This window comes from Poecilia reticulata, linkage group LG2, assembly GCF_000633615.1.
Source record: "Poecilia reticulata strain Guanapo linkage group LG2, Guppy_female_1.0+MT, whole genome shotgun sequence".
In the NCBI taxonomy this organism is placed as follows: domain Eukaryota; kingdom Metazoa; phylum Chordata; class Actinopteri; order Cyprinodontiformes; family Poeciliidae; genus Poecilia; species Poecilia reticulata.
In genome coordinates, this window is record NC_024332.1 from 4256718 (window position 1) to 4328806 (window position 72089).

The 72089-nt window shown below is 40.5% G+C and overlaps 2 protein-coding genes and 1 long non-coding RNA gene across 3 annotated transcripts in view; 1 reads left to right on the top strand and 2 right to left on the bottom strand.

Moving 5' to 3' along the window:
- Positions 1 to 20647: 20647 nt before the first annotated feature.
- LOC103476935 (zona pellucida sperm-binding protein 3-like) lies at positions 20648 to 25016 on the bottom strand. The gene is given in 10 exon segments (XM_017308913.1): positions 20648 to 20924; positions 21175 to 21269; positions 21359 to 21450; positions 22356 to 22473; positions 22604 to 22784; positions 23301 to 23391; positions 23721 to 23836; positions 23839 to 23880; positions 24127 to 24237; positions 24414 to 25016. Coding segments are annotated over 10 exon segments (1134 nt in total). The 5' UTR covers positions 24661 to 25016; the 3' UTR covers positions 20648 to 20883.
- A 6054-nt stretch (positions 25017 to 31070) lies between these two features.
- Positions 31071 to 45231, bottom strand: LOC103475679 (uncharacterized). The gene is made up of 4 exons (XR_001777321.1): positions 45104 to 45231; positions 44970 to 45007; positions 34101 to 34219; positions 31071 to 31326 (listed from the first exon to the last, which is right to left on the bottom strand). It is a non-coding gene; the product is annotated as an uncharacterized LOC103475679 (long non-coding RNA).
- Positions 45232 to 52894: 7663 nt separating this feature from the next.
- pard3ba (par-3 family cell polarity regulator beta a) overlaps positions 52895 to 72089 on the top strand; it is a 144103-nt gene continuing 124908 nt past the window's right edge. The window contains exons 1-2 of the mRNA XM_017308921.1: positions 52895 to 53422; positions 61616 to 61720. Of these exons, the coding sequence (XP_017164410.1) occupies positions 53306 to 53422; positions 61616 to 61720 (222 nt within the window). The 5' untranslated portion in view covers positions 52895 to 53305. The remainder of the gene's footprint in view (positions 53423 to 61615; positions 61721 to 72089) is intronic.

A 72089-nucleotide genomic window follows, 5' to 3' on the forward strand; every position in this document is an offset into this window, starting at 1 on the left:
AAAGTGTCAACTTACAACAACAGCGAGAGACATGCAAGCACAGTTGCAAGATTTAAAAGAGGAGGAGTTAGGATGCTGGTAAAAAAAATAAATAAATAAACCTTCAACTATAGCTTATCTAGAAGCAAAACAGTTTTTCCGACTGCAGATCCCGGATGTGTCCAACAGGAAAACAAACAAAAGCCTGGCAGACAAACAAGCTCAGCTACTTCCTTCCCTCGTGGAGTCCCCTCCCCTCCTATTATCCCTGTCCTTTTTGACCCCAAACAGCTTGGCACACTCACAACAAACTGCGTTTCTAGGAAAAAAAAAAGAATTGTTTATATCAAAAAAAGACTGACAGGTAAAAACTGTGTGTCGACAGTCCAACGTGACACGAGAGGGAAAAGGGAAAAAAGCAGGGCTCAGAAATAGGGCGGCGAAGACAGATCAATGAAAAGGCAGCTGTCTTTTTCTATTATTAGGCATAATCAAATAACAAGCAGTAAAGGGGTGTGCTTCCTTTAGTCTGATCAGTCCGTCTTAAAACGACGCACATAGCTGACGGCGCAGCTATTTATATCCAATTTCTAGTCTTGCTTTTTAACAATGGAAGGTTATGTCCTTCTCAAACATACTAAGGTCAGATTTTAATCATTTGTATTTATTGGCATAAAACAGAAAGCTCACTGCGTTTTGGCCCAATTGTACAAGATACCGACCTTGAAAAGATTTCATACTGCAGTGACCTTCTGGATGATTGCAGATGGCAGAATTAAAAAAAATGTGATGAGTCAAAAACCCAATAAATGTTAAACGTATCATTTTAAATAAACACACATATACGGGATATATATAAAGAATATATATATAAATATCTTACACACAACCAGTGGAAGTTTTTGATATGTGCAAAACGACACACCGCCCAGGGCAGTACAACCTTGGGGGGCAGCAAATACCTTTGACAAAAAATTTATCTGTTGTTTTCTGCAGCTTTTTTGCACATTCAGTCAGACAGTGAAGAGTTAGTTTTTTTAAAGTCTAATTTCAAACCCAGGAGATGTACAGTATATGTATGTCAAGTGGCTAGGGATAACCTAACCCTGTCGGACGTAACCTAAAAATAACATTTTTGTTCACAAAACTCACTGCACAAAACTCCACTGCAGAAGAAAAAGCCAGTCTAAAGCTCGTCTAAAGCTCTCTGTCAAAAATTTTGACAATTCATTGAAATATTAAGAGGATATTGATTTGATAGAAAAAAACCCAACATGAACTATTTGGATATAATTTCACATATCATGTTTAAAAGGAGAAATGGTGCAGCACACTTCTTTATCAGCCTGATTTTTTTTTAAAGACAGGTTCTGTTCTGGTACATCTGCATTGTTGTGCAAAAAGAAGCATCTTCTTCATGAGACTGTTATGCTTCAGTCAGAGGCTTCAACACAGCTGTAATGCGGGCTGCTACAAGAGACAATTTGATCCGACAGTCATCAGCATTTCAACAACTCTCTGAACTTCGATAATGATAATTTCCCGCTGGGATTTTTTTTAAAGGTCTTTTTCAGTCAAATTGAACTGAATAAATCCTTGAATAATTATTGCAGATGTTTGCCAGAGAAGAGGAAAAGAATGAAAGCAAGGGAATCTATGGTGTACTAACATGCGAAAGTTAATTTAAAATTTCAATTACTAAGTAATTATAAAGTCATAAGAGCAACAACGACGACGACGCAACAAAACATCTGTTTACAATGGGCCATTTTTTTTCTTATTATTTTCAGCAGCTCTCTGCTTCTGTGTAGTTATTTCTCGGTCTTTGAGCCACAAACAAGACCTAAAACCTGAATTATTACTAATATTTCACAACCCCCCGAAGTCCTGACAGGGGTTACATTCACTAACACGCCATTACGTGTGCATAAAATGAATACCTAAAGGATGCTAACGCTACCTGCTAAGCTAGCTACCTGCAGCCTACCTGATGTCGAGACCTGTCACATCCAGCTGCTCTTCAGCCCGCCGCCAACGGCTGGTCAACGACTGGATACCCGCAGCACGGCACGACAGGGCAGTCACGGTCTTCAACTGGCACTTTTCTCCGACCCTTTTCCCCCTTGCAAACTTTTTTTGCTCCTCTTCTTAAAAAAAAAACAAATATCACAGCGGCGCCTTTGACCCGCTACATGCTAGCTCGCTAACTACTTTTAAAGGTTGAAAGCAACAAGCGATTTTGACAGTTCGAGGTAAGGTCGACTTCTCCGTCTCTGTGGAGAGGTAATTGTGAATATACAAACATAATGATTGAATTTATCAGTTTTTTAAATTATCCAAGCTTTAAGAATTGGAACACTTTTAATGCAAAGCACATATTTCGTATTTGCAGCTACTGTACAGAAATATAATTAGTTTTGAAGAAGACATCCCCCCCACCAAAGTGAACGTGGTACGGTCCAAAGAAATCAAGGAAAGTGAAGGGAAGGGAAGGGGCTCCTGTTACTAGGAGACAGCAGTGAATAGCTCTGGGGGAAAGATGGGCCCAGTGATTTATGAACCAGCGTCGGTGTGCTTGTCAAAATAGCCTGTTATCATAAAGTGAAAACACCTGGTAAAATATAATTACCATTTATTCTGTTATAAGATAAATTACTAATTCGATTCAAAAATACTTTACAAATCCCAGAGGGAAAATAAACATTGCTGTTGCTGCCTTAGATTATACAATCATTTTTCAGTGAATTGTTGTAGAGATGCTGATTGCTGCAGGCAGATCTCCTGTAGCAGTCAATATTACAGCAATTCTGATGGAGCCTCTGACTGACCTGACCAGAGGTGGTCTAACTAACTAGTGACTAGTTAGATTTGCTTAGTTACATTGACTTTATTAAGTTTTAGGGAAAAATATACTCAGAGTAGTTTACTCCACTATGCTTTTTACTTTTACTTGAGTAATCTTAATATGAAGCATCGCTATTCTTTGAGTAAACACATGTCTACTGCAAGTATTAGTTTTATATTTGCAAAAGAGTTTTCTTCTACTTGAATTTATTATTTTGCAAATATGTTATTTATTACAGCTACTCCAAACGTACGTAGGTGTTTTACAAAATACTTTTTTACCCTAATATCTTAGACGGCTACTTTTTACCTTCAATTGAATAAAAATAAGTCGAGGTAGTGCTAGTCTTACCCGAGTACATTTAGATGACAAGAGTCTGAATTTGTGTTGGAAGTCTGAAGTGAACAGGGCGAATAGGAATGGTGAGAGTACAGTTCCTTGTGTTGCTCCTGACCACCTGGTTTGATAGACAATCCTTTAGTCTTATAAATTGCGGTCTATGTCAGGTAGTCATTGATCCAGGCTAATGTTGTCCCCTCGTGTATTTTAGAGTTTCTGACAAAGCAAATCAGTTTAAATTGTACTAAATGCACTGGGGAAATCAAAGAACTGCCTATACTTTGTCCAGATGACATTGGTTTTGTAGAAGCAGGTGTATGACAGCCTCTTCAACTCCAACTCCACGGTGATAAGCAAACCGCAAGGGGGTCCCGATATGTGCTTGCTTGCTTACTCAGGTGGGTCAAGAGGAGTCTCTCCAGAACTCACTGACGACGTATGAGTGAGTTTTCTTTGGTACCAGAACAAGACTGGATGTCTTCCACATCACTGGGACTTTCTTTAGTACTTCTCAACTCTTTCTTCGCTACGGCCAACACCAACAATGACACACAAAAAAGACCTCCTTTCTCTTACTTTGCAACTTTAAAATCTGCCTGGTTTGTCAGCGCCACTTGATGCTTCACAGAGGAGCGTGGCATTTCGCGGCCTAATTGCGTGCAGCCAGAGTGCTCTAGTCGCGTCGTGACACACAAGAGACCGTTGTCGCCGAGGAGGACGACAAGTCAACGAGGCGCAAGTCACAAATATCCCCGGAATGAGCGGAGAGGCACAAATTTAGCCCCACTGACGGCTGCCCACGCCATGTGCTGCCTATTGAGCACAGAAACAATGAGCACAGCCATGGTGGACCGCTCTGTCAGGGCCAAGGCCAGCCTCACAGGAATGCTATCGGGAATAGCGGCATTACAGCCTGTCAGGATGCAAATATCTGAAAGCATCTGGACTTGCAGCTTGTTAGTTTCGTTTGAAAAATATCGTGTTGGGTCTCTACAGCACTGCCGTGGAGGCGAAACAGCGTTTCCTAAGACATCAGTGATTATGAAAAAACTGCTAACATAGGTCAAGCTCAGCCCCAACCCTCAAGACCTAATGTATTGATCTAGTTGCAGAGGAGGCATTTGCAAAAAAAAAAATAACATGCTGCTGCCGGCATACTTTTTTTTTTTAAAGTCCCTGAACGCCCACTCACTTGCAAACAAATGCACAGCATGCACAAAGCTATCATGCATAAGTACGTGTGAAATAGGGGCGGAAACAACAACAACCATTAATTACTGCAAAATACAGTTTCAGTCTCAATAAAAACAAAACAGAATATCTATTTAAGCACAACGCATCCAAAAAAAATTAAAAAGAGAGGAGAAGAAGAAGAAGCAAAGCAGGCATCTCTGTTTGCGTGGTGCTCATTAATGTGTTTGGACTCTAGATCAGATGCAGTAGCGGTCTACGCCGTGAACCTCGGGATCAGATGAGGAGGCGTCAGGCGGAAAAACAGCCACGGAGTCGGCAGGACTCCTTGTGCTAGTTTCTCTCAAATGGAGAGTGAAAAAGCAGCGCAGTAAGGAAGAGTTTACCCCCGCTGGCAGAAGACGGTAAACAGACACCCTATGCAGGCAAATGTGTGGCCCGCGAGCACAATCAAAGCACCAAAGGTTCTGATTCTGGGGTTCCTTTTTTTTTTGTTTATTTTTTTTGGCTCCATGCATGATCACTAACATACAAAGTGGAAAACGCTCTCTCCCCAAGGGCAGTATTGATTTTAAAATCCCTGAACGTTTAATCGGCGCACACCTGATTATGAAAGCTTTTAACCCAAATGCTTAATACAGCAGAGTTTTAATGGAAAGAGCTTATGGCTGACATAAAGCTCCATTAAAAAAAAAGGAGGGTGTGTTGAGTGTGCGTGTGTGAGCAAAACTCTACCCGGGTTTAGTCCATTTGACTGATTGTTGGGAGATCACCTGGGCATTTTACTGCCCCCACTGCGCACTTTTGATGGACATTTCACTAATCACAGGTACTGAGTAATGACTGATTGAAGGTGCCTCGACTATCATTAAACAAAATTATTCCTAAATGCTTTCACACACGGCAGGAGAAACACACCAAGAAGAGCCACTTCGAGGGCGGACGGTGTGTGCGCATCAGCATAAATCACTTGCTGCTGCAGAATGCAGGAGAGCAAACAGCAAGTCAGGCGCTTTCAAATGCTGCAAGTGAGTTATTGTCCTGGGTGTTTCATAAAAACGGAAGTTGAGGTTGCTAAAAGATGCCTATTAGAGGTTCATTCTGAATGCTTAAAGTGACAAAATATGACTGCAAATGATGATTTGTGTGTTTCTGTCCTCATTTGAATGATTCGTTGCTTCGTTATTGTGGTTAAGTGAACTTAAACTATGAAATACGGCACACTGTACACCACACATTGGCACCTGCTGCCAAAAATGTGTAGAAACCCTTAAATAAATCCAGATTTTATTGCAGCAGCATGATCTCGCACTAAAAAAAATGCTTTCAGTGTGAAAAGTAATAGTTTTTTAACAAAAATAACCAGTTATTATCTTCCCTATAAATTCCCATCAAATTCATATAATGCCAGTGTAATATCATTTTACTCTTCTGAATTGACTTGGGAATTTTACCTACTTCTCAGGGCATCTTAAATAAAAGATCTGATGGCTTCTGCCAGCATTGACACATCCCTCTTTACAAATTTGTTTGAGTTAGTTCAGACATTTACTTTGACGCCAGTGCCACAACAGATGGCTGCAGGGAAAACAGTCCTCTCGTCCGCAGAAGGACGGACGATGTGCAGCATATTGCTGCTCGCACAGCAGGACCTTGGCTCCTTCAGGAAACAGCTTGTCGTTTCCCTTCTTGTAATTTGTGATTTAGGAGCCAGAACAGCAAAAAAGAGACAATCATCTCTTGACAGTCAGAAAGATTACAAAATGGGTTAAAGTCTGGATTAAAGGAGCAGCACCACGAAGGCTGCTCTGAGCTGGGACGTGCTCAACTTTTAGATCTTATTTCATGAAAACACTGTCGTCCCCACCAGGCTTACACCGGTTTATCCAAATAATTAAAACGTTACCATAAACACCTATTTTTGAGTGCTAATACCGTCTTCCTGCTCCCGTCAAGCAGAAGATATAAGGTTCCAAACACTAACAAGAAATTATTCGTAACATCTCTAAACTCCATAAAATGAGAGGATGTTGAAGTTGTTTTAAAAGTTCTTTTTTTGTGTGTGTGTTGTACATCCTCCATATTGCCACCTGGACCTACGTGTTCCTTTAGTTAAATTAATTTAACAATAAAGGGTTTTTTATTCTTTTTTTTCTTTAGTGATCCACTTCCTTGTTTGATTTGGCCATGTATTTTCAATCATAACCCTGCTGATGACTTGTTTTCGTTTTGTTTTCATCTTTTAACTTGCAACAATTCTACCTTTGCACATTGTTGCAAGTTAAACTGACCAGGTATAAAGTCAATCATTTTGGCTCAAGTAAAACTCAGTGACCTATGACTTGCGGCCACATCTGGGTTTGACTGAATTCAGCCAGAGCACGCAGGTTAAGATGCTCCTTTTTCAACTCTGCCGCCTTGTGTTTTGATATATTATTTATTTTATTAATTTTTTTTTTTTTTTTTTTTACAAATTTAAGATGCCACCCCACAATGGAGCAAATTCAATAACCGGCCGTGGCATTTCCGAGAAGAAAACATATTGGCAGTAATTGTGAGAGATGAAAATCTCGAAAATGTCAGGAGAAATGCCATATTACCATGACAACCCGGCAATTGTCTTGTCAAGGTTGCGGCGCGTGGAACGCGGCGACGGAAAGAGACCCCGACTGTTACTCTCCATCAAGGGTGATTGCGATGAATTGTCTATTTTCTGCCAGCTGTTTGTTTCACCGCTGAAATTGAATTGACCTGTTTCCTGAAAATTGCTCAACCAAAAATAAAACCAAATCAATGGGAAGGCATTACCGTCCTCCTCCCACTACGAAACTCCCAAAGAGCTTCCAAATACAGTAGAGGAATTTATATTATTCATGAGCTTCAGGTTCACACAAGGCCATGAAGTCGACCCAGACTCCTTAATGGCCGATCCGCCCTTCATCGCAGCCAAACTGGCCCCGTCACTCCTACTTGGCAGCCACTTAGCTCAAAGGATTGAGACTCCTTTGAAATATTCAATAATGCATTAAAGATCACAGAGAAGTTAGCTAATTACGCACACTCACACACACGTTTGCACACGCTCTGTCTTTTCTCTGAACTCTCGTTAAAAACAAAGTGGAGTTGGTGGGGCGGAGAGCAGCAATTAGGTTTTCTTCTCACTGAAAAGCCACAAATGGCGTTGAGTCATCGGTGGACGGAGAAGGAACGAAAGTTTTGGAAACTGTCTTGGACGGAGTGGTGTTTAATCTGCATGCGATTCGATCAAAACTGGACCACCGTAGATTCGAGCTGTTCTGCCGAATGTAAAATGGTGAAGACCGACCTCACGCTAGCGCCCATCAGTTTCCACGCCAACACCGCCTTAGCGAGGAATTGTGCTATTTTCGAATGTCTTTTCTATGGAAAGTCCTCCTGGCTGAATCTGTATATGGACCATCGACTAGTATTTCAGCTTTTGCACTATCAATTTTTTTCTGATATGTAACTCCCAAATTTTAAAATCTAAAAAATTTGACAGAAAATGCAGTGTGGGCAGCTGAAATACTTCATTACAATGTTACGTGACATGCTATTTGTTGGTGTTTTCAAAGCAGCCAATCCAGAAAGGCCATTCATTTTCCTTGACACTAATTAGTTAACAAAGATACTGCAGTTGATTTTTTTCCCATAGAAAGTAATTCTTTCTATGCCATTGACACAGCAGTTGTTTTTACTAACTATGTGTAATGTTCTTGTGTTTCTTTTACGTACAAAGTTCTCCTGGTGCAGGTATTTTAATGTCTATCTACGGTTCTCTCCCATGCTGGTTGTGTAGATTTCTTCGTGTTTTAATAATAGTACAACTTCTACCACAAATTAGACTTAAAACAACTTTGATAAAAGTTATCAGAGCAAGACATTTTTCATATTTACTTTTTTTTTTTTGCACTGGCCCAGAGTCAAACAGACACTTTGAACGTTGAGTTCTGCACTAAATGAGTCAAGTATTGAACCGTTTCCCTTGTAATCACTAATTTCCAAGTGGCTCTGCATCCAGTATCAGTCAAAGCCTATACTTCCAGTGCGCCAATTATTACATTACTGTAACCATGGTGATTTATTTGCTGTGTGATTTGCAGTGAAAATGTATTTATGGGTGAGAGTGGGCAGCGGTTCAGTGAATATGTGTGTGTGTGTGTGTGCGTGCGTGTGTGTATGTGTGTGTGTCTCGTTATGAGTGTTTGTTCACAAATACAGTGCCAGGGGGCTGGATCAGTTATACGTTCCCAACACATGTTTGCTCACAGACACTTGACCTGACCCCCTGAGCTGAAGGCACAGTTCAGCTCAACTTCAATCCGGTTACACAACAGATGCCCACGCTCAATATTGAATATGCTCTCAGGTACAAATATGGCTGCTATTTCTAATTACGTGATATAAAGCTGGAGGGAACGGTGGTTCTGTCAATAATGAATGTATTATCTTTTATTAAAACAAACAGGCAGATATTAAAAACCAACCGTGAGCGTCTTGAGTGGCAGTGCAAAAGCGATGGCTCGCTGAAGCTAATAATAGTTGGACTGCACCATCTAGTGGACGTGATGTAGAATGCATTCATTCATCCTCAAGTTTTTGAATATTTAAGAGGGAAAATCTACTTGAAATTACATTCGAAAACTATTTTCAAATCAAATTGCCTGCAGACATTTTAGAAATTGAATCATGTGTATTTATTCTTTAAAATTTTCAGACACTAAGTTGAGTCATTCTGGTGTACAATGTAATAGAAACAGAAAATGTGTTGAGTTTTATCCCTAACGTTCTTTTGTAGTGCGCATGAAGATAAATTTGGACATTAAGGAATATTTTTATAATTATGTGACCTTTATTTCAGTTAAAAGTTCACTTTACTGTGTCTGGTTGAGATAAATAACTTCTTATCTTCACATTAGTATACGATCTTCAAAGTTGCACATTTTAGTGCAACTTTTTGATGGAATATCAAACTAATATTAAGAAAAACCTGGCATATTTATATGGTTTGTAGGAACACCTTTACCCCCTTTCTTTTTACAATGTAGCTGACAATTGCGACGCTGAAATAGATTATAATAAATTCACTTTTTCTTTCTTTTGCTTCATCAGTATTCCTCCTATTTTTATGAGCCTTATTTGCTTTAATAAAATGAATAAAAAGGTAAAACTGCATAATTTTTCTTCCACATGTTGACTTCACGTTCCTTTGTGATGATCTGTCACATAATTCCAGTAAAATACAATAGAGCTTCAGGTTTAAATGTAACAACAACAACAACAAGAAAACAAGAACAAGCCTGATGTTGAGATTTTCTTTAGCTGCAGGTGGCAATGTTGCTCTTCTCCTGAGAGCCTCTTTTACGGGATCTCTTCTCGCTTCCTTTGTTCTTTCGACGAACAGAAAGAAGCGCCAGAATAGAAAGTTCATTGAAGAACACGTCATCAAAGACGAGTTTTATTATTTATTACAAATCGGCCTCGCCCTGCGCAGAAAGCAAATCACGTTAACACAATAAAAGTCAGCTGTGATAAAGTCAGTAATAAAGTGGCTGAAAGTGTTAACAAGTGTCAAAGCAAAAGAAAATAAATGGCTAATGAAGATATGAGTTAGTATGGAAGCCCGTTTCCGCCACTCTGATAAAAAAAAAAATCCCATTATAATGAGATATTATATGAAGATATTATCTTACTATACGGAGATACTGTCTCATAATGATATATATTTATACTTTTTTATCAGAGTGGCAAAAATGGGCCTCCATAATTTCGAGTGAGAAACTGTCTCAAAGAGTGATTAAAAAAGCTGGAAAATCCTGTTTTTCTGTTTCCCAACCTGGAAAACTCTGCAGCGTGAAAAGATATAGGCGTCTGCGCCGGAGATAAGCAGGAATGACGGATCATGTATGGACGATGAAGGCGGGACGCACGAGTCTCACGCACATGGAGGGGAAATGACTCTCCGGGGAGGATGGATCTGAGAGGAAAAAAAACAGGAATCTGTCTCCGTATGAGGCTAAAGCGAACCAAAATAGAGGCGCTGACAGCTTCCTCCATCCCACACCCGTTGGGAGCGTTTATCCCGTTTTGCTTTGTGAGATAAGAGGGGGATTTATTTATTCAGGTTGATAGCTGCGGGCACACTTTGAATGATAAAGGAGGTGTGTGTTGGATGTTGCGTGTGTTTTTGCCACTTTGGGTGTGCCAGTCAGGATTAAAGGTCATGGTCTGCAGGACAAATGAGGGAGTATTAGAATCTATAACTGAGAACGTGTGAGTTTCTCGGGATTCTTGTCTCTTTTGCGTGGCGTGTGTTCCTGTTTCGTGCCGTTGAGCGCGCCGTCATTAACGCGCAACGAAACAAGTCCACATCTAACAATAAGGCATGAATATTTTTTATCCATTGTCTGATTTAAAAACAAAAAAAAAAACATATAAAGTCGGGAATTGGCGGAAAAGGAACCTTTTGTTGTGGTTGTCCCCCTGGTGCTTCAATGGAAGGTGTTGGGTTCACTACTGGACGAGTTTGATGTTATTTCAGTCAGAAAAAGGACATCTGTTTCTCCATACCTCACATCTGTGTTAACTTCCCTGATGCAAATACTTCCCGGAATGGTGATTTATTTTTTTTTTTTTAATGCTTTTGTGTTTCCTTTCTTTTCTTTTTTTTTTAGCTCTTCTGATTGTGGGCGTTTGGGTCAGACAGGTTCCGGATGGTGATGTTGGCACGTTTGAAGGAGGCGATCGCTTCCAACAAACACTTCATGTTCATTTTGTGACCTTGCTTTTGGATCACCGTATCTCAGAGGAGAAAAGTCTTCAGGCAGCATAAGCTGAAGTTTGAGAAAGGAGGAGACAAGGTTTCTGTAAACAGATTTAGCTCTAAATGGCCATGGCCAAAGATGTTTCTGAATTTTTTTTATTTCTTTAAAAAAAAGCTTGGAATTGAACATGTCTAACACGTTTCAGAAAAAACTTCCCTACCTTTCACCCAAAGAAAAGCAGGGAAGATGTGCCGGTCATCTTCTACTTGGGCAGAAGTAGAAGATGACCAGCACATCTTCCCTGATTTTCTTTGGGTGAAAGGTAGGGAAGTTTTTTCTGAAACGTGTTAGACATTTTCAATTCCGAGCTTTTTTTTTAAAGAAATTTTAAAAATTCAGAAACATCTTTGGCCATGGCCATTTAGAGCTAAATCTGTTTTACAGAAACCTTGTCTCCTCCTTTCTCAAACTTCAGCTTATGTTGCCTGAAGACAAATCACTATTTATTGTTGTACAATCATATTTTCAGATGATGCTACTGTCGTCTGTACTGGAGGAAACATCCGGCAACTTTTAGAGAAGGTGATGATAGAAACTTAAAGACAAGACAAAATGTATGATTTTTGGAAACTGCAATAAACAGGAAAACAACATCATAAAAGAAGAATTGACAGTGATGATTTGAAACAAATCCATAACATGAAATTTCTACATGCTACAGTGGATGACAAATTTTGCTACCAACCACAGATTTGTCCAGTGAAATCAAAACTAGCAAAGAGTGTTGCAGGTTTGAGGAGAAAAATATGTTATTGCCTACAAATAACTATTTATTGTTGTACACTATACAAGTTAATGTTTGGAGGTCTTAAGTAATATGAACACAACAAACTTGAAGCCACTGGGCACAATACAAAGTGAATACTTTGTATTGTGAATAGATTGAAATAGATTTTTCTTTTTAAAGGGGGAGTGAGGTGGACATGGTATGAAAAGTGGTTAGAATTTGTCACTATTACAGAAAAAAGTGTTGTGTACACTTTGTATCGTATTCTTAGTATAGAAATATGGAGTATGGAAAGCCAAAATTAAATAAATAAACAAATAAAGCAGCACTTGGCATTTTTATTCCAATTTATATTTATTCATTTATACATTTATTTATTTATTCTTGGATTTATTTCTGAAATGTCTTTACTTCTCAGTTAACCTTTTCCAATTTTCCATTTTCATTTATCCTCGTCCAATTTTCCAAAAAAGAATAAATGAAAATGGAAAATTGAAAAAGGATAAATGAAAACTGAAAATTGAAAAAGGATAAATGAAAACTGAAAATTTGAAAAGGATAAATGAAAATGGAAAATTGGAAAAGGATGAATGAAAATGGGAAATTGAAAATTTGGAAAAGACTAACTGATAATGGAAAATTGCAAAAGGATAAATTAACATGAAAAATTGGAAAAGGATAAATGTATAAGAAAAATAAGGAAATTAAAAAAGGACAGGCAGAAATAAATCTGGGAATAAATAAACATATAAGTGAATAAATATAAATGAAATAAAGATCGCAATTACTCCTTTATTTATTTTTGTATTTATTTATTTCGTGATTTATTTATTTAATTTTGGCTGAAATGGCTTCAGTTTCCTATTGTTTTCTTTGGTAAATAGAAACCGGAGTACCCGGAAAAAACCCCACACATGCTGTGACTTATTATATTTGCCATGCATCCAGGAATGATGGAATTTTACAATCAAGCTATGAATGTGAATTTTGTGTTCTATTCTTAAATTGTGATTTTGGTGTTGTTGTTTGTTTCTGTAAGTAATTGTGACAAATTCTAACCACTTTGTATACCACGACCACCTCACTCCCCCTTTAAAAAGAAAAATCTATTTCAATCATTTAGAAAACACCTTTCCTTTTAATTTTTTTATTTTTTTTCACCACAGGGAATTTTGCTTTCTGCTTTGTTACCAGCAGCTGATTGCTAGCGACGTTTTCCACTTCCCTCTTTTTCTCTTCTCCTGCTCTTTGGACTCCCTCGGCCCTCTCCAGTTTCTCTGTTACTAWTGTCTCCTCTGTTTTACATTTTTGCTGCGCATTCCTCCTGATGGTCTTCCTTGTGTTATGCTTTTTCATATGGTCAGCAAATGACTCTTTGACTCTCTGGTGCTCCCTCTTGAGTTTCTGCAAGGCGAGCTCCGTTGTCTTCTTGAGGTCTTCGCTTTTGCTCAATTTGACTTCCAGCTCCTGGATTTCACTCTGCAAAGCCTTTTTGTGCTCCTGGTGTTTTGCCTTCTGCTGGTCTAGATGGTGGAGCGTAATCTGATGGTCCCGCCGCATGATTACGACCTCCTGTGAGCGCTGCACCAGATGCTTGGCGGACAACTCTTTCTGCTTCTGCAGCTCGTCCTTCATGCCCTGGGCACTGAGCTCCACCTTGGCCTTCTGTTCTTCACTTTTGCCGAGTTTGCTCTTCAGCTCGCGGATTTCGAGATGCAGGAGCTTTTTGCTTTCTTTGTGTTTTGCGTCCTGATCTCGTAGATTTTGAAGCGCGGTTTGAAGCTCAACGCGATGGCTGCCGGCAGCTCTCAAATGCTGCTCCAATAGCACGCTGGACGACTCCCTCTCTCTCAGAAGTTTCTGGTCCAAGCTCTGGGAGGCCTGCTTTGCTTTTACTTGACGTTCTTCCGTTCTTCTGAGTTTCGTCTTCAACACAGAGAGTTCCTTTTTCAGAGTATCGGTTTGGGCTTTGCATGTGACGTTCTGCTCCTTAAGACACCTTTGGACACATTTAAGCTCTTCTTGAAGTTGGTCAATCTTCTCCTGTTTCTTTAGGTTCTCAGAAACCTGGACACTCAGTTTTCTATTAATCTTCTCAAGTTCATATTGGAGAAAAATGACAGTTCTCACTGTCCCTTCTTTTTCTATGCACAGCTGTTGGATCTTTTTTTCCAGCTGCTTGATGAATTTCTCAAACGCTTGTGGAAACTTCTGCTCACCGACTTGCTTCACCTTGAACATCGATTCAGTTTCACCAGGAGAATTAGCTTGTTTTTCCACATTTTGTCTTCTGTTCATCTGATCTCTTAAAGCAAAGTTGTCTTTCTGCTCAAACCCAACTTCCTGTTGATTCGGTCTGCAGTAGAGGTATTTAGGGAAGTCATTTCTCCCCGCAATAGTTGGGAAGTTTTGCTTGATGTTCTTTGGCTGCAGATTCATGAATCGCTTTCCTCGTCCACGATCATCGTGTTCATATGGGTTAAAAAGAACTCCTTGCTTCTTAGGTCTGCCTAGATCTAACAAGTGGTAGTATTTTTCACTATTATCTCCAAATTTTGAGATTTCCTCCATACTTTTAATTGTCATGTCTTCATTATCAGCCCTGTGGCTCAGAGTAGAGTCCATAAATTCTCTCACACGTTCACAATCCTCATAGGGGTTATACAGAACTGCTTTTACCTTGGGTCTTTGGGGCCCTTCAATATAGCAGTCTTGTTCCCGAAGGTCTGCCATTTTTTCTTGAGTCGTTTCTTCTGGCTCGTCCTTGGGTCCGTTAGAGTAATATACGTCACTTTTAAGGTCTGTGTTGCTCATACTGAAGAAAACCTTTTGGTTTTTTAGTTTTACTCCAGGGGTTTTGTGATGATCCTCCGCAACAGGCTTGGTTCTCTCTAGTCCGACAAAGTTATCCAGGGGCTCCATTTTTCTCCTTCACAATTGTAAATAAAGTATTCGCTCTGGTTCAAATGTCTTTGCTTTTGTCAATAGGAAGACGGTTTGCGACTGCAGGTAGCGTTCGAGAATGAACGGAAGTTGAGTCATCAAAGTTATACCATGTGATGTCATAGAGAGGCTTGTAACCTGTCTTTCAAAATAAAGTTCTAGTAATCTTATCATTCATATTGCAAAACTCAAATTAAGAACTTATGAGTTCAGTGATTCATTTTAATATAATATAATAATATATAATATAATATTTCACTTCGCACTTTTGCTAACTTTCAAAACCTTTCGCTTACATTAAGTATGCTAATCTATATTCATGAAACTAAATTAATATATTTTGGCCAAAATTAGACCAAATAACTACCAGTTATGTGGACTAATTTTAAATATCAAGGAATGGAAGCTGAGCAGCAGAGACATTAGCCAAACATAGCTAACATGTAACCCGAAACCATGGTTATGCATCATACCATACGACTGAAAACTTTACTAGCATCTTTTTCTCACTCTTTTTGTGGAAATAAGACATAATAAAAGAAATTGATAGAGTTGTTTTTGTTTTCTTCTGTATTTAGCTATGGTTAGGGGTTAGATACTGCAGTACTGAATCAACAATGACTCCCATATGCATTTCTTCTACTTGAAGTTGCTCCAAATTTCATAAAATTTAAATATCTCTCCTGCTGAATTAAGCCTTGTAACAAAAAAAAGAAAAGAAAGAGAAAGTCTGGGAACCACACAAAGGTCTGCCCTGCCAGAGCCATAAGTGGCTGCAATAGTCTCTTAGAACATATATGAAAAACAAATCTTACAATAGGCAGAGGAGATCAGAGAGAGCATGGCAGTCCCCGGGAGGGATGTGTGGGGATGCTTTATGGGAAGAGGGTGAAGGTGTGGCTGTGCAGGTCAGGCCACTGCTTTCCTCTGTCCTCCTCTGGGAGGGACCCCAGTGTCTGTGACAACAGGAAGAGACTGAAGGTCAAAGCGCAGACCTGTTGTCTTCCTGCCTGTGTGACAGACGCCTGTCTGTCTTACTTTATTATCTCTTTGTTGAGCACACAACAATCAGTGACTCTTTATGGTGGAAAAGGGGAAAAAAACACAGTGATGTTATAGAAACTGAAAATATGTGGACTCACACAGCATCGGCGAAGTACAGGCGGCATATATCTGACACTTGTGAAGATTTTGAGACCTAAGCACATTTATGCTTTCTTATGGTTTCCCCTTTTTGTTCTTAATTTGTCCAAATCTATCTTTTCTTTAGTGTTTTGTCGATTTTAACCTCTGGTACAATGACTTTAAGGCTCTGTCTCGTTGGCTTTTTTTTTTTTGCACCATTAGTGAGTGGAATGTAAATATAATGCAGCTTATCCACTATGTCAACAATGGCAATATTAATATGTCTTCTGGATAAATATGAAAAGGAAAACAGAATGTAAAAAAATATTTGTATAGAACTCCTATTAATAGCACATCGAATCTGCATTAGCTGATACAAATCAGTGTTGTAAATGTTATTTTAGTTCATTGAAGAAGAAACATAACCTTTAAGGTTCACTGTGTGGGTAATAATACCAGCTAATAAGATAAACAGAAAACTGCATTAGACATTGGTAGTTTGTTGTTAGCATCATATGGGCAGTTGCCCAGGGTGGCATTAGAAAATGGAAGAAGAGCCAGACAAAAAAAATCTTATTTGTTGCAACTTGTTTTTATTCTTGTCACATTAATAGTCAGCTGAAGTGAAAGATATTTTACTTTGTAGAAGACTAGAATTTAGACAATTTATTATTATTATATATATTTTTTGCATTATTTAAGGACAGATTTAACTTGTGCTCAGGCCTCAAAGCGCAGACGGTGCTAATCCATGTTACGTAACTTCAAATATGTCCGCCGTCACTCCACGGTCTGTTATCTCCGCTCTGTAAACCCTTCAACAGCACAAGTTCACAGGTAAATCCTCCCTGTGAAACGTGTGTGGCCTCTTTGATAAGATAAACTTTTTTAAAAAAAGAAGAAAAAAACAGAGACACGGCAAAGTGAGGGTTCTTCTGCTTTCCCAGTCAAAACTATCTGAATGTCTATTTTAGCAGATAAGGTCATGCTGGTAGACAGCCCCACCCCTGGAGCTCCAGAGACACACACTTGTCCCTTTGTGCCCTGATAAAGGAGCCTGGTGGATGCATGTAATCAGCATATTATTGATAGTCTTAATGAGAAAGACTCTGAGTCACTAAAGCCATTAGCAAGGATAAAAGAGGCTTAATTATTTTCAGTGTGGATGGTGTGTGTGTGTGTTTTATGGCATGTATTTGTTCCTGGGCTAAGATCAGGCTAATTAAATCCATTTCCTTAGTAAGTAACTTTTTTCTTTGTTAATTAAGAGGGTTAATTATGGACCTGGGCAGAGGAAACGTGCATGTTCGTGTGTTTATGAGGATCTTACAGACCAGAGCCGGATGAAGTGATTTGTGAGCCTCATAGAAACCCTATGAGTAATCAACTACGTCAATGACTCAAATTACATTTCAAATGGCAAATGTAAACTGTGTGTACAGTCATCAAAAAAGTACAGTCATCAAAAACAAAAAAAGCAAATAAGAATAAGTGTGTAGAAATTAAAACACATGTGAGAACATAAAGCCTAGAGAATAAAAATAGATCAACCCTGAAAAAAACAACAAACAAACCTTGAAGAATATGTCAAGCATATCCTGACCTTTTAGGCAGTCTATTAAAGGGCTCTGCCTTTCCTAAATCATTTACAGGTGAGCTGTCTAATAACAAGAAAAGGACTGAGAATTGATCCCTGTGGAACCTCATGAACAATGATTGCTTTCACTGATTCAAAATGACTACTGGACACTGAAAATGTTGGGTTTAAAGTCAACCGATCGAGAGCAGCAGCTTCTGAGACAACGAAGAACCATTAGATGCATTGAAAGCATCGCTGAGATCAAGGTAAACAGGAATGTCTATGGTTGTCCAAGATCATTCTGAGATTATTATTCAGATCTAAAACTGAAAACACAGCCTCTTTCTTGTCTCAAGGAAATCCACGTGTTGTACTCTCTAGTCAAAAGCCTCAGCCAACAGATCTGGCGTTGTTACCCACTTCTGTCATCACCACCAGTGTGTGGTACGAGAAAACATCTGCGGAGCACCAATGGTGTGGAACCATATTCCCCAGCATGCTTCATCTACACTCTACAGCAATGATATCATTATGGCTGCAAGACATGAGAGAACTCGCCCGGTTTGCCTCTAGTCACACGCCATTACTTTTGATGGTCGGTTTGCGTGGTGTAACGTACAGAAGTGCACATATGCTCTGGACGTTTGTGTGTGTGTGAGTGTTTGTGCCCTCAGGGTCACACATCCTGTCTGTGAAAATGGCTGATTCAGGACTGCCAGCCATTTCGCTTGTCATCTCGGGTCCATAACGGCTGGACATCTACGCACAGCAGACTATCTCAAGTACGATGGGAATGATGATGATCTTCTGTGGCTAGGACAAGACATTAGTGGCTTTTACACTTGGCTGACTTGTCTTAAAGCTGAAAGCAAGTTTTTATTTTTCATAAGAAAAAAAAAAACAAAAAACAAAAAGCACAGTCATTCTGGTGATCTCAGAAAATCCCCTAATGTCTACTGTAGCTACCAGAATGATGGACATGACTCATAACTACCAGCCCACTGACGAGCTGGCATGGCTTCACCAGCTTTTATTATGGCAACTTTATAACGCTGTCAATATATTGCCCTTTTAGGGTTTCAAATATCAACATTTTCTGTATGTAGTTCAAATAGATCATTTAGATTGCAATTGCAATTATAAAAACCTTATATTAGCAGTTGAGCTTGAGAAAGTTAAGTTCTTGGGAACAGAAAGTTTTTTGCCAATGCAAAGATTGTAAAGAAAAACATTCAACAGAATTTATGTAATCCAAACATAAAGCAAATTTAGACCATAAAAAATAATTGTTAAACTAACCATTATTACTTTTGATATTGCCATCAAAGCTAAATTAATTATCCACTTTCTCTTATTTAATAATGTATGGTGCAGTGTCTTTCCTGTGTTTTTTTTAAGTGTAATTCTTTTGCTTCAAGCACACAGCAGGAAGAGCTAACAGCTTTTGCTACAACGCTAATAACTGGTGAATGTAGCGTTGCTTGCATATTATTTAGCAGCTAAACTTTCAAACCTGTTCTTCAAGTTTCAAACAAAAAACAGATTTGGGAAAAACTTTCAGTTTTGTTCATTTATAAAAGGTGCTATGTAAATGTTGAGCTACTATTTAGTGAATGTTTACAAAATGTTTTAAGTTTTAGTTAGACCAAGTAAAGATTTCCTAAGCTAATAATGTTTTAAGCTAATGACAAAGGCCATGGCTTTGTTTGTTACTCTTCTCTTCACATAGGGATTAAAGTTTATTAAAATGTTTCTTTTTGCCTTTAGCCAGAACACATTTTCAAAAAAATATTTGATGGTTTGATTTGGGTCTTATTAGTTTGCAGTTACATGCCATTGTGATTTCCCCCCCCTCCTCTAAGATTCCATTTGCAGGTCCAGAGTGTAAATTTAGACATCTGCTCATTCACACAGCTGCTGGAAGTAATAGAAAATTTCAGAGTTGGTCTGAAAAAATAGATACTGCCCCTAAGATGGTTTAAAAAAAAAAAGAAACTCCACAAACATAGTGTTCCTTACAGGAGACGACCCTTGAAAATGGTACCGGCTTGCATTTGGACAGCACTGATTGGTTCATAATTTCTTCTTTTCCCCGTTTCGCCTTTATCTGAGAGCCACATCTTTTCCCTGTATCCCTTTTTTATCCCCCTCTGCTTTTTGTAAGGAGAAGCTTATGGGTTTCGTCCATCATGCTGCCTCTGTGTGCCGGTCGCTGTCATGCTTCCTGCTGGTGAATCATTAGGTATTGCTTTTTATTAGCCTCTGGTGTAATGGCGGTGGGAGGAGGAGGTGGTGTGGTGCTCGGCGTCGATCCGGCAGTAAGCCAGCGCCGCTGTCAGCTTTACGCACGGGAACAAACACCCCATTAAAACAAGACCTTCACATATTACTGTAATAAAAGCCCCTGCTCTTGCCTTTATGGGCTTTTTAATTATGTCTATTCATCTTCCCAGGTTTTGTGAGCTACAGTGGCATGATGAGGCCCATTTCATAAATACCCCTCTACAGGCAGGAAGGGGAGTCTTGGAAAATGGACGAATTTTAAACATGCGACCATTGTGACTGGGAGCTGCATGTACCAGCGACGCCGCACGATTACTTTGTGGCAACGGGGCGGATTGAAATGTCTCCTACCGATCGGGGCGCTGGTAATATTCATGCAGGTTACACCGAAAGAAAAATGATCCACAAAACATAATTCATGTATTCAATATTAAGGTTGGATGTTGGTACTCTTGGCATGAAATATTAACATCTACAACCAGCAACGGAAATACATGCAATGCCATTTTGCATGCATTCAAATTTTAACTAAAATTTCATCTTCTGCATGATTGGACTGCAGTTTTGACCCCTCTTAAACCGCAAGAAAAAAAAGTTAAATTTACAAAAAACATTTTCAGAAACTAACAAAAGCTCTTCCACTTTTTTTTCTTTTTTTTTAATCTTGGGAGAGGTGTGTCAGTCTTGCATCAACTTGGGAGAAGCAGACATTTCAGTTCTGCTCAAAAGAAAGAAGGAAAGAGGAAAGAAAGAAAGAGAAAAAGAAAGAAAGACGTGGGGTTATAAATGTTTTATTGGCTTAACTCAGGTACAAACAGAATGCCCAGCGGGTTTATGGAGTCTGCTGCAGACTAAAGTGCTCACTGAGACCATCACCACATGAGCAACACCTGCTCCACACAGATGAATAAGAGGCTGAGGGAGCATGAGAAGGAAAAGGCAGGGATTATTGGCTCTGTTAGCTACAGCAGGCAGAATTAGCCAGGAAGACGTTACCAGGGGTTACCAGACTCAGTTTTGTTGAACTGATTCAGGAAGAAGCGCCGTCCTCTAACAGGATGGGACCCAGAGCTGAGGAAAGACACAATACCAATGCAAGGTGGAAAAAAAAACATTTTAGCTTTAGGGCAACGAGTGGTTGGTCTGAGGGTTTGACTTAAAAATGGTTAAAACAGGAGGTTTTAACCTCTCCAAAACACATTCGTCTCACATTTCTGCTATTGCTTTTGTCACAATGGCACCGGAGAACGTGTCAAAAATTTGTCTCCTGGACGCGTGCCGTATGCTCATTAGCCATCCCGGAGTGTCATGTAAACCGTACCAGCATCTGCTGCGGGGCTTTTTCTCTGCACCTGCCCACCGCAGCTGGTCTCACAGCAGCTACACAACTTGTTGTCTCCACCTGACGCCACCCATCTAGCCGCAGTCAAAAACATGTCATGTTAGGGTGGTGGAGTTGTTAAAAAAATAAGAAATAATTATTGCGTCGCAGTGAGGGGGCTCACCTTACGGCTTTGGTCAGGAAGGAGCAGGCTTTGTGTTGAGAGTCGACGAGAACACTGACTGTTGTCGCTTTCAGTCGGCATGTTATGTAGAACTTGAAGATCGGACGAAGGAGTCACCATTTTCACAGAGTTAAAAGTTTGCAGTTCTTGAAAGTGATTTTTCAGACTTTAAGTTACAAATAAAATGTAAAAAAAAAAGAAAAATGAAATTTAAAAAAAAGTCCTCGTCTTTACCACAGGTAAGTCACTTTAGTGGTGTTTCCATTACAAATGTGTGCAAAACTTTGTCAATATTCTACTAATGTCAAAAACCCAATTTCACAATTGCAGTGTTTTTATTAAAGTAAAAATCACACATGTATAATTTTGTTAATGCAATATGTTCATCTGGTTGTTGATCCCATGACTCTTGTGATGCAAAGAAGTGTTTTCATAAACAAGCAAATTTATTTCTTAATTCCATTTTGCCCAGTTTTATGGTCTATGGAAACGCAGCGGTCGTCTTGGTTTCAGGAGTTGCTTCTTCTCCTGCTTTGGATAGGTTTGGTTTTAGTTGCTCTTGAAGTTAAGATGCAAGTCACAGTTGTGCGGCTTTTTCTTCCGCTCAACTTTCCATTGACATGGTTAGCTACAATTCTCAGTGAGTCGCCAGCTTTGACTTTGAAACCGACGCTCCAAAAAGAAAAAAAAAAAGAAAAAAATAAATATTTGAGACGCACAACTGAGTATCCAAGCTGTGCGTTTTGGTTTTTCCTTCTGGTTTTTTTTTGTGGAACATTAAACATTTTCAATAATATTCTAATGTTGGGACATACCTGTCCTGCCTTAAAGCAGGACAGGTAACTGTAAGACGGTGCTACAGTTAAATGTAAACAAGATAAAAGGAAAACCAAGAGGAAAGAGGACACACTGACAAAATGTGCTTCTGAATAAATATATATATATATATAGGTATTTTTCAAAGTGCATAAACAAATCATAGAGTAACTTCTCTTACTTCGCTCCTGTCATCGTGTTTAAACTTGAAGGCTTTCAGCTGGAAATGAAGTTTATCCTCTTGGCTCCTCGGCATGAAGTAAAACTGGGCTCCTGTCAGCTTAGAGTCAGTCAAACACCTTGAAATGACACACAGAGATAGAGAAAGAGAGAAACCGCATTCACACACACACACACAAACCTTCCCTAAATCTTAATTTATCTGCAGATTTTTTTTTTATATACCCCAGTTAGTCCAGAGCTCCTCACTTGTGGTTGCCAATAAAGGAGTAACTGGGATGAGAACTTGGATTGGGGCTCGCGGTGACCACACAGCTGTCCACCAAGACACTCAGAGGGACGTGGTAGCCCTGCATCACCGTCGCCGCCTCCACATGCATCATCTCTCTCACAAAGAAGACGTTGGACGCCCTGGGCGACCGCCAGACCTCTAATCAAATCCACACAACAAACATGCACAGTAAGTGAAAAGGCAAAGTCGGGACCATCAATCGGATTAGATTAAGCTAAAACGATGCCCAGGGGAAGATGATTGGTCTGGACTGATGGAGATACGGTAATATCAATAAAAAGAAAAGAAGGAATTAAAGAAATTGAACCTGGATAAGAAGCATAAACAAGGGTCTGTTTCTGCGAAATGCAGTTTAAAAAACTGGCTTAACTTCTCTAAAGTAATCAGAGCGCTGGAAGACCAACTTTTAAGAAGAACAGTTCAGCTCTGATATCATCTGCTGTCCATTTGGAATTAATTAGAAACCATAATCAGGAAGATATTGATCGCCTCGCCGTGAGGGTGACCCTGTCGGGTCAGCTCCCGCATACGAGACGTGCAATCTCACCTCATCCTGTTTAGCATTTTCAAGAGTTGGCAGTAAAGTCACAATCTTTAAACTTTCTGGATATAAATCAGTATTTTGTTTATTTATTTTTTTAAACCTGCACCCACCTGTCATGAGGCACAACGCAAAGTGAAGCTACTGTTCTGTTTGCATTTCAAAGGCGAACGTCGTCCACTGAGGCCTCAAGCGTAATGCCTCCTGCGAGGAAAACATAGAAACCCGTTCATTACAGATCATCTTGTGCAAACGTGTTTACATCAACCCTTACAGAGAATCGATCTCAAAATCTGCTGTGGAACTTTTATACATCAATATTGTTCCCGGATATTAAACTTGTCAGCCTTGTAAAATGTATTCGGCCTGAAATATACATGACAAAACAGCAGTATTCTAAAATCTACTGTAAAAATTTTACAGCAGTTACCACGTCCATTTTGGCGTCGTAAAAATGTATTTCTTTTTCCAGAGAATGGGTGTAGATAAGAGCCACTTCTGTCATCTGAGAGGATCGAAACTCACCCAGTGACTTCACACGCACACTGGCAGTCGTGTATGAGTTGAATACTTGCGGTAACTGTGCTGCCACAGTCCTGTAGTTCTGTCTCAAACAGCAGGATGTGATACACAGCATCAACCACCATCAGCCTCCTAAACTCAGATCATTGGGTTGGATCAGCTGACCATTACCTGGAAACAGAGAGGAGGAATCAAATTAACAAGCTGAGGTTCAGAGACAGAACATATAATGTGTCGCTCTAAAGTCCAACAGGAAAGCAGTGACAAAAAAGAGAAATCACAGGAAACAGAACACGGATCTTTAAGTCAGTCTTGGAGGCCTGAGCTTTCCCCAACTCAGGCCTCCAACCCAGACACAGAGCAGGAGGAAACTCAACTACAAAACAAACACAACTGATCAATTCCAGCAGCCATTACCTAGAAAGTTCTTTTTGACCGCCACGGTGACCTTTTCTTCACCACAGTGCACCGACCTGGTCTCCGCTGGCGCAGGCACGGGCCGCTCGAGCTTCACAACTTGGAAGATCACTCAGATTGATTGATGTTGTGCAGACCGAGATGCCGGCGAGTTGTCAGAAAGATAAAACGCCCCTGAACTACCTCAGGTCTTTTTCTGCTGGGGCCAGGACTGGACAGGTTGAGCTTTGGGCCTTGGACTAACAACACCTCTGCAGCTGAGTCGGTTTTCTTTTATTTCTGAGGAAAGCCTGGCCTGGGCCACCTGCAGGCTTTGTGAAGTCTGCTCCTCACCAAATGGGGCAGGTTTCTGAGCCGGTAGGTTTTGAGCTGGAAGGTGACAGGAGAAAGCCGAGTTGCCCACTGTGATCTTGTTGTCTCTTGTTCTCTTTGGGTTTGGTTGGCGGTCTCATTGGTGACCAACGAGTTTTGAGCTGCGGAGCCAAGATTTCCTCCTGACACAAACAATAAAAAAGCAGCTGCTCTGAAACCCATCACAGCATCTCACCCAAACACGTAGTAAGGTTTTTGTGTTATTTCAAAGAGCAACTCTGCCACCAAAAGATAAAAAAAGTTTAATAATATTCAAACAAAGCAAAAACGCATTGAACGCAGTTTTAAAGTTTAAGGTGAACCTCAGAGCGCAGCTTTGCCTCAACAGTTAAAGAGGCATCCGTAAGACATTTCGTCTCTCCAGCGTCAGACCTAAAAGTTGCAGATACATCTCACAAAAGTTTAGCTTCAGTTTTAGCCACAGCTTGAAGGAGATAGAAATATCAGTAAAGACTATCAAAACCTTTTAATTGAAGTTGTGGAACATAAGGTTTTGTTTTTAGCTTTAAAGCTATTTTTAGAACAGTCGGCTTTGGAGCTGCTAAATTATCTGACGCCACAAAGTACATAAAAGAATCCAAAAAAAAAATGATGTTAATGTTTGAAGATCAGCATAACAGAGATATCAAATCAAAAGGAGTGGACCCAGGAATGTTCCACTGTGAAAAATATTAAAACACTTATAAAATTGCATTWAGAAAAAAACCATCAGTTTTATAAATTTTTTTTAATTGTCTGCAGTGACTGATTGACCTCTCTCTCGTAGATCAGGATGTGATAAGGACTCTCTCTCTGCCTCCGCTTATGATGACTGTAACGAGCAAATTCATCTCAAAAAACAGAAACAAGTCTAACCTCCAACAGTGAACCTTTCACTGCCCTCATGAGGCAAATCAATCACATCTCTCAGGGCGTTTAAACCTCCAGGTCTGCATTTTTCTTTTTTCACATTATGGTCTTGAATGTCAAGGCAACGTGGTCAGCAGTCTGCTGGGTTCAGCAGGAGCTGCTCATAAAACGGAGATTTATGATGGGCCACCTTCACAAATGTCACCACCACCAGATATGTTTATATATATATATGTGTGTGTGTGTGTGTGTGTGTGTGTGTGTGTGTGTGTGTGTGTGTGTGTGTGTGCGTGTACACGTCCATCACTCACAAGAAAAAAGGGAAGCTGCTCTCTGTTATCCATCTTTTGATATGGATGATGTTTCAAAGTGGCATCACAAGGACGCTGTTTGATTTCCAAACTCCACCAAAAAAAATACTTAAAAAGTTTTTCAGCTTTTTCACATATCAACAAATGTATTAGTTACAAGACATGACGGTAGAATTGTGAAAATTGTATGTTTTCAGTGCCTAAAGTTAAAGACTCTCGCTCTTTTTTTTTTTGATGCATGAACAAATCAACTTTTGGATGGCCCAACCTCATCCTGATGGTGGCGATGGTGGTCTGTGTTGAAGCTCCACCTCAATCTAAAAGCCGACCCAGTCGGACTGCAGGTGAATTAACAAAAGCGGGGGCATTCCCACTACATGTGAGAAACCACGGCAAAGTTAAGCATAATTTGTAAGTAAAAGGGAGATGTTAAGTGTTTTGGGGGACTTTAGAAATGTCTGAAAAGTGTGGCATGTGTTTGTTTTTTACTCTGATGCCCCAAATGATCAGTCTTTATCAACGGAGCACTTTTTAATCTACGTCAAGAGCAACAAGGTGTGATTAACATGAAGTAAAGACAGGAGGCAGAAGAAAGATGATAAATAATGAGGAAAATATGTATTGTGATGATGACCAAGATGTCAACACTTTAGTAAACATTTAGTCTAAAATCAAGATAACAGCACCAAAACAAATAAATAAATACAAACTAAATAAATACAAACAAACTAGCATCTACATTTATTCCATGAATGACCACAAAAAGACACACATGTACAAGAATTAAACGTATTTAAAAGAAATGCAAATTCAGTGTCATGAACATTACATAAGGAGTTGTTTTTTTTTAACTTTCAAAGTGAATAAAAGCACCATCATTTTAGCTTATTCTGATACCCTTAAATAAAATAGAGCGTCAACAACTACTGTGCACTCAACTTAATCTCCGATTAATCAGTTAAATTTTGGCATTTGTATTTGTATCATCCCCCTTTTTTCTCTGACACTCCTAAATAAGCTACACTGCAATTAATTTCATTCAAAGCACCTTTTTTGTACTAATCTACTGTTTAGTTTAGTCTCATCTACATTTATAAAGGCGTTTTTGGTTCTCGTCGAGGATCTTTTTACAGTAAGAACAAAATGCGTGGACAAATAAAAACCTAACGCGATTTTCTAGAAATTAGTCTCTGCTSTGAGGTTTAAATCAGTTTAAATGTATTGCACTAACACAGGCCGACCTACAGGAATATGTTAGTGCCGTTCCAGGATCTCCCTGCGGACTCCACAAAAGAGAGGCTGCTATTGTCAGGAACTGGCTTTTATCTTATCCTGATCACTGGCAAAACAAAGACAGGTGTGTGGATGTAGCGTGTGTGCGTGCGTGTGTGTGTTGAAATCAGTCCAGTCCTGCCAGTCAGACCCCTCTCGCTGCTGATCTCTAACATGGTTAGCTGCCTCTAATTTGGCCCCACGGGGCTTTAATTTGCTTCCCTTCAGGGATTTCTGAAAAGGGCCTAGCAGCCATTTTGTTTTCACACGCAGACACACATTCGTGCACCGCGGCTCCATCACTTCCTGCCCCCTGATAATCCTGCTACATTTTCAGACAAGGGCAGGTAAACAGGCCAAGCCCTCCGCTTTCGACGATAAACACACACTCCTCCCTCCCTTACCAGATGGGAAATCTTCAGCCGCGATGGCACACCGACAACGCAGATGTTCTGTGACAGCAACACACACATACACGCACGAGGGCGTTGAAACACACATATTTGCGTGGCTATCTTTGTGGGGACTTTCCATTGACTTCCATTCATTTCTACAGCCTAAACCTTACCCTTATCCTTAACCTAACCCTAACCATAAACAATACTCAATTCACACCTTAGTTCTAAATCTAAGCCCTGATCCAGAAACAGCGAAAAAGGCTTCGGTCCCCACAAGGAGCAGTGGGTCCCCACAACGTAGTACATGTCAGTAAAATCGTCCCCACAAGGTATTACAAACAAACGCACACACACGTGTCCCTTGTCACATTTTGCTGACAGCACAAAGTCAGAAAAAAACAAAAACAGCTCGATTGGGCCCGAGCCGCGCTGCACCATACGGATTATGGTTATGGAGGCTCATTAAAAACATGTAGTGGGAGATGGATTAGTTATGGCCTGCTGTTGTGGTGGGCGAGATCAGTGGATTTCGGTGCATTCTGTCAGCGCGTGTGCGGTGCTGAATGGATCTGTGTGGGGAAGGGGAGCGACTGCTTTGCTTTCCAACATGTGTTTTTAGAAGCTGGCGTTGGTTCCGGTGCTACTACTTCAAATAGCAGCCTACGGAGTCAAGTTTTGTAGAAACGAGACGCGGCAAGAGAGCCAAGAAATGGAAGTGTTTGTTGTTGTGGAGAAGTTTTAAAAAGCAGGGCTTTTTTTGCGAAAAGTCGAGCTTGGAAGGTTTTTTTTTTTTACACCAAGAGGATAAATCAGCTTCAAATCGTCCACCTGAACTAACTACGCCAACCATTACCAGAGCGCTGCACAAATGCACAATTTATTTATTTCTCCAGCAGGGGTGGGCATGTATCATTTATAATTTATTGTGGTGAATTTCTTATCATGATAAGAATTTAGGTTTTTGGTTGTCACAATAAACTCCAATTAACAATTGTTTAAAAGAAAAAAAACAAGCTGTCATTATGTCGGGATTGCCATTTGATTGTTTTTCAATCAGTGTCGATAAATATCAATATATTTGTAAGTATAATTAAATGCAATAACTGTGTGATATAAACTGCAATACTTTAAGTCGTCTGTGTCCTAAAGAAGCACACTACAAGTTAAGTGTTTGCACTATAATCGCTGTGCCATAAAGTAACTAAAAAAAATAGTTCTTATCTTCACTTTTATTGTTTTCACAATAGTACCATAAAATTTTGTGATAAAAATTTTAACTTTACTTGTTTTCTGTTGGCACCCGATCAGGCATGTACAGAGGGGGGAGCTGGTGGTGCTTGAGCACCTGCCCTTTTTGCTCCTTGCCCCCAAGTGCCCTTTTGATCAAATTTTTTTTTTTTCGGGGTATTATTTCCTAAGCCCTCTTCTAACACATAAAAACATGTGCTAAAATTCTTTGCTTTTTTGTACAACATAATAATCAGGTCACCTTCTTACCTTTGACCTTTTGCCCGTGACGCATGACGCAGTTGCCTCTCGCGCAGTGAGATAAGGCGGCTAACTGGAGCTCAAAACTGTTCCAGATTACAGAACAGTTTTTGGTGAATAAAAAAAATTGTTTTTGGTGAATAAAGTGGAGTAGACTTGCTACTTGTCAGATGATGGAAAACGTTGAAGTATCGTTTCTGCTTCAGCTCGGACTCGCGGTTTAAGCAGAGAGGTAATGAAATACAACGGACACTGACAGGCCTCTGCGTCTGCCTTTCTCTGAAGAACCACWGAGTGGGAGGAGACAGCCAGGTGAGGAAAAACTGTTTTTATCTATCGATTCACTATTTTTATTATACAGACATTAGGCTGTCATTGTTGTGCTATTAGCTAGCTGATAGCTAACGACTTTCCTAGCAAAGCTAGATAACTAAAAAGCTTCTCCCCTGTATCTTTAGTGATATCAGTCATTCTTTAGTATCGCTTATGCAATAGGGGCACATCGCCCATCCAAAACCGATCATCTCCATAAGGGATATGTGTAGAATTTCCTTTGCTGCATAATGTACATTGCATTTATTCTGGCGTTAGGTAAATGTATCTTGAAGGAGAATATCACTTAAATAATAGTCCAACAAGGATATTCATTTAGAATTGAAAATAATTCACCCTGAATTACCATGATAGATATAATGAATGTAATAAAAGTATAATGAATGTAAAAGTATAATGAATTAATGAAGGGGAAAAATGAATTAATGAATTAATGAAGGGGAAAAAACTCAACCCAGACTTTAAGTTTAGGGTCTGGTTCACAAAGTATGAAGTTAAATTTGTTTCCTAATTATTCAATGGAGAAAAAAAAACTAACCTCAGTTAAGTAAAATAAAATTGTAATCAAAACTTTTGGAATTGTAATGATTCCTCTAAAAATAAGTTTTGTTTAAAATACTATTTTTAATTAAATAACTCATTTTATACCAAGCAAACATTTATTTGCACACATCAAAAATCTTTTGTTGTGATTTTAGGCCCTGCTCAAGAAGTCATGTGAGAATCACAAGCAAAACTTTGAGTCACAAACAAAATCTTAGAATAGCAAGAAAAGATCTCTGACAAGCGCAAATAAATTTGTTTTGCAAAAAAAGTTAACTTCATGAGTCAAAAATGTGTGTTTTAAATTTTTTTTTTTAAGTTTCTTTTAAGCAAAACTCAGTAGGTCTTTCTCATGGTGGCAAGTATTAACAATTCAATTTTTGCTTTTGTTTTCTTCGTTTTTCTGCAGTTCCACATTAGTTTGATGCAGCTCTGCTTTCCTGAATGGAACGTCTTCATCTTCACTGCAAGTGCAGCAAACAGGCAGCTCTTTTTATAGATTACTGTACACTAAGAGGTTGCATTGTGCCCTTGTTTATATTTTTAATAGTGTAATTCTGTAAAGACAAAATATGTCTGGTCCAGCTCTGATTTACATATCTTGCTAAATTGTGGGTTTGAATATTGCAATACTTTTCTATAACAAAATAGACCTGCAGAAAGAAATTACTAATAAAATATCTTACATAGGCATAGTGTTATGCTCTATATGGAGGTGTTTGTTAGCTTTGATTGTATATGTCACATTTTTGTAATTTATCATTGTTTATTAAACTCTGAAAACTGTGTGGCTTTGTTAATATTCTATCCTAGAATGCAGTTAGATGTGCCCTTTTTTTGTTCTTGAGCACCTGCCCCTTTAGTGGCCTCTACACGGCCCTGCACCCGATGGCAGAATAATCCAGTGATTGCAGGAATAATCCATGTATAAAGATACTAGAGCTGAAGCCGCAGGTTGAAAACCAAATATAAAACCTTTCGTTAGTTTCTTTGGAAGGAACTAACAAAATACTACTATGACGATGTGTGTGGGAGTTGGGGGGGAGGGGAGAAAGAAAAATATGTTTAGGGGTGAGGGTTAACAGACAGCAGTCCAGTCTGGTCCCAGTGGGACAGACAAGCAAAACCAGCACAGCCCATCAGTCGCCAACATGCCTCTGCACAACCTCCTGCTTTAAAGACACACACACACACACACACACACACACACACACACACACACACACACACACACACACACACACACAGGGAGCTAATGGACAGTTATTAAAGACATGCATCACGCTGCGTCACCTACCGACCACACATAAGCTGGAAAATGTCTGCATGAAGCTGCCCAAACTCCACCTAAGGCCGAACATCACTTTTGATTTATTTATTTTTTATCTCAGCATCCTTGACATTTCTCATGGCGGCCTCTGAATGGCCTTTGTCCCTCCGCAAAGGTCCTGATTGACAGACGCCGTCACCTCTCGCGGAAGAACAATGCGTCGGCGGGAGAAACGAGGAGTTGACCTTTTAGCCCCGACCGCACCCCAACATCATGGAGTCCAAAGTTCCCCAGAGGTGGAGAGACACTTTTCATTTCTCCTCGCAGCTTCAGCAGACCTAATCTGATGATATTTCGCCGCTTCCTGTCAAAGATAGGTTTAGGTGAAGTTCCACTCCAACAAAGTAAAAAATAAAAAAAAAACACACACACACACAATCTCCCACAGTGGACAATTATATTTGCTAAGCTTGACACATTCATCCTCTGATGGCGGACGGTGTTTCCTCACTTTTGTTTAGCATTCCTCCTCACTCGCCTGACTGCGCTTGTCAGCGTACAGTAAACATTTCATGGACCACCGGCGCTGTGATTTACCGCAGCCGGTAACAGACAGGTTCAAGAGCCGGTTGGACGATTTATTGTTTTTGTTGGTTCCTTAAAATAAAGCTGCTAACGCTCAACATCTGTGTGACTCTACCGAACGAGCAGAGGAGCAGACGCGGCGACGTGGGGAATGCCGGGTGTCAAAACACGTCAAAACATCCAGTGGAGCTCCTCAAACCCCGCCCGCGCCGCCGGCGGGCTGTCACTTGTTTTATCCCAACCAGTGAATCAGTCACCGTTTTGTTAGCTTAGCATCTGGAATATTTAATACGACTCTTTCAAACGTCCTCCGTTGATGTCGGATTGTTTTAGCATTTATTTTAACTTTGAAACTAGATGAACATGAAATGTGCAACACCCTTCTAAAGTTTAAAATCTCAAAAAGTATTTGAAACCGAGCGTTTTCTCCCAATTTAGAAAACAGCGTAAGAACTTCAGGACGAGTTTGATCAGTCAGTTCAGAAAAGCGCTGTGTAAAAAAAATGTTCGCAAGTCGAATGAAACCTGTTTACTCTCTCACCTGTGCAGAACCTCTGAAGAAGAGACGAGCGCAACTTCCTTCTTCACAAAATGTAAACGGAAATGGCGTGGCGTCAGATTGTAGCGATTTTAGGACTTCCCTTTTGTCTTCGGTGAAACACCGTGAGTCATTTCTCCTGCTAGCGCTCCATTCGAACGTTTGCTGTGGTTGTATTTACCCATAATGCCCTGCGCCATAGTCCGCTTTCTGCTTTTGGAGCCCTCTCCGGTTCGCTTAGCGTTCCAAATACTGGTTCCACACATCTTTACCAAAGCTTTACTCGAGTTGTGACAATAAGTACATCTGTCTCATTCTAAATCACTGGGTTCAGACCTCCATTTACTGGAAAATATGTAAGTATTATGCTTTCCTGACTCTTAAAAATGACAGGAAACAAATGGTACAAGTACATTATCTTAACATTATGCTGGATGCTTTTGACCACAGACTCTTGGGGCCGTGGGTGGGCCCTCAGGAACTCAAAACACTCCTGATCTAATTCACACGGTTGCATTCCGGTGTTTACGTCTCCGAAAGGTCTCAGACAATCGCTCCTGCTTAAAGAAAACGGACATAAAAGGCGCGTTTCCAGGAGAACGGGCTGCCTTCCTTACAAGGGCGCAGGACTCTCCTGAATTTCTCTCGGCTCGGCTGCAATTCAAGCCTTTTGTTTAATAAACAATTTGTCAGTGATGTATCGAACGCCTGCTCTAATTTGATTGTCCGTGAAATGTGCATGGAGGTGCTGCCTGCTCTCTGTCTGCCCAGACAAAACTGATATTCCACCCTTCCTCTCCGTCTCTCTCTCTCTCTCTCTCTCTCTCTCTCTCTCCAACGTCGCAGGTGCTTGCGGTGCGCTTGCATGTGCATTTTTATAGTGCATGGAGCGATCCTCTAGGGTTTGCAATTACATCTAAATGGCATAATCGGACATGATGGATGATTGTTGCTTCTGCGACATGTCTAGACCTCGTCTCCGCCCGAGCAACAAGATTAGTTGCACGCAGTTGCAAGGGATGAGAGATTTGCTCTGCTTTATTTTCTCCCTTTGTACCAGGACCCGGGCAACGCTTAAAACTATTTTACCAAAGACAAATCGACAGGTTCTCCAAGCAAACAGGCCGTTTTACTGCAGAATAGAAGATGGGAAATTCTCATTTTTCTCATTTTACATCTGAATCCTCTTATTCTGGTGCAGGAACAAACCTAAAATCAAACTACATTGCGCATAAGCAGGATGGGAAAGGCAATATTGGGCTAAAATGACCAGGCACGTGTGCCTTTGCATCATTTTAAAGAATTTTCATCAATAGGTGGCACTGTGGCATCAGAAGTTCACTCAGCAGCACCTGTTAGTGGCTGTGGCAGCCTCCTTGCAAGCAAAAGTCATCACACGCAGGATGGAAGGTAAGCCGAGGGTTGTTCTGCCTCTTAAAGTTCAGCTCACGGCTTACGCGCCACATCAGCCTTGCAAATAAAGGCTTTGGCGACGCCTAAAGGATCAATTTTGGAGTCTGAGGTAAGATGTTAAATGGACACCATAATTGGGAGATTTCAGTCTGACAAGTTCCTTCACAATTCTCGTAATTATCAGAGACAAATTGCTTCTTTCCACGGCCTGAGCTGCTCAAATTGAAACGTGAGCAATGCGAGGCGGGCAATTATCTGTAAAAAAGATTCATCTTTTCTTTTTTCTTTTTGTCTGACAAAGTGTAAGCACTCGGGTCCTGACAGAGCTCGTCCGGGAGGTAAATAGAGAGTCGGGGCTTGCTTTGTCAGACGGATCTCCTAATTACCCCGGACGGTCAGGAAGCAAGAAGTGGAGACAAGAGACTGTCAGAAACAGAAAGGAGATGTCTTCTCAAGGAGGCATCAATCGAATGAGGTCATACAGGAGCTGCTGTCACTCTGGCTGTCACCAGCCATGAAGAGGCATGTTCTGGAAAAGCGGCACTCTTGTGCCTTCTTGCTTCTTGTCAAATGAATCTTTGATTGCTCTTGTTCGCTGTTACCTAACTGAGGCGGAGGCGTCCAACAATCCTGGAAGCTGACCGGGGAAAGACTTTGTTCCTCATCGTCTTTTTTTCTTTGCACTCGGCCGGTTGTTCGGAGGCATCGTGCAGATGTTTACCTAGAAGAGAGAGAGAACAAAAAAACAAGCAACTCAAAAATAGCAAGCGATCCCTTGGAGTCTGGGCTGTCGTCACTGCGGATGATGTGCGTGGAGAAGGGAAGAGAAAGAAGGCAATTCTCCCTCTCCTGATCAGGAGGCCCCACATTGGAGCCCCTTTGTATCCTTCATACAACTTGAAATGAGCTGTAAAGTCAGCCTGGGTACCTGCTTTGAATGCATTCTGTTCACCGCTTTGATCAGACATACAGCTTTCCCAGACACGGCTGATTTACCTGCCATAGGGACCGGAGAGACTCCTGCGAGGCGCTGTGCGGATTGTGAAGACACAGCCTCATATGTTTTAATCTGGGTCTGCATTCCTCAGCCTAAGAAAGTGGAAGTTTTCGCTGCGTAATAACTTTGAGTGAAAATGCTGCAGTTTATGCTATGATGGTATTTGCTAATTCCAGCTGTATAGCTTCCTGTACAAAATCAGTAAAATCTTTGTTGATAAAAGATGTTGATTTACTAAGGAACAAAGCTATCCACTCTTTCTCAGGATGGGTCTGCCTGTCAAAATTACTCCACCAGTGCATTGATGATTCATGCAGGAGGTCACAAGAAACACCTGAAGGTCTCTCTTATCTTATTTAAGGTTGGTTTAAATGATTTGACAGGACAACAAGTCAGTGGGCGAGCTGCAAGGCAAACACCACTGCAAACCAAACAGAATTTGCCTGAACAAATCTCATCCAGATGATCCCCAAAACTTATGGGAAGATACATTAGACTAAATAGGAACTTTTTGTAGATTTACCCCTTGTTAAATGTGTCATATTTAAAAAAATGACTGTCATGCGTGCAGTCAGACATGGTTACAGTCTGACTGTACGCATGCACGCAGTGATGGAAGAAGATCATACAAACTGTTTAAGCTAGCCTGCAGTCCGCCACTGAACAGACGTTCCATTCGAAGACTGTAGCTTTTACCAAAATAAAAGTGAAGGGTGGAGCTTCTTAGTTGTTCAGAATGACTTTGTGTGTTTCTTTTGAGACCCAAAAAATGTCTAAACAGCCAAAGTTGACATTGTTATAAACAAGGAAAAATGTTCTTGCCTTCTTTTAGCCAGCTGGGTGTCAGTGTGCAGCAACTTTTGTGGTACAGGCAGCTGGTTTACTCCTAGAGAAAACTCATTAAATGGACCTTCAACTGTAATTAGTATCTGGTCCATTGCAGTCCACTTACCTAAACCTTCTTTTCCCCTCTGAAATGAGAACCACTGCTGCTTACATATTCCTGGGTTTTTTTTTCCTCCTCTAAATCTTCCCTCAGTTCCTTCTGCAGCCAGACATTAAAATGCAAACTCCCACGCCAATGTGATCACTGAGAACACGGCAGAAACAAACGACTTGGTGAAATAGCCGCTGGCAGAGACATCACTCCTGCCCCAAACGCTGGCAGCTCCCCGTCTTCGGCACTGGAGGAAAGTACTTTCACTCCAACCCCCTCCCCCCAAACCGCCTGGACTCTCCCCGTGACATTCACAGAGATATTTACCTTGTAAAGATCCTGACATTTCACTGTGCTCTCTAATAACATCCTGAAATATGAATAAGAGTGCAGAGAGAGAGTGGAGAGAAAGCCGGCAGAGCTTTTGTTAACAGGTATTGATTGATGCCGAGATGGGGGGTAAGGAAGGAGACGGGCCACGGGGAGCCACTCTTCACTGATTGTCTGTTAACCCTGTCAAAAAAAATAAAAAAATTTAAATTCTGCGCTGGCCGGGAGCTTTGCTGGTGGCCACGCAGTCGTCTGTGACTTCCTTACGAAATCATAAACCCAGTCATTGGTGCAACTCGCATGAAAGACCGATGGGGTTACAAGGCTCAATCGATATTCAGGAGCGGCGGTTGCAACTGTGACTGTGCAACCAGAGGGACTCCTTCCCCATCTGCACGGGCCATTTGAATCTTTAAGGATCACCTGACTGGCTCATTACTGCAGTAAAAACACTATTCCTGATGCAGACATAAGCTGTCCGTATTGACACAGCGAAGCTTTCAGTGCAATTATCTCTCAGGTATGGTGTGCGGATTGATCGTAGACTTCAGTGGTGCAAATCTGTCTTCAAAGCGAACCGAATGGATGTGTTTTAGAGAAGCGTTTATCGGGGGAATGGGTGAAACTTCAGCTCTGGATTGAATATTTTTCTGAAACCCAGAGCAGCAAATTATCTTCGATCATTAGGCTGTGCTCGCGGTACAACGTCTGACTATGGAAAGCTGAGCAGAATGCGGGAAAGGGCCGACTGTGTAAGTCAGGGTTTACTGCAGAACATGGGGGACACAACTGGTGGTCCCTGCTGATGGGTTTCAGAATGATGGATTAGCTCTTAATTACATCCGGTTAGATTAAGGAAGTATATGTGTCTGATCATTTGATTAATGGAGGATTCCTAAGTACTTTGGAAAAGACTGGAATTTCACTTAAGTGTTCTGGAAAGAGATTTTCCAGAAATTCCAGAGGAGAAATGTTTAACGTTGTTCACGATAACTCACTGGATCTCAACAAGTAAAAAAAAAAAAAAGATCTTACCGTTGATTTTAGACATAGTTAGAGCAGCTAACGGGGTCAGCATTGAGAAGGTTGAGGTTGTAGACTCAAGCGACGGTCAAAACTGGTCAACAAAGGATTTAATTTTGTGCATGAATGTATGGAATGGACAGCTACAGCTACTACTGAAAGTCACAGGTTCTGGAAGAAGCTGTCAAATTTGAAACTTTCTGAGCCAGACTTTTGAAGAAGTTCTTCATCATGAGATTAGACTGAGCTAAAATTAGCTTTTATTCCACATATAATACTGATATCTTCACTGTTTATGAGCCTGAAGCTCTCATAAAAAAAAAAATTCTTGAGGAGCAACTCGATCAATACAAGTCAAATAGTTCTCTCATGGTGAGTTATCTTCTTGTGGTAGATGAGAACTCAATAAAACTTGACGATTCATAATTGCTAGGCATCTTAAGCCTTTAGGTCTTAGAATGCCGTCCTGATGGGAAGAGTCAGATATATTATGTTGTAATTTTTTTCTCTTGGTTCAAATAAATAATATTATTTTGATAATGTTTATTGTGTATTTAGCCAAAAACACACATTTACCAAAATGCATATGGGTGGGTGTGATTTTTTTTTTGTTTGTTTTTTTGCCTGCAGAAACACAAAACCAACAAGACAACTTGATTAGAAATCATGTCGACCTGTTGGTTTTGTCCATTTTTATCTTAAAACTTTCAGCAGAATTTCATTTTGGGGTTTTTGGTTTTTGTTTTCGTTAGAGTTTTCCATTTCTTCTTTGTGTGCAGTTTGGCTTCTGGGTGACCTAAGTTGAAAAAAACGCCTGCTCTAACTCTCATCCACGAAATGACCTTCAGGCTGGTTGGATAGAACAGCTGTTGCCCTGAGAGTCCCCCTATCATCAGGAATAAAGACTAAACAGTGTGCCAAAGAGATCTGAACTATTCCTCCTTAAATCTGACTTTGTATTGACCATTGCAAAACAAAACAAGCATTGTGCAGATACAAAATTAACTTAAATGTAGAGATGAAAGTAAAGGAAAAAAGTAGCACCTGGAGTTTTTTTTCTCAACCAAGACACTTTCTTGCCCAACTGTAGGAGCCGTTCTTTTTTTTTTTTTTTTTTCGTGATTGCTGCAATCACCAGAAACCTCAGGGAATTCAAAATGAGTGCATACATTACCGCACTTTATTTAAAACCTCCAGGAACTCACGATGACTGCACACAATAATATATTCTTATTTTAACGACGTGTAATTTGTTGCACACGGTGGCTATGGATAATTCCACCCTTCCACAGCACTAAAAAAACAGTTTAGGGGCAATTAGAACAGATTGTTTTTAATGGAAGATGAATGGCTTTACTGCAGGCTGCCGCTGAATCAATACGTGGCCACAGTCTGCGAACTGCGCTGCATTATTTGCAGAAATTACTCCCCATTGATTGGGTGTTATCAGTCATTTTAATTCAATTTTGAATGACTGTAAGGGAGCACGGATATCTGACAGGAGGGGACGTTTCTTCTGCGTGTGACGGCGTTTCTGCTGCAGAATATTGGAAAAGGAGCGACGAAAGAGCAATTTTGAACTCCTCCCTGGAGCAAAACAGGAAATATGCGAGCTTCCGGTTGTGTTTCATTCACCGTAATGCAAACAACCGAGGGGCTTGTCAGGCTGGGTTTGCTGAGAAGTAAAAACTCTCTGGGATAACAGGTGGTTGAGCTCAGCTGGTTTTTTATCTGTCAAAAGTTTTAGGAACTGTGAGAGTGGGATGATCGGGTATAAGGGTCAAGCAGTCAAGTCAAACGCTGTGCTAATGAGCTTGAATTATGCCATTAACCACCCACATGCTGTTGACTTTCAAGCTCTTGTTGCTCTTATTGATTTTTTTTTGGCTCGGACAAGCTGCTCCTCTTCTGCCCACTCAACAACCCTCCACACTTGTCTTTTTCTTGATCCCTTCCCTATCTTCCGACATTCCCTCTGACCTTTTCTCCCAGTCGCATCATTTCCTTAACCGTGACACATCCATGATTTCTCGAGATCCGCCTCGCTCTTAAGCTCGAGAGGATATCAGATTACGAAAAAAAAAGGAGAGAGAAAGAATAAAAAAAGGGGGGGAAAAAGTGTCTATTCAGGGTTTGCTTCTGCAGCAGGATCACCTGGAGGGCAGCTGGTCTTACTGCTGCACTGATGAAGTAATCAAGCGGGGCACTGAGTCTTCCACCGGAGTCTCTGCAAGAATTTAAACTCTGATCTCTCTGAAGAAGCGGGTGGGGGGGTGGACTTCCTGTTCTTCACGGTTCAATTTGCAGGATCAGAAAAAGGCAGCAAAGAGCACAATGATCCTTTAAACCGAACCTGGGATGCTCCGGAGGCTGAAAAGACGGAGTTGAATTGGTCGCCAGTTCAACGGTAAACCCTGGAAAAGCCACACACGCACAAGCAGAGCATGTAAAGTTTTTCTTTTGCGGCCCCTTTTGTGGTTTACTTAAATCAATCTGGGTTACCTCAGTTTTCTTGGGGCAAAACCTGCCTCCCTGCATCACTATGTCCAGTTTGCCTAATTGTCCCTTCCACCCTGCAGGAGATGTAATGTCCAATACCAAGCACAAACTGACTGACGAACTGAAATACCGATACAGACACTAATAGAGAAATTTCTACTTGGCCTGATTGCTGCCATTTTAACTGAGAGACCACGGTTAATCCATATCAGGTGGAAGATCTCTGATTAATTCCTGAGTTCTGGAGTTCATCAAGGCTGTGTGTTCAGTCCATTGCCTTTCTTCACCGTTAAGACAGAAAAAGTATATGAGCAAAACATTAGATTTCTTTCACAATACTCCTGGTATCTATAAGGGTTAAGGACCATAGCTACCAGGGAATAAAATAGGCAAATATTCTAAAAACATTTATGACTCCCTATTTTAACAGTTCAGACACCAAATTTACCTAAACCTCCCTAATTCAGACCTCTACAAGACACCTTTCCTACCAACAGCCGTCGCCATCTTCAATAACTCTTTGAAGAATCTGAATTAATGAATTACAACATTTAATTCTCCTTTGGGATTAGTAAAGTATTTTTGAATTTGAATTAATACGCACAATGGAAGCCTTCTTACGGTAGCACTTCCGCAAATGCTAATATCTACAGTCTTCCTTATTTCTGGTCCTTAGGTTACAGGCTGGATTGACTAATACAACATTTATGTATCAAAAATCCAATTTTTAATTGGCTCTATGCAATATTTCAATTATCTGTGAGATTATAAATTCTGGGTTTGCATCACCTGTAAGCCATCATCATCAAAATGAGCAGAAATGAAGATTTGCTGAAGACGTGCGTGCGATGAATCTACACAATGTGCGAGTTGGATATTTTATTAAATCTTCTTGATGTCTGTGTGTGTGTGTGTGTGTGTGCGTGTGTGTGTGTGTGTGTGTGCGCGTGTGGCCTGATTTACAGGCCACTGGTGTGTTTAATGGAGCTGATAAAGCAATGATCGCTCATCCGATCCTTTTCTTTTTCCCCTCCCTGTACTCTTTCCGATACGGCCAGCCATCTCTCCACGCTCGTCGCCGTCGACGTGACGCAACAAGATGGCCACAAACACACACACCCCAACGTCTCTCCACGCACGCCCAAATCCTGCGTTATGGGGGATAATCCAATGACAGCCAATTTTGCTGGAAGGATAGTTTTTTTATTTTTTATTTTATTCTTTATTTATCCATCACTTCTGCTTTTACAAGGCAATTTGTCGGCTGGCCAGCTGGAGGAGGGTAGCATTAACCCAGACTTCCATTACCACGACTCCCTCCCTCCTCTCATCGCCTTACCTACTCATCCTTTTAAGATTAAGCCACCTCACCCCCCCAAAGAGTGTCCACTGTAATCATGAAAGTGTCACATTTCAGCTGAGAGAGAAGAAAACCGTGGCTTTAGGGGTTATTCCAAAAATCCACCACTGTTAGTTCTCTTCAGCTTTTTTCTTTTCTTTCCTTTCCCTCCACTTAATGCTCCGTTTTCTTTCTTCTTCTCTATTTGCATTCCTCCTCTTTCCTCCGCTTTGTCTTTCCTCTCCTCTACTCTCCTCTCCAGCCTTGTTAAGCCTCTGCCTCCTCTCTCTGTGACAGTGGTTCAATAAGCAGCGCCTCCAGAGCGCTCCTGCTCAGTCAGTGGCCAATTACCCAGTCACACCGGCCTGTCCTCTGGGACGGACAGGATTAGGAGGATCTGTCGTCCGACCGGCAACCGGCCGCACGCTCACACATATCCAGAGCAAGTGGACACCTGTCACTTAGACGCGAGGTCAGACAAGTTGTAGGCTCTTTTTGCATTAAAAAAAAAAAAAAAAGTGGCTCAGGCGCCACCATCTTTTACTCCAATGGGCAATTTGACAGGCCAGTGAAGGGAAGCACAAGAGAGAGGAGGGTTGGCTGTATCAAATGCATGAAAGCAGAGAGCATGCTCCAGTGGAGCAGGTGGTCAGCAAAGCGATGCTGATGGATGAGACCTCACCTGCTGTGGGTTTTGGCGTCGGGTACGTTGGATTTGCAACGCAGCAGCAAAATCAGCAATGGGAGCCTAATGTCGCCTAATGTTGATTTCAAACATTTTATTTAGCCATTTCTTTTTCAGATCATCAATCAAACTTTGTTCAATATTCATAAACATCTTAGTAAATTGTCTGTTTAGTGGAATCTAACACTGGACTTTGACTAGGCCACCCATGAAAGTGTCTTTTTTTTTTTCTTCTTTTTTACTGTTCAGAAATGGACTTTCTGGTGTGATCTTTGGGTCGTTGTCTCGTTCCGCAGCTCAAGCGCGATTCAGTTTAAGGTCACAAACAGATGTAGGATTTTCTGTATTCGTGTTTCCATCAATAATGGCAGGTCGTCATAGTGATGAAGCAACCACTTAAAAGCCTTACATGCTTATTTTTTGATCTGTGTGAAGAAAATTGGAGCACCCAGAGAAAACTCACTGGAAAGAGTCATTGTTCCAGCTACAGCTAAAGGATTGTTAAAATTAAAATACCAATACATTTTCATACCTTTAAAGAAAATCATTTTCCATACTGTACTGTTATTTTCAGGGTCAAGACCTCAAATGCCGTTTTATCTCGTTTCTTTGAAGGACAATTCTTTGAATAATAGTCTTTCCTTTTCTCAGCTCAATATCTACATTTTTTTTTTTAGCATGAGGCTATTCTTCACCACTGATACAATCTCAATTCTTTCTCCATATGAACAACAGCGTTGCCCTGGGCGAACGCATTACTCATCCGCCTAAACCTTCCCAGGAACAACACCAGCGTGATTATTTTTGCCGTTTTGTTTCCAGCGAGCGCCGCCAGCCTGGATGCGCCTGAACTTCCTCAGCCCACACAGATTCACCACAGGGAGAGCATATGGTTAAAAAAAAACACTGAACTTCATTTTGAATTCTCCCCAAGACCTCAAAGTTTCCAAAGATACCAAACATGTCAGGCTGAATTACAATGACATGAGCGTACGAAGCTCCCCGAGGCCGGGAGAGCCGTACGTATGTGTGAACGGAGGTCGAATGTTTTGTAAACCTGGTGGAAACGCAGCACATGTTTTTCTAAGTCGGAGGGGAAACTGAAGAGCATTTTCACACCAGAAAGTAAAAACATGTTAAGCATATCCAGATGTTGTGAAGACCGATGGCTGCTGGGAGCTTGGGGACCTCTTTTTTTTTTGCCTCTCAGAGGTCGAGTTTGTTTGCAAAACCACAAAGAAATAAGAACCCATTGGTCAGTTCTGATAGTTTTGGGTATAAATTAATAAATATTTTAACGAGGACGCTTAAAAAAGACTTTTGTTCAAATAGATGATTTGTTATAGCGATATGCAGAAATCAAAACCTCTGATTACTGTCTCAAAAGACAAAGAATGTAAATTTGACCACTGCCACATGTCAATCATTTACTCTTCTTCCATTTAACTACACACTACTTAGTGTTCACCTGAAACTGTTTGCAACAGAATGTAAAAAGGTTTAAAAGGGCAGTATTGTTTTTTTCATGACAGATATTGGTATTTCATAGCACAATCAAGTAACTCTGTTAACTTCAGTTGTTATAAAAATGCTACTTATATTAAATATGACTTAAAAGAAATTTGACTTTGATATTTAACGCCTTGAATTTGGGCATCTGTCTCTTTAAAAGCTCCTGAAACTCCGCCTTCAGGAAGTCATCACAACGTTGCTCGTCTGTGAACCCTTTAATGACGTTTTAACCAGAGTTGCACTGAAAAGTAGCTCCTATAATGAACTCAGCAGGTCCACCAGGTGTTCGCTAATTGCTGCTGGCTAGTCTGAAGGAGCTGAATGGGAGAGGGTGACGCGCCCACAACTTGGAAGCTTGGAAACTGCGTTTTGCACATCTGAATGGTTGCCATGGAGATTAAAGGATTTCTCAAACATGCAAGAATCAAAGCAACACTCCATGTATGTTTTTGATGAGTGAATAACATTATAAAATGATGCAAACCTTAAGAGTCACTTTTACGTCATAGTAATATCCAATTTCTACTCGTTTCACAAAAAAAAAAACTTCTCCACAAATGTCTCAACTGGAGCTTCATAAATTTCTTTTTTCAAATTTCTTTTGAAACCAATACACGAAAAAAAAACAACAACAATAAATTGCACCAGTCTCAGATTTGAACAATAGCTGAGAGAGAGAAGTTAGACAGCATGATGGGATCAATATGAGCTATTTCTATTGTTAAGGGAGCTGAAGTCTGCTATTACCGCTTCCCGCTTCTCACTCCTTCGAAGAGCAAAACTGTCACAACAGACATAACTGACATCATTTTATTGCTCATAGAAATAATTTTTAAAAAAAGTACAACTCCTTACATCAACGAATGGGAACCAAATAGTGTCAAAATTACTATCATTCCCTTACTCTCCTCCTGAAAAGCTCCTTTTGATGCGAATTGAATTAAAGAGGCGTCTCCGAGTAATTAAGGGAATTATCCCTCGACCGAATTGTAGGCTTGGTTGAGGGGCCACGTTGTACGGATTGCACACTAATTTCAGAGGAGAAGCAGGGCAGAAATAGCTTTTCCTTTTATCTGCAACCTTGGGGTAGTCTTCCAGAAGCAGAGGGTAAGCTTGGACTTAACCCAGCGATTGACCCGTGAGGCCAGCAGTGGTGCCGAGAAGTTATTTTCATGCAGCGGCTGCGTCTTCATCCATATTTATATAACTGCTTTGGGAAAATGTAGTTGTGATTTGAGAAGGTGAGAAAAAGAAGATAGAGATTAGAAAAAGGTGTAATTATTGGCAATTTGGCTTTGTTGGTTAGTTTTAGAAAGTAAAAACCTTTCATTCAAGTGAAGTTTTCTGCAAACGCTGTGCTTTGGATTATTTGAATTGAGTTTCTCTGGGGTAGTTATGAGCAGTCAATATCTTGACGATATCAGGAATAATTTAAATATTTATGGCAGGATTTGTCTTCCACACACAGGGACATATTTGAAGCATTTTCCCCCCAGTTGATTTAGGTTATTATGGCTTTTCAGTTTCTCAAAAATTTTAAATATTGCATATCACAGAGCAGAAGACTGTTCAGAATGGTGTACCTGAGCTTACTTGTGGAAAATTGAGTGGAAAGAAAGAATGTTAGCAAAAATGTGCACCAGCAATAATCTCGGCCGATTCAAGAAGTTGGAGGATGAATTCCAACAGCTTGACGATGAAGTCAGTTACTTGTTCTTCCAGAGTTGCTAATGATTAAGCTACTGAATATGAGACACAGGAAGTTTCTTTAGATGTGCTAGTACTAAGATGTCAGGCTTTTTGCAGAACATCCTCTTTTTTAGATAATTCTCTGAGAAACTGAATTTGTGGTTTTAAAGAGCTGTAAGCCATACTCATGAAATAAAGAAAATGCTTAAAATATTTTTTTTTAAATCGACAGGATATGATGAATTTTACTTTTACTGAAAAAATAAGCATATTAAAGCCAACTTATTAAAATGAATTTGTGTGAAAGGTGTTAAAAGTTTGAAAACCATTGATTATCTTCTGATTCACAATTATGGCCTGTAACTGTTTTTATAAAGAAAATATGTAGAATTTTGTGGTTGTGACATGGTAAAATATGGTCGCTTTTTTTTTTAACCAATAGGCGTAATTTTGCACCAACCTGCTGATTTTCGGCCTGTTTCAGGAAAGTGATGCGACCTGAAAAGACAGCTCATGTTGACACGACTTACAAAAATCACCAAACATCGTCTCGTATGTCAAAAACAAACGTGAACGTGAAGTCGGTGTGCATACATTTGGGCTCCTGCTGCACAAAAAGGGCCGTTTCAGTTCCACGCTTTGTGCTCCGAACGATCCCGTCTCCAGAGTCAGGGAAATGCCGCGTGTAAATGACCTCGTCAAAAGCGTGGCACCAATCAAAACGGCGCGGTATCCATGGCAACTCCGCTCCCAAATAAAACGGCCGAGGCAGCCAGCTCGCGGCGTGGCGGCTGCCGGGTGGCACACGGTCATTACCTGTGCCCCCGTCCCTTTGTGTTGAGAGCAATCACAGCCTATTCACAGCCCTCAGAGACGGCGCGCCTTTTCTCTCTGGAAAAATGATCGAATCTCAATTTTAAAAAAGTAAAACAAAAAAATTAAAGAAAGAAAGTAGCAGCATGCTGCTTCCACTGCGACAAGCCCAGGCCACTTTCTTCCCCTTGACATCGATCGTGGCCGCTTTCGCCACCTCGCTATTGAATCAGTGCCCGGGCAGGTCGGGGGGAATGGCAACTTGTGTCGCAGAGTCACGCCTGTGAAGAGATCACAATCTGGACCCCAAACTAAGAGGAGATTTAAATTGGGGGCAGACGGGTTATAAAGAACTCGTATCTCTCTGATCCCACAGTGTGTTAGTCAGAAGAAGTCATTTCTCAACTCTCTGATTCTCCGTCTCCTGAAAATCTGAATCGCGGCGGTGGCTTCGATTGAACTCCAGTCGACGTTTAAACTCATTCTCAGTCTGCCTCCCTCGCTCTCCCCTCCCTCGCCGAGGTGATGGGAACGGCGTGTGGGTTACCCTCCGACCCAGTTCCGCATGCAAATCAAAGCTGGATCAAAACCGGGGGTTGTCTGATGAACTAATTATGCAGTAATTGTTCTGGTCTAGACTGAAGATCCATTGTGCGAGATGACTCTTTGTGTCTTCTTTGTGCTGATTTGGAATGATAATTAGTTTTTGTTTGATTGGCAGGAGGGTAATTTTGATCTCTCTCTTTTTTTTCCCTGTCCGAACCTCCCATTGAAAAATGCAGCTCAATCCGTCTCGTACTGTAAGCTAGAAACCTTTAAACAGGTTATACGGGGTTAAGTGACAAGGCCAGAGTGTTATGCATTCGCAATTAGTGCATTTGCATAACTTAATTGGTGGCGTTTGGCGATAGATTGTCATTAGTTCTCTCATCACTGCTGGCACATCCAGGGAAGGGCAGAATGTGCAGACACCTGCACCCAAAGCGGGGTTTTGTGCGCGTCCAGACAAAACATTATTCTCTGTCACAACCTTTTTGGGACTCCCACAGCTTTTCCACTTATGAAGCGGCAACATCCCCTTAGAAGACCAGTCAAAACAAACCGTCGAGCCCGCTCGAAAGGTAACGTCACCCTATAACCAGCCTTTGTTATTACAGTACAGCCTTTTTTGACTTTCTTGACTTTTTGATCTTTGACCTATAGGCTGAAACCAATTAAAGGACCTCCAGGCTGTTTGTTAGCAACGGGGAAGCCATTTAAGAACATATTTGCAAAGTATCATTACTCTTTACACTAATACATCCTTGTATGATTAATGATGTTGCACGTAGAGAGAACTGTTTATGATTTACAATTGTAGTGTTTTTTTCCCTCTACAATTTATTAAGTTTGTCATTATCTTAAAATCTAGCCCAAATGTTGATCAGAACCCCAACCAATGGAAATTAAGGGTTGTAAAATAAGTTTTAAAAAAAAAAATAAGTAGCCTATATGTAAGTAGAAATTAAGAGTAAGATTTGAGTATTTTTATCCCTTTTTTTCTTGTTAGCAACTGCTAGCATAACCAGCTGGTTCTGTTTCGGGGACGACAGTGGAGATGATGATGCGAAGAAAGATTATTTTTAAAATGACATAAAAATCAAGAAAATTATAGACAAACCTGATCATCCTCTTTATGAGACTGTCATAGAAAGTGTCTTCAGTCATTCAATGCGATACAAACTGCTACAGGAGATCTTTCCTGCCCACAATCATCACCATCTGGAATAACTACTTAATTAAACGAGTTACAACATTTAACTTCCTTCTGGGATCAATGAAAGTTGTTTTTCAATTTGAATTTGAAAACCCCCAGACAATAAAGGCTGAAGCTAATTAACTGTAAACATAACCCATATGTACCAGAGTCTCCTGTAAACAGGCAGGAGCTACTTTTGAAATCACCTGCTTGACAGCGCAGCAGGAGACGGGCTGCCAGGGTAGAGCGGGCAGAAACGAGGAAGTAAGATGGAAGTGAATGACACCGCTGGGGCATCTCTGAAATGCAAAGGAAAAAGGTGCCATTTTAGAGCCATTAAAGGGTTTCAATATGTAGCCCCCCTCAACCCACCCCTCTCTTCCACATTTACTTTCTTTTCCCCTGTAAGCACTTAGGCGCCCCCCTCCTCTCTTCACCTTTTCCAAAACGTTGCTTCTACCTAGCTTGCTTTTGTTGCTAACGTCGCTCCATAATTGTCTAAATCGATGTTCGGCAGTCCCCTCTTCTGTGATTAGGCGGAAAATGAGGTTATGTGGCAGTTGTTGCCATGGTTTCGAAGCGGCGGATTTCAAAAAGGAAGATCTTCCCCCTAAACCTTTCAAAGCCACGAGGCTGCCACGCTGTAACGATCTTAAATTAAAACAACTTTTTTTGTCTTAGTGTAAGATTTTTAATTACCCAGCGAACTGCCTCTGTCGGGAGGAGACCGGGAGGAAGATGAGACAAATACAGAGGCAGAACAAGCGTGGGGGTGAAAGAATGAGTGAAAAACATGGCTCAATGTGCCAAAGTGCTAATTTGATCCATTAGGGGATGCATGTGTGCAAGAAGAGGAAAGAGTGTGTGATGTGCTACCTGCCTGCAGAATATATAAAGTCTCATTCTCACCCATCAATGAGCGCGGCGAGGAGGGTGCTTTGTCACACTTCGGCTTCGGTTGAGAAAAATCTAATTAGACTAATTAGGTGTGTGCAGCAGCAACAGTCGAAGATGGAAAGAAGACGTCCCCCTTTTGTGACTGCGCTGCCGCGGAGAGCGAAAAAACGCACTTCCTGTTCAGGAAGAGTGTGAAAATGTCTGCCGACGAACCGGTGCAGTTGACAATTTCACATCTCTGATTACCTGCAGCCTGTTTTCCCTTCTTTGTGCTCCAATTTTTGTGACCTCTTGACCCGGAAGATCATCAAATAAGCAACTCTGGCTTCTTGCCAGTGGAGCTCATCCAAAAGCGAATGATTAACAAAACCCCTTCGTCTTTACTTTGATCTGCTTCCCCTGCGACTGAATTGTTCTTCGCAAACACAACAGAAACACAAACACCAATGTGCGCTCTATCAGTTTGTACCGCGAAGGGGAAATTCAAATAACAACTACAAAAAACTGAACTTTAAAATCAGGACTACGGCATTTTTACAGATAGTTTGTCCCGTTTCAATCAGTCTGGTGCTCCTGACTGTTGAAGTGAGAGTGACAACATGCTGTTGATTGTTGAGAGGGATTTATGAAGGTCCCAACAGAATTTGAAATCAGACACAGGAAAGAAACAAAAACCAAATAAAAGTCAGCCTCTCCTGTTTTTCAGGATTCTGCAGTTGTGGAAATTTGCGCGACTGCAGAAGTCCTGCAATCAATAGAACATATCTCTGTGAGTTTATTGGCAAAATGGTTAAAGACATTCGAGTCTCACTTGCTGACTGCATCGCATAGGTGGCATCTGAATTTGCTTGTTAAAAATGCCTCAATATGTTTGTGCAAATTTGTTGGTTTGCTGAGGGTCACTGTCTGTTTGCATCCCAGCTTTAACTTCCTATCTAATGTCTTGAAATATTGCTTTAACATTTCCACTGAACATTCTTTCCCGCAGGTTGGAAACGGTAACCATGGCTCCAACTTCCTCTCGCTGTCTGCTCACTTCTCTTTGTGCTCTGCATCCAGCCTAAAAAGGAAGTGGAGTACTTCACAAAGATACATTTAGTATATTTTTTTTCTTTTTCTAAAAGACAATTTGCATCTTTTACTGTCAATACATGATGACGCCTATTTTGCTCTGAACTACTGGGATAATCCCAGACAACAATTTTAAGCAACTTTGGCTTTTGTGGTTCCTAGGGGGAGCGCTTTTGGCAGTAGGCTTTAGGCCATTTGCAGTTGTCACACACAAAAGAAATGCAATTTTGAAGCATGAATATTATACCTGCTGTCTAAAATGAAATCCTCGTGCTGAACGGAGCTCGTGTTTTGGAGCTCGAGCGCTATCTTTCTCCAAGTTTTCGACAGCGAGAGCGGGTCTCTGTGAGTAATCCCTGATACCGATTCAGACTCCGTAATTGTAAAGCATCGCAGCAGGAAGTGAGGCAAGTCTCGGCTATCGACCGGCTTCAGTCTCATACTGAGCTAAAACACAAGGGTGGTGGCACTGCCGCTGAGAACATGTCAATTTTGCTCTTTAGAAAAGGAGCGCTGCTCGGAGGCTGAAAGCAAATCAACATGGCTATCGACCCAGGCAACCCAGCTCGGCAAATTGCACTCAAAGCGATGAACAAAACAACAAAAACCATCACTGGGTTGTTATTGACGAGCAACACTTTGGCTAGTGCGCCTCACTTCCAAATGAGGGAGGGATTCAAAAGACTCAAAGCCAGGAAAAAAAAGAAAAAAGAAAGAAAAGGCTCAATAGACCATTCAAAGAGTATCCACTTGTAGCAGAGTTTGAGCTGAAATATGACTAAAATGAGGCAAAGTCTTCAAGCTGAATTTACTCAACAGTTGTAAACACCGGGGCATGTTGAGAGCTCACCACTCATGGAGAACGTGACATCATGTTCTCCAAAAGGGAGCAGTGAAGGTATGCAGGCGACGCCATGGGAAGGGAATGCGGCCAAACCTGCTTCTTCCTTTTAAGACTGACGAGCTTCTGTTACGTAAAAGTAAACAGAACAAATCTACCCTGTTCTACAATCGCGCTCCAGCTGACAGGGCCTTAGTTCAAGACCAAATCATAGAGCACATGAATTTGCAGCCCTGTTACAACATGCATTAAAAAAAAGTCTTGAAATAAATTCAGTTTTTGGCGCATCAACGTAATCTCATCTTGAAAATTGTCTAAAACTCGACCTTTAATTTGAGAATATTTACTTATCAGGCGAAACATCCCAATTTATTATTTAATATTTCATATCTTTTACTGTCTCCTTCAATTGTATCTTAAGTTAATCCAACATATGTTTTCAGTTGTATTAAATGTATGCTTTTGTAAATACTGTTGCCAGTGTTAGCTAACATGCACAATGTAGCATTTTAGCAAATTTTAGAACATAAATAATTGTGGTGTGCTGTTAAGAGGTAGAGCGAGAACACTTCAGACAAAAGCTATTTTGATGTAGCCGTCTGTGTTCTGAGGTTCAATTCACAATGTTGGGACATTTTATGTGTCTTTTGCCTTCCTCTTTCCATCAATTCCCATTCTAATACTGCTAATAAAGTCCACTGGCACAACAAAAATCTTTAAAAAAAAAAGAAGCTAACTAGCTTCCAAGTGTTAGCCAACATGCTGAAGCAAGCATGCTAGCATCCTTGCATATATTCTAACTTGCCAATGTTAGCTAATGTTAGCATTTTAGCTAATTCTAGTTTAAAAGTTGCTGGAAGCACGTCGGGTGGTGTGGAGAATCATCCATTCTCCATGCTGAGTTCTTGATGTATGAGACTGAAAAAGAGTCAGAAAGTTGAATTTATGAATTCCATTTATTAATACCAAAATACAGCTGGTCTATTTGTCATGCCACCTTTAGGAGGTAACAGACAAAATGGCACCCAAGAAGAGTTTGTAAATTATGTAAATTTGTTAGCCTCTAAGCTATGTCCCAAAGAGGGCGTTCCCTAGTGTGTCATTTCCTCTAAGCATAACTCATTTCCATTTCCTAACGTAATTTCCTTTAGGTTTAGCTAAGCAACTAGCTAAAAGAGATAAAAGGAAAACACAGAATTTATTTATTCTCAACAAAGGTATAAGTTAATGTTAACCAACTTGCTTGAATTAGCATGTTAAAACAGTATACAAAAAAAACCATATCTCTCAGGTAGATTTATTTAAATATAATTTTAGGCTGCAATAACTGAAATGAATGATTTTGCTAAAAATATTTTTAAACACAGGTTTTCTTTTCCCTGGTGAATAAATGCCCTCAACGGTAACTCAGTAGTATGAGTTTGTCCCATGCATGCAAGATACTAACATAAAAGCCCCAAAATCAAGTTCATTCTCAGTTTATCCTTCACTTGAGCCGTGAAGGGGAATCCAGTCCAGCTCAGATGTGAGAGAAATACAGCAAAGCATAGCAAAATATAAAGCTTATATCTATTTTTATCTGCAAGCAATAAAAAAGTAACAATGCATTAACATTTAAAATATGTGTTTTTCATTTTTAATGCTCATCTGCTATGGGGATTTGTTTGACTTCCTCTATCAATAAAACATTTAAAACACAAACTGTCCAGGAGAAGGTAAAAGTTTGCACGTGTCTCATTTGGGGAAGTGGAGCCAGCTTCAGAGCTCTCTCAATAAAATTTGAAACTTGACATTTCGGGAAGTTCTTTCGGTGTGTAATTGGGTTACCAGCCTTGAACAAATAACCATTTAAATAAAAGAACAGGCTGTTCAGCTTTTTTCAGATAAAACCAAACAGTTCTATCTTTCACCACCCTACGCCGTATAGCCTTCAACGACATATTGTAGAGATGCACATGCTCCTGTTGGCTGATTAAATATGACTGCAGTCAGCATGTGTGGATCCAAGTGGTGCCAAACAGTAGTTGCACTGCCTGATGAGTCAGCAGCCTAGGGGAGCTTATCCGCCACCACGAACCCTCTGGGTAGCTGTGCTAAACTGGGCTGCAATTCTGAAAAATACAGGGGATTACGGACAAATATGCAGGTTTTCTTTTTTTAATGGTGATTTACTAATTTACGGATCATCTCTTTCTTTCTTATTGTCCCGTTCCCTGTCTTTGCTCATTAAATTCACCTTGTTTTCTCTGGATAAGATGAAAAAAGAAGCGCTTTCAGTGCTCCCCTCTGCACATTTTGGGTGCAAAGCATGCCGGTGGGGCGGGTGGGAAAGAAAAAGAAAAAAGAGGGAAAAAGTGCTTGTCCCAATTATGAATCCATTTGCAACGGTAGCTCTCTCTCAGATGTGATGGGGGAGGAAATCCCAGAGAGCAAAAACCAAACAATGTGAGGGAATGAGGCACAGGAGAGGAGCCTGTCAGCGGCTGCTAATATCCATAAATGCAATTTCACAACAACAACCTAATGACACAAAATGACAGAGAGTAATGGTGAGGTAATTAGAATCTGTGATGAGTGTGCAGAGAGTGTCAGGAGGATTAGAGAGCGGACAGAGGTTTGCTTTTAAAGATCTTTTTAGAGATGTAAACAACTTGAAATAGGAGCAGCATGGCCTTGGCCAAAAAATAAGACATCACAGCTGTAACGATGTGCACTCTGCTGGATTTGATTTGCTAAAAAAATCTTTTGAAAAACATTGTTGCTATATGTGTATCGGTCTATCGCATAAAAATGTATTAAAATGTGTTGAGGTTAGTGGTTATTAAGTGACAAATTCTGAAATTGTTTACCTTTACAAGGCAAAATTAGAAAGAGATATACTGAGTATTTACTAAGAATGTTTATTTATTTACACTAAGCTCAATTAGTTAACACGACACTTTCATTGCCCCCCCTTTTTTTTTCTTTTTTAAAGATTTTCTTCTATGCACATATGACATAAGGATATCTAAAGCACACACAGGTAAACGCAGGTAGTGTCAGTGGGAGCGCACTTTCCTTTCCAGCAGAGTATCTGTGATTTCTTCCGGGTTTTTCCGTCTCACTTTGTTTTGTTTGGGTGTATCAGCGCTCGGCTCAGCATGACAAAAACTCCCCTTTTAACAGCCGTAAACGCCGCTTTCTTCGAGCTCTGTTAAAAACCAACATGTTTTCTGGGGGTTTGCTCAGCAGAAAAACTCGGTAACCTCGGAAAAAGTTCCTTTTTGTCGTGATTTCACTCCGACCCGAGGCACCTGTTGCTCCGGTTTGGACGGACAGGTGTTTTTCCTCTGAAACAGGGAGCAGCTTCGGCTCCTCAGACYTGTCAAACTTGGATTAAATTTWTTCTCTTCTCGCGTGTTTTGTTTTTAAACAACAGTGAGAAGTTGTTGCTGACATGAAAGTTACCGTAACTTTCGGGGACACCTCAGTGGTGGTTCCCTGTAAAGCTGGATGGACCGTCCGGGAATTAATCGAACAAGCTACACGGAGGTACCGAAGGATAGTAGAGCAGGTGAGTCCTCTTAAAAAATATATACCATCACTTATTTATTAATGTTCGTATATACATAACTATAGGCATGGTTTAGCTCCAATAACACTTTGTTTCATTCCAGTCGTGCTTGTCATTTTGTAACAAACTYCTCTCATACGTTAAACAAGGTGTTGGGTCACGTGACACGCCAACGGCTGTAGTTATTATCTTCAAAGCTAAYACAGCTAGCATTGGCTATCAGCTTTGATTGGCGTCCTCTGGCAAATTTTTATTTATTTTGAAAAGTATTACTTTATTTCCACAAAACATGTCTTTAAAAGAAATTAAAAAGAAAGTTGCGGGACTCCTTTTAACTCGAGTTTTATTTATTTATTGATTTATTTTAACATTTGTATTCTAAATATTATTACAAGGAAATTTGCTACTACTTTGCAGTGGTTCTCAAAGTTCACACAACTTTTCAAGATTTTATTTTTATTTAGTCTCGGAGAATTCTGACTTTTTCCTGAAAATTACAACTTCAATCTCTGAATGTCGTATTTAAGTTATATTTTATGTCGTTGAATAAAGTCTGATATTTTTTTCTTTTAAAAAAAATATCCTGTTTCATACATAAGAGTTCACAGCATTAAACAGATACCTCTTGATTTAAAAAACATTATTTTGTCAATTTGGTTTAAGTGTTTTCAGCATACTAGCTCTTGATTTGGGTTGTAAAAGTTGTCAAAATCCTCTTCAGGTGAGCCCACCTATCAGATTTAGTTTTGTCCTCATCTTGGTCTTTCTACCTGTTACCCACCTTTTCTTCTTTTTGGTTAAAATGTAATTACGGGCGCATTTACTCAAACAGTGAAAGCTCATCTATTCATAAGAAATCCCAAATCTATTTGTAGCTGTTGCTCTAAATTCAGTAGATTTACCCAATCTTCTAGGTTTCAAATTGAAATRTACGAAAGTAAACATCGACGGGACAAAACTGCAAATTTGTCGTAGCTAATCCAGGTTCCACAAAGCCCATAGAAAAGTGCAAGTCTTTGAGTTTGAGCTGAAACTTGTGGTTKGTGTTCAGGTTTCTGGGCGTCTTATTATGGCTGTGGTTTTCAGAAAGTTTCTAGTAATTATCCTGAGGAGTAATCTCTTTAAACCTTTCCCACATTGTTCCACTCTATGCGTGAGTCATGATGCTCTCCACCCACGCTGCTTTTGTAGGATGCAGCAAAACCTTCATTCCCTCCGATCAGGACGGGTGTGGCGTGGGGCATGGGGATGGGACGGTTTTTCTGTCCTCATCTCTTGTTTTGAAAATTAATCGAGACTTTCTGAACACAGACTTCCTAATGAATCTGGGRAAAAGTATGGGATATGATGTATTTTTCAGGTCTGGAAAGGATGGAAAATTATGCCTCACCTTGAAAGTTATAAAAAAATATTTGCATTTCCAGACCTTTTCCCCTATTGCTTAAATTTTGTTCTGCTTTCCTTCCATTTTTCCCTGTCTTCCACTTATATTTTTTTATATTATTTCCATCCTTTCTTCCCTGTGTACTTCCTTTGTTTTCTTCCTTCAGTCTTTCCTGTCCTGTACCCCCTACCTTTCCTCCTCGTTTGCTCACTTCCAGTTTGTTGTTTTTGTAGCTCACGCATTTAAAACGTGCTGTAGAAACACTGTCCGTAAATTTAAAGTGACTGTCTCTATTTTGTATTTTAAGGCATATAAAGGACTAGATCTGGAGTTTTTCCATGAATGACGCATAGGAAACCSTGCAAGGATGTTTACATCCRCAGAAASACACAACTCCTGCATCCTCACCGTTGCGATCTCTCCCAACATTAATCATCCTGCCAGGCTGACCTTTTTATTAATCAGCGGCTTGCGTGCWTGCTGTCCTTGCGTGATAGCGTGCTGGCGTGTGTCTCGACGAGGATGCACGTATTTCTGRCGGCAGACTCTGCCTTCTACCTGYACAATAGCTCCCGGTTTAAGCCCCGATATCTCGGCGGGCAGGTGGAAGTTTGCYGTTTGATGTCTTCAATGTGGCCGCAGCTGGAGAGGTGCGTGGTGGACAGGAGGCTTTGTCCTGTGAGTGATTGGGGATTAGGATTGGTGACAGGCCCCCCGTTCTTATCGGTTGGCTGGTGCCCGCTCAGCCTGCCCACACTCCCTCCCTCCGGCGCCGAGTTTCCGGTTCGGAGAAGCCTTGGAAGCAAGGATTGAAGGAGCGATTGGATGGCACACCTAGATGGCTACACACACACACACACACACACACACACGGCAGCGCTCATCCCCTCTCAGTGATCCCCTGAGCTGTGGAGTGTTTGCTTCACCGACAGCAGCAGCCAAGCCCTCTTCGCCCAGAGGGTTTCTGTTGACTCTGAGTGCGACACTCTGCGGCGCACAAGCTGCACCGGGCTAAACGCGACCATGTGATTGGAATGCACCCGGCCCTTGATTGCTTTTCACAGAGCATGTTAATTAGCTGCTGATGCAAGACACTGACTCAGCAGTCCATGGCCTCTGCGCAGTATAAGGATAGTCCGGCTCGGCTCCAAGAGATGGGAGCAGATTAGCTGCCAGCAGAACCCATTTAGCGCCAGCATTGGCTGCACGTTTCTCCACTCACTGACCTCTCCGCTGACAGAAGGGACAGCACCAAGAACTTGCAGATAATCACCACAGGCGTGTGGATGTGCATTCTGCAGAGTCCTGCTGAGCTTTCCTACAATGCCGTGTGATGACCGTGCTAATTAGCAGTTTATTAAAACGTGTTCTCAGCTATACCTCAYGTTCAGCTACTTTCATTGCCACGTTACTGAGGAAACTATAGCTTATTATAAAGTGTAATCTGGAAGACATGCATTTGCACATTATCTGAGTGGTGATGAAGTTTGTAGAAATGTTTCTGCTGCATAAGATGGGGGTGTGGGGGGAAAGAGAAGATTATGGGAGCGTGTGGAGTTTACACCTAGGATGTTATGATATATGAAGCTCTGTACAAAAGAACGTTTCTTTACATTTTTTGGTATGAAAGTGGGAAATCAGTGTATGGAGGAATTCTCCATAAGTTTTGTCTGCAATCACTAAAAAARAAGCAAAACATAGCAGAAATCTCTTAAACTTAAATGGTGTTTGATATTTTTTCAGTAAAATGTTGAGAAGGATGCCTGAAAGTTCAAATATTAAGGTCATAAACAAGATGTTTCACAGAAATGTGAAGGTCTGACCTTTGGGTCTATTGAATTCAGGGAAAAATAAATGATTTTGATTACACTTAAACAATAACCATTTTTTAAATCAAACAATGTTTTTATTTCTAGCTTAGCAAAGGCCCTTGTGAATTTTTTATTTTTATTTTTTGCACATTTCCCATAAAAGTAGAAACTGATCMGGCATTTTTCTGAGTGTGATTTATATAAACTTATCATGTGAAAACATTTTAGGGTTTTGGTAACTTCTTTTGGCATCTTGCGGCCTGTTTACAAGATTAACTTGCTTGGCGAGTTAAACCTGGGTACGTCCGCATTAATTTTAAGCATCCAATTTTAATAAGACAGCTATAATCTTCTCTCTGAAGGCCTCAAACAGCTCTTTGTATCTCACCAGGTGAATACTAAACTAAATATTAAAATAAACATCCTGTACTGTGTTGGATTTTTTTTTTTGCCTTGAAGGTCAGCAGACTCAGAGTTCCTATTTCTCTGCGGAAGCGGGCAAAGTTCAGCTCAGACTAAAACTCCTACATCAACTCAACAGTGACTGCTCGCTAAACGAGCTGCGAACTCTCTTCCSGTTTGTTGTCCTGCGTTGTCGGGTTTTATGTCTCACAGCTCCGCTATGCAGAGTGCGTTTTTACAGTTCAACGTAACCCTTCCAGCCTGCTGTCGATTCTCGTCCTCTGCATGTTTTGTGTCAGCTTTCGACCTCGCTGGATGTCTGATGTGTTCACGCAGATGATGTTTGKGAAAGTGCCGGAGACAGCASTGTTCTGTGTGACGGACGGACGGCTGGTGGCACGYGACATTATAAAGCAGATATGATTCCTTGTTGGCTGATAAGAAATTGTACTTCCTGATGCAGAGGATTTTTCTTCCGCATTGGCCTGCAGAAGTGCACACCTTTTTTAAATTTATGTTTTTGTTTTTTCAGATATAACATGTAAATGTTTGGTTCAGCTCCCTTTTAAAGTGACATCCCCAAATATAATCCTTTACAGCACACTACCTATTGAAGTGGTTGTGTTATTTGTGCATCCCAGTAAAAAAATGAGTAAATGTACCCTAGAAATGTAAAAGAATGTTCCGTTAAGATTTGTAAAAGGCTTCATGTCAATTTTAGTCAGATATACAGTAAAAATGCGTAAAATTTCAGTTTTTAAACAGAAATATTTCGGTGTAGGTGACGTATTGTGTAAATACAGAAAACATTTTACTTCTGGATTACCAGAAATGTGAATAAGTCAAACATGATGAACCATTAAATCACAGTAAAAAAAAACATTACAATTACATTTTTGAGTTCATGGAAATGTTTGTAAAAGCAACAGGATCTTTCAGATATATCTTTAATCAAAACTGGKTTTTTTTTTTCAATCCCCACGTTTCACTATCTGTCATCTTTTCATCATCCCTGTTTTTCTCTCGCCTTTAAACACACYACCATCAGTTGGTCCAACTTGAGAATAAGTCCTCGTCGAAGCGTTCATTAAAGGAATTATTTTTTATTTTTTTATCACAGCTAAGCCCACACCGTGCTCCTACAGCTTCATAATGACACATTCTTCTGAGGATCAAAGTGTGAAATAGCACCAGCGCTTCACAGAATTTAGCTCCACTAATCGCTCCAGCGCGCCGTTGCCCTCTTGGGATGACGTGTTTTGCTCGCCRGTGTGTGTGGTGGGTGGGGGAGGAAGGAGAGATATCACTTCTAAATGATGGGGGGGACTTAGGAGTGTAATTTGCAGGGAGTTTGCTCTTCTAACCACCATGGTAATTCTCCTCTGCAGTTGACTGAGTTTCAACTCCTTTTTGTTATTTATTTTCTGGGGATAGTGAAGGTATTACAAGGGATTCAGTCTGAGGAACTTCAGAGGAACTTTTTATTGCCCCCCCCCTGCAGTTTTTAATCCTGTGATTTGGTGAAGTCCCTCTTCTTGAAAAGCACACTCATTCCTCTTTAATTCCATTAAGCCGTGTGATATGTTGTCATCCCAAAACAGACAATTAAGATTCCTCCTACCTTACAGCTTTGGTTAAAATGTTATATCCACTCGTTATTGGCATAAGAGGAGTCAAGGTGAGGCTTTCGAATGAAAGAAAGTTGTCTTAAATGTCAAACATGATGGTGACGGCATCATGCTGTGGGGCTATCTTGTCGTATTGAAGCATTGAGCACTGTTAATACAAAAATAATGTTTATTCTATAGGGAAATTAAATGTTTAAAATCATATTTGCARGTATCTTCAGAGTTGTTGTTAATGGGGWTTCTTTGRACAGGGAGGATCTGAGGTAGCAAATCTGAAGAGGCCTCTGACTGAAGACTTTGTTGTCATGTCATGCTAACAGCTCAGTTTTTYATACATTTCAGATTAAAGAAAAGTTCAAAAACGGCTCAATCTTTAGCAYCTTGTTTTACAAAAAATCATTAATATTGTTTCATTCCATTCAAATTGTTGAAATGCATSATTAAAAGCCCGAAATTAGTGCAATATCCACACCCTCGATGACTGTGTGGCCTTATGCCAAAAGTGCAAATGTTGCGTCTACAGGGCATCAACGGCTGGTTAGGAGAGGAAGAATGCTGGGAGACAGTCCAGTTGGACCTGCTTTTCCAGCCAGCTTGGAATAATATGTCTAGTTGCCCYTTTTGAAACATACCTGCTACTATTATGTGCTAGCTGAAGGTAGTTAAAGTAGATAAATACATAGAGAATTTTGTAATTTCCAGTGACTGGCACTACGTTTAAGTACGAATAAATGAACTGTTCAAAATTAATCTTCACTCTTGGCTTTGCTTGTTGCTTTCAGGCTTTTCCTTCCTTTTGTCTGTCTAGTTGATGCTCTCACATTCCAGCTAGCTGACCTGAACCCTGGATTACCATACCATAAACCTGTTTGTCTGAAACCTGCTGTGTATTTAGCTACTAGCTGAGGCTAGGTGCTTTGGCTATGGCGGTGTAGCACTGAGAAAAAGGCTTTTCTTTCTGTTGATAAATCTAAAACTCCTAGCAATTTGATTTGAGGGATGYACATTGTGGGAAAATTCAAAATACTCTATTTTAGCATTGAGACACAGAAGAGCTGGGATGAAGCTAATCAAAATAGGGCTTAGCTTCTCAGGCTTACAGCCCATATAAACCAATTTAATTGCTAATGCGTTTGTATATTACTCTTTGTATTTGTATGTATGGTTTCTAAGAGGCCATTTACTTCTGTAAACATTAGGAACTCGTATGATTCATTTACTTTGTTCACATTTTGSTTGTAAGTATAAATTGTTCCTATAAATTCTACTGACATTACCTTGTTTTGTTTTCTGGTTTATTGTWTGTCTAGCAAAATCTTCTTCAGCTGCATGAAACGCCTGTGCATTTATAGACTGGGTCACAAAAAGAAGAAGCTGGCATTTGTTCGTGAACTTCTCTGTTGATTTTATTTTTTTTTCTGGGGTAAACGGGTTCCAGATTGTGGCGCAATCAAAAATGAATTGACTTCAGTCTTTTTTTTTTTTTTTTTGTCTCTGTTTGGGTGTGTGCTCTTGACCTGCCCAGGAATGTGCCCACACTTCCCACGGAACAAAAAAAAAAAAAAACCTGAACGTTTATCTCAACCTCTATCTCATACCACAACCGCTGTAGATACTCTCTACATGCTGCGTCACGCAGCAGGTATGGTGTCGTGTCCAGGTTTTGCTTCACAAACCCTTACCTGTTCGGCAAAGTGGTTAAATAATAATTAAATAATTGTCCTTTGGAATCGATAAAGCATTTTTGAATTTGAATTTGAAACCAGAAGAACATCAGYCACACAGCAGCACTGAAGGTGGTTGGCATTTGAGGAACCCATTGGAAACAAAGACTTCATTGTCTCTATGTTTGGAAGTTACCATGAGAACCACTTTTGCTTATCAGCTGTGTGTCAAGTGTTAGTACTGGTGAGTCMAATGTCATGGATGAGTCCGTTTGATGTGCTTGACCTGCATGAGTTCTGACATCAAACTAACAAAATACCTTTTTAATGAGTGAAAGCAGAGATCGCAAGATCTTCACCTTCAAATCCATGTCTGACCTTAGAAACACACTTGGAAATATAGTCTAGAAATTCCCATAAGGATGCTCCTAAGACTTCCTATAGCTAAAGCTGCTTTGGCTGCAGTTTTCCAGGCTTCACATGTAAAGGTGGTGAAGAATGATGAGGCTATTSCCTAACTAAGTGGCTAAGGCAAATCTACTGGACATTGTGATTGCTGTCAAACCACAGAAAGTGACGAAAGTTATAGATAAAGCAATCCCAAACAGCACCATAATGAAGATGAAAAGCTCCAGAAATACAGAGGATGATGAAATGAAGAAGTTATGGAAATGTGAGTCTTGAGTGTTCCCAGTGGTAATTGGAGAACTCTGGACTGTGACCCCCAAACATGGAGAGGGCTTCCTGGCGTCCAACATGTTCCAATAATAACACCAGAGACTTCTGGGAACAGCTAAAATGTTACACACCAGAGTTTTCAACAACTTCTGCTTTCATGTTTCTTTCCCACCTTTTTGTGCTTCACTTTCTTGAGTCTGAAATGCATCTATTCTAAGGACAAGCTGGTATTTTCAGTCCAGCAAGCAGAATGCGTTTTTATGCTCTTGATAAGTGAAGTYAGATGAAGATCAGAGGCAGATTATTTGGAGAATATATGGATATATTTTTTTGTAATTACTTCATTTTCTGTTGAATCAAAAATAAATCTGCTTGATCTTCCCGTGTCCTTCTCTTGTCATTGATATTGCAAATGAGAATTTGTTCTTAATAACTCCCCAGATTAAATGAAAAATAAAAGAACCTGGATACTTTTTATGTTTTATAGTCCTTTGAAGGAAAAACACACAACTTTTCTGAAGTTTAAATTTCTTTATGGATGTAATGGACTCATCTGCTATTAATTTTAAGATTTRGTAGTGYTTATTCAAACGTCTTATGGTGATTATTATACATTTACCCCATAGCAACATGGAGAGGTTCCTGTGAACATCCACCACTTGGAATACACGGATGGAGGGATCCTGGACATTGACGATCTGCTCAGTGACCTGGTGGAAGACAGAGAAAAGGTGAGGAGGACACACTTTACGTTGACACCTGATGGACAGCTCAGTGTGGAAAGATGAGCTGTTGCAGTGACGGCAATGTTGCTTTACTGTGGGACAGTAAATCACAGAAAATTGTCTGTCATTGTTGGAGGGGATGGAGCCTGCAGTGGACTCTTGATTTTTTGTTTCAGCCTGRCAGAATGACAGGGACAGTATTTGTAAATCTAAGCTTTTCTTGTACGGTAATTTTTTTTGTTGGAACTTTAATACAAAACATGACAAGAAGATTATTTTTCTTGATTTGTCATGCTTGTGCTGTTCCAGATTGTCCTTCTTGCCTCAGTGTAAATTTTTGTCCTCTTTGTCTCAAAATAAATCCCACAGATTTTATGTCAAACGTCCACGATCCATACTCACAAGTTTGGAGTCTGGATGAATCACAAGTTGTGAACATTTGGTCACATGAAAGCGAAAAGGAAATGGAATATTCAATCTTCTGTAATGCTGTTATACCTGTTGCTTTAGTCTGGATCTTTGTTTAGATGTTGGTGTGTAGTTTCCAGCTTTATATTACACAATCTTGGTAGTGTTACCATTTTTGACTAACACTCTATGTTCTTGGATTATGTCATTCCAAAAATATTTACATCTGAGTCACAGGCTTTATCGCTCTAATTTTCTTTTTAKACCATAACTCTTGCCTGGCTTTTAGAATCAATTTGGCCACAAATGTTACCTGATGTTCAGATTTTTTTTTTTAAGTGATTACAGACGTGGCTGAATAAATGCTCGACTCTAGCCAGCAACGGGGTGCATCTCAATCAGGGCTTTCAAAAATGATCAATTATTCAACATAAGCAATACAAAAAGAGAGCTTTTCTTTTTATGATGATTGTTTGCTTCAAATTCAAAACAAAGTGAGTCAATTTGCCAAATCGTTTTGCGCTACGCAAAGCTGACAGTCAAAATGGTGAGCTGGCCCTGGAAGTTTAAAACTCCTTAGAGACTTTGTGACCTCTAGTGTTGTTTGCAGCATTTGCTACAAAGAAGATTTTATGCTAGTTGTTCTTCAGGGTGGCGACTCCAAATCTGAGCAGCTCTACAAACATGGCGAAGCATCTTAAGGATTGACGCTATGATGTTTATGAGAAACTTAAAAAAAGGTCAGTCATGTTTGTGTATCTACAACAGCAGTGTTTTTAAACACACTGGACAGTATGAGATAACATTTTCTGTTTAAATATAAGAAACTCACCGACAGCCATATGAATATTCTTGCCCCTGCAGGTAAGAACTGATGCATGGTGAATGATAAATATTAACGGGCTCCATTGGAGCAAAAAAAAAAGAAAAGAAAAGCAGCTCATAGAGGTGCAAAAGTGATGAAAAAATAGACAACTTTAAGTTATATTTTGTTTCTAAAATGCTGTTGGACTTCCTCCTATATATTAACTTTACACCAATTAACACAATTTCTTCCCATAGTTAATTTATTTCATTAATTTAATTAAATAATTGGCTATCGGGTAGTGAGGAAGTCCACAGTCTTCCCCATTACATTTATTTGTTGAGAGCCTTCATTTTCTAATTTTGAGAAACTTTGAAAACATCAACATTTGTAGAAATAAAAGCTTGAATAATTGGTTTCAGTTTAATTGATAATTACCTTAGTGAAATGTTTGGTTGAGCTTCAGCCCCCTATTCTTTTAAGGCTCCCCTCCCATTTTATCCTTTTTGTTTTAGCAGTTGATGAAAGGGTAGCAGCTGAAGAGGACAAGCCTCCGTGATCTTCCCAACTTGCCAGTCATTGGACTTTATCTCCAGTCCTCAAAATGGYGTCGGCTCTCCTAGATTAATGAGCTGTGCCTGGCATTCTTGATTAGCCCCACTTCCTTTTGTTTGTCTACATTTTTATTACCTCGCCTCCTACAGCAGATATATCGTTAGCGCTWTTTTTTTTGTCTTGTTATTGTGGCCGATGCTGTTTCGCCATCAATCATACAGGAGTGGGCCCAGCGTGAGGGCCCTCCGCTGCTCAGCGTGGGCCCTGTGTTAGCCACGGATGCTAATGAGAGATAATGGTTAGTTATTTGTACTCTTAGTGCTCKGCATTGCCGCGAGTCCAGACCTCTTTATCTGGGCAAACCCTCGACTATTATTCAGCGCACAGACACGTTTCAGCTGTCCGCCGCGTCTGTGCTGAACTCCAGTGGCAGCCCGCAGGGCACCGTGTTGGCGCGTATGCAAGGAGACGCCACTGGTGGTTGATGAGGGCAGAGATGAGGGGGCGGCTGTGATTTGATTACAGCTCAGGCCCCCTGCATCCGCGGCTTGCTTGCGCGCACACACAGCGTGCACGGACAAACCGTTCGTTAACCCCCCATCTTGAGACACGGGCCACCAGCCTGCTGATGAATATTAATATCAATCAGATGAATGGGGGGAAGATGAAAAGGTTGTTGCTTCAGGTGTGACCACATAAAGGAGCGGCGTGGAGTCGGACCACTCCAGGTCACTGCTGAGTCTATTATATTGATGCAGCACTGTTGTATGTGTGACTGGCAGCTGGAGGTTTATTGGTTAAAGCAGATACTCTACCAAATTATTCTTCAAAATCACAAGTTTATAGACGTTTCCTGAATTTTGGGGAGTGTTGCTTTTGAATTGTGACTTTTGGTTGAAAGGTTTGGGTTTCCTCCTACAAGCTTTTCACTTTTGAAATCTACCCACAACTTCTCCATTGGACTGAGATCAGCAGTTTGTGTCCCTGTTTGCACTGCAATATGTTTTTTATGTTTCTGGCTTCCTCTTCACTGAGTGACCTTTCAGCACAGGTTGGTACAGAACACCTTTCACTGGATAATAATACCTACCAGCCATAGCCAGCATCTTCACAAGTTTTTCTTTCATTTGTCATTTAGCAATTAGAAAAAAATTTAATTATTGTAATCCACACATAATTCTGACCTGAAACAAGAGACGTTCGGTTTGATTTAACTTCAGACAGTGAGGAAGACCTTTTAAGTATTCCATGCATTTAAGCGTCTAGGTTCAACTGCACATTTAAGCCATCTGCTGCATCCTGTTTTTATTAATCTTTACAGCAGTCAGGCATAACATTATGACATGTGCTCCCACCAGTAAAATACATATAATTTCTGCTCTTAACAGAAAATGTTTTGGGTTCACAGTATTCACACAGCCATGTGTGATCAAAATAGGATGAGGTGAAATTAATTTTTTTATATTTTTTTTTCCTGGGCTCAGTCAGATACAGGGAGGAAGCTAATCAGTGCAGGAAAAACAGGAAACATAATAGACAACTTGTTGAGCCTCAGAGTGCTGGACTTTCTGTACATTCTCTTGCTTTGCTTCCCTCAATCTGATTGGTGAACGATGTCGACTAGATGAGTTTTGTCGACACCTTTATAGATTCTCTTCGCCCCGATGTGTTAATCATTCAGATCGACCAATGGAGTCCYGAGAAACTTATGACGTTTGACAGGAGAAGTGAACACTTCAGTATATGTTTGCAATATTTTAACTCTTATTTTGTCTCAAAAACCATTATTGGTTGGAATAACTGTCTGTGCTGAGATGTGAAAAGAACCTAAGAAAAACCCGTAGTTTTCAAATGGTGTCAAAATGACTAATGTGGAAGTTTCACCTGGACTTGTATCAGCTAATATCGCTGAAAAAAGTCTATGGGTTATTTTTTTAGAAGGAGGTTGGTTGGTTTTCTGTGTGCCATATTAATTTATTTCCACTCACTAACTTGATTATTTTTAGACCTCTAGATTGTTTACTTTTATCTTGATACCAGAACAATCCAAGTAGTTCATTTCAGTTCATTTTGAGCATATAATTTTCAAGTAAAATTTTCAAAGAAAGGCCTGTGGTTAAAACCCCCTGCCCCCCATTCAGAACATGCAAATAACATTTAATTTCATGGGAAATTTATTATTAAAAAAAAAACCTGGAATGATTTCCTGTCTCCTTTTTAATTAGCCTTTTTAATCACAGCACCTACAAGGCGTCTCCAGTGGCTCCCTCTGGTTGCCCAAATGTAAATGCGATGGTTCAAATCACAGACGATCTCCTTCTGAAATATCTCCGGCTMAACTCTTCATCCAACACTTGAAAGCAATGCTTAAAAAAAAAAAAAAAAGTTTTACATTTAAAGAAATCCATCAGGTATAAATCAATTCTAACCTTTCTGCTCTTGAAATTAAAAGAAGAAAAAAAAAATCAAATCACGCTTTTTCATATTTCATTTCCAGCAGCTGCAGGTGAACTCTGCTACTTAAATTTTGTCTGCAGTCATTAATTACAAGTCAAATGTCACTCCCCCCCCGACAGGCAACAATGAAGCATTACTTAAATGTGCTAACCTGCTGGAGGGGCAGAAGGGGGAAAAAAAAGAAAAAGTTAGCTGAATGGGATGTGATTGCGAGGCTCAGACGTGCTTGATTAGCCTTTGATGCTCTGTGACATCTCGCTCCCTCGCCCTCTCTCCTTCTCAATCACACGCCACGGCAAGCCGCCGGTTGACTGGCGTCTGAATGGTCCCGTAACTCGGYGCCGACCGCATGAATGGCCGGTGATGAACGGGGGGGAGAGCGGGGCTCGAGTGCGCTGATTAAAAAATGTGACACGAGTGGCAGCCTAATCAGAATCCGTTCCCACTCTTAAGTTCACATTGCAATCCATACGACACATTTGAATATTCATAACAAATCTGTGGCAGGTTTGTCTTTTTTTTTCCACCTTTTTCCCATTGAGTAAAGTTGGATCATCTCTACCAGATTACTCCCTGCGGATCAGATCGGATCCGACTGGAGAGGTTCACCCGACGGGATTTGCTCCCTTGAGCTGATTGGATCAAATCTCATCAGGTCGACCTTGATGCAGCCCTCCCATCTGAGCTCCACAACAGCTCTCCATCTGATTATATTCAATTAACTAACCCCCTCCCTATACCCTCTGCACTCAGCTGCTCTCAAACACACTTTCGGCTAAACCTGGTTTGATTGTAATTACATCGAGCGAACTCAATGAAGGCTTAAGGAGAAAGGATTCTTGCCGTGCCAGTCTGCTTTTTTGTTTAACTTTCATGCGCGTAGGGTTTCTCTCATAAAGTCGCACTTAGGATTTTAATTTCTATACATGATCTATTGCGTTACCTTTTGACTTTGAATAATGGCACCTCTCCAAAGTGATTTGTCAGTTCAGTGAAGCAAACTCCCCGGGTTTCAGTCGGGATAAGGCTACTTTCAGTTTTCTTTTGCATAAATTTGTGCGACCCCCGCCGTCGAAGATTCAAGGCCTTCGTCCTCTGATGTTGTTTTAACGAAGGAGGAACTGAAGGGAGCGGCTTGCTAGTGCCAAAAGGCACTTTTAAATTTATTTTTTAATGTTGGACTCCTTTTGCATAGAAGGCTGAATACAAATGGACGCCAAATGTTTTGTATTTTACGTCATAAAAAAAAACAAAAAAAAACTATGGATAATTTCCTTCAGCTTCATCATTGCATGCTATTTTTAGTTGGTCTATTACACGACATAAAAATAAAATTAGATAAAAACAGTAGAGCAGTCAAAATAATGATTTTCTGAAGCTGCAGCTTCATGTTGTCAAAATTAGCTTCTCCAGTTAGCTTTGATTTTGGTTGAGCAACCCGCAGAGCAGCTAATCACATCCAGCTAATGATCAATTATAGATCAATTTGTTTAAAGCAGATCTGCTCTCTGAACTCACACCATCTGTTTCCCCAACATAGCATTACCCCAGAGTTCAGCATATAGGTGCATTTATATCAGGGTTTGGTGCTTTTTTTTATTTTAGTTTCTCCCTCTGCTCGCTCTAAATGCTAATAACTCAAATCAGCACAAAGTCACACTCCCTGTCGTGCTTGTTTGTGTGTCACAGTGTGTACTTTTCACCCRAAGCATAAATGCTCGCAAATCCCAAATCCAGCTCATTTAGGTTAAATATTTAACGATTCCCGAAGCCACATCTGCTTCCATTGTGCTGCTCACAATGCCACACTTTAATTCATATACACACATTCATTGTTGGTATTATCATTCAATTTTGCTGCCTCTCGGCCTCATCGCCTAACTGATTGGCCTAATGAATGGAGTTCTGGGGTTCGGTAATGCGTCTGAATTGGTCCCCAGCATTATTGGTGTGCTTGAATCTGACACATACGGATAGAAAAAGTGACAGTTGTYGGCGTATAGGAAAGGTTTGTGTTTGTCTATCACTAGTCGTCATCAGAATGTCAATCTGTGTGCTGGCACCCTATCAAGCTGTGACTTGTAACAATAAGTGATTCCATACGTCTCTTTATTCCCTTTATATCAACTCCAATATAGTTGGAAAGTGAACATGCATATTGGCTAAACTGCAGCAGGTTGCATTTAGGCTACATTTCTAGTCTGAAGTGTATTCYTCTGCTTTCAGCTGAGCTAACCGATGCAGATATATGAGCCTTTTTGCTGCTGACATTTAGTACCTCTGGTTGCCATGGAGAACCTACATCACTCACAGCCTAAAGGTGTTTAGAGAGTGGGAAAAAGCACTTCACCTGAAATTTTTTTTTATTCGTTGCACCCTTCCCCACCTGGTCACACATGCTTTATTATTATTAGATCGATATTGACTTAACGTTAAAGCATGGAGAAGCATTGTCCATCCACATATRAATGTAACTATACAGAAAAATACATACATATACCAAATATAGAGCTGCTTTAAATTGAGAATGAAGTTGGAAAGAAAATTCTGACTATTTCATTCATTTTTTTGCGTTGCATCCCAAACATGTCTTGGAAAAGGAGAATAAAAATAAGAGGCGTGTGAGTGTAATGTCAAGGGAAGGCGGATGGAAATATGAAGAGGAGGAGGAGCAGGCGGCGGAGGGGAGAGCCACAGGTGAGAGGGCGCCAGCCTCGCAGCTCCGAGTTAATCACTCCTTCCATTTCTCCGTCAGATCCCGAGAGGAAGGAAGGAGGGAGGGAGCGAGGGAAGGCTATAAGGAGCAGGTGGCTGTGCAACGACCACAGGGAAGGGAAAGCTGATTATTGAGCTCTGGCTGTGACTTTTTGGGGAGGAGATTTGGAACATGTCTTTTCTTCCYGTGTTTGTGTGTACATGTATCAGCCCGCGCGCATTTACAAGAATGAGGTTATGACTTCGAGCGCAGAGGGACCGCCTGGCCCTGTGTATGTTTGTGGGCCAGTGTGTGTCGTTTCGATAGATGTGCAGCAGGAGCYGAGGTGATGTGTTTTCACTGTGGGAATGATGAATGAGCTGGTTTTGATATTCCCGTTGCTGACCTGGGAAATTTGAGGCCTGGAGCTCCCTCGTCACCCACAACCCTCGCTCTCTTCCCCGTCGTCTTCCGCTCGTTCCCTCCCCTCGTCTTCCCCAAAGGCCTTTCAGGCCCCGAGTGATTTATGAAGAGTTTACCCTCTCCCTTTATGAGTGTGCATAAATAATAATGTGGCCTGTCACTGTGCATAGCCTACACTGTTATGCCTCAGCTGGAGTCTTGCTTTGTGTAGTCGTGGCTTTATTGGGGTTTCTGCTTTCAGTCGGAACACACATGCTCCATCACGCTGACTGATGCTGCAGATGTTAGGACTCAGATACCTTTGGAGTGTGTAGTGCCACACACACACCYTGTTCCGCTTTACCAAAAGTAATGCAGTATACTGCCAAAACACACACCCAGACAATTTAACTTTAAAATATTTACATGTTGATGATGGAAAAACCAAGAGGTGTTTCTTAGAATACGCACACTACAGTCTTATTCGTTGACTCATTGCAGTGTGCGCCTGTAGTTTTTGTTATGAATGTGCCAACATAAAAATACATTTTTYMTTCCATTTCTTTTTTTTTAGTTTCAAATATAGCCAGTCACCCTGGAAGTGCACTATAATCCTTTTCTAGAATAGAATAGAAAWATTCKTTATTGTCCCACAGTGGGGAAATATTAAAAATAATTAGAATAAATTTTCATTAAGGGTATACTTTATTGCTCCCAATGGCACCGATATCCTCTCCATGTRGCTTGCAAAGAGCAATCTAATCTGTTGCTTCAAAACAACCATGTGTGGCTTCTTCAGTTTCCTGTATTTTCCTAACAGGTAGTCTCTTTACAAGAGGTTTATACTCAGAGCATAGAAAAAACAGATTGTGATCTGATTTGGCCAGAGTAGATATATGAATCCTTGACATTTGTATAAAATAATKTTATTCTCCACCGGTATAAACTGACTGAACTTTTGTAACTTTTTCCCATCTAAAAAAAAAATCCTTGATAGATCAGAGAGGGTGTAGAAATTTGGCAAGAACCTGCAGCCTCACCTTCACTGCYCTACAATTAGCCAAAGGTTGAATTTTAAAATGCAGATACCTGTCTGTTCCTCTTTTATATTTATATTAGAAACTCATTGCCGTTTCTAATATAATAGCATAGATATTAAGAGCCAAATGTTCTCACACTGTCTGTGCACACACTTCACCCCTTCTCTGTACTCGCACTGTCACTATTCATCACACTCTGCATCCATGGAGAAACACATTCTCTACACATCGTGTTGAACAGCGTCTGATTCATCCGCTGAGTGGGAAAGTGCTGCTGTTGCAAACACGTTYGGCTTTCTTGAGGTTTCACAGGTCTGCAGCTTGGAGCTCGGAAAACGAAAAACGACACCAGATGCGCAAATGCAGAGTTACAAGCTATTTGGAGAAGGATTTAGCTCAGACCTTGTTCTGTTACGGGTCCTGTGTGATTAAGATTTGAAAAGGTGCTCTCTGCACTCTGGTTTTTTAATGCTGTAGTTTTAGATGGGAACGCTTGTGCGATGTTTAGGTTGCCATTATTTTTTTTCCTGCCAGAATTGTTCTGAATTATGCATCTCTTGTTCAAAGAAAGAAATGAAGAATATTGTGAGAGGAAGAAAACAGAGGGGGTGGGGGGGCGGCAGTCGTAAGATAAATGACAACGGCAGAAAAGCATCTCAATAGACTCTGGGCAGAGAAACACACACACAGAGCGAGAAACACACTCTGCGGTGCTGGTGGATGCCGATGAGAGGGGAGAAGAAAAATGGGTTGATTAGTACCGGCGGATRGAATAGGGAAGTGTGTATGTTTGCTTGTGCATCCGGATGTGTGTGATGCTCATGTAAAGGTTAAGAGACTCGAGTGCATGCAGTTGCGTTTGGCTAAAACAAGGTGGCACTGTTCCTCCTTTCACATGTGCAAAACATCCGACCTAAAGTAGCYGTTTCTTTTGAAAACATCCCACCCTGCATGTTGGCTCCACGCAGGTCTGTCTGCATTTCAGTCATGTTTTTAGTCTGAGCACGTGAATCAATATTTAAAGCCACTCAGCTGGGTCCATCTTTGAGTTGAGTTACACAACAGCATTGTTTCATTCCCTAGCTACTAGAAAAATCATCAACGATAACTTTTCTCTCRTAGAATCAAAGTTATTCAGTCATATGAGTAATAGTGGTAAGAAAATAGCTTTTAGTTTTGCGAGTCTGTGCGAAAGGATAAAAACCTATTTGGTTTTACTTCCACTGAATAAAAGAGTCATGACTCAGGCAGCCTGCAAGTTGTCGGTGTTCTAGATAAGCGCAACACCCGAGGATAGTAAATTATTGCTGCATGAAAATAGGCGTAAAGGAAAATGCAGAAACAACATGTATACAATTTCAGTTTTGTTCTTAAGTGCTTTTTGTTCATTTGTCTGAAATGTTTTATAGTGAGTTGCAGAGATTGTGGCTCTCTGCTCTTACTCAGATCCATTAAAAGCAGATATAATTTTATGTTTTATAAAGTGTACACCGNTCCGACCTAAAGTAGCTGTTTCTTTTGAAAACATCCCACCCTGCATGTTGGCTCCACGCAGGTCTGTCTGCATTTCAGTCATGTTTTTAGTCTGAGCACGTGAATCAATATTTAAAGCCACTCAGCTGGGTCCATCTTTGAGTTGAGTTACACAACAGCATTGTTTCATTCCCTAGCTACTAGAAAAATCATCAACGATAACTTTTCTCTCRTAGAATCAAAGTTATTCAGTCATATGAGTAATAGTGGTAAGAAAATAGCTTTTAGTTTTGCGAGTCTGTGCGAAAGGATAAAAACCTATTTGGTTTTACTTCCACTGAATAAAAGAGTCATGACTCAGGCAGCCTGCAAGTTGTCGGTGTTCTAGATAAGCGCAACACCCGAGGATAGTAAATTATTGCTGCATGAAAATAGGCGTAAAGGAAAATGCAGAAACAACATGTATACAATTTCAGTTTTGTTCTTAAGTGCTTTTTGTTCATTTGTCTGAAATGTTTTATAGTGAGTTGCAGAGATTGT